This window comes from Coffea arabica, chromosome 4c (genome assembly GCF_036785885.1).
Source record: "Coffea arabica cultivar ET-39 chromosome 4c, Coffea Arabica ET-39 HiFi, whole genome shotgun sequence".
NCBI classification, from domain to species: Eukaryota; Viridiplantae; Streptophyta; class Magnoliopsida; order Gentianales; family Rubiaceae; genus Coffea; species Coffea arabica.
In genome coordinates, this window is record NC_092316.1 from 8,718,949 (window position 1) to 8,790,345 (window position 71,397).

A 71,397-nucleotide genomic window follows, 5' to 3' on the forward strand; every position below is an offset into this window, starting at 1 on the left:
ATTAGAGATTTTCGATTCTAATCTTCCTGTACTCTCCCCATTTCTTTAAAAGCATTCCTACCCTGCTAAAAAAAGAAAAAAGAAAAAAAAAGGTAAATGGTGGTGGATTTGTGGCAAAGGGTGGCTTAATTACGTGATCTTTTGTGGATTTTTTCATTCTTTTTGACTACTAAACAAAGAAAAAAAAAACTTGGCCTATTGAAATTTGAAAGCAATTGCCAGTTACCAATTAAAGTCATGGGCAACAATTCTTTGGATGCTTGGGATGAGAGTTTTACATATTTTGGTGTAAGGATCCCGAGAGTTCGGCTATTTCTGGAAATCATCATCATTTCAAGGGGCAAACTTGGTTAAATTCATTTTCAGGATGAAACAGAATTGACCCACCCTGAATAAAAACAACAGCAACTCAAAACTACCATCCTATTAGAAACGAAATATGCCTAAAGGACTTGATTTCATGTGCGAGTGTTGCAAACTAATAGGCTTAAGATTTCCAGTGAGTAGCCATGCATCCTTGACAATATATTGATCATGAACGAAAAATGCTTCAACAATTTTCTAAACCAGAACAGCATAGTTTTCAGGTTGCCTATCATATATAGCAATATGAAAATAAAGATGATTAATAACATGGATAATATAGGGAGTTGCCAACAGTCCCTTGCATATCAATCCAGGGCCATATCAGAGTCAAGACCTTGAAGTGATTGGACCTGTAAAAAAGAGGCCGTAGGAAAGACTATCAACAAATCATTTAAAGGAAACAAAAAGAATTCACGATCTGATTTTTTGAAAACTGATCCCCAATGTTCAAACATACATGGTGATCTCTCCAACAAGACATTTATACAAGTACAAATCAGGTGTTTCTCAGTCATGTAGCAGTGGTTTTAGTTGAATTCCCATGAAGGTAAAAGATGGGAAGGTAAAATTTATAAAATTCACTTGTTTCCTCTTTTTGTTTGTGACAGGCCATAGGCTTCAAAGATTCCAAAGAGCATTTTTTTTTTTGGGGGGGCGGGGGGTAGATGGGAACTGGGAGAGGAATTCAGATAATGCAACAGGAGTTTCACATTGATACAAGAATATATCAGCTTGAACACTTTGGTTAGTTAAGGAAATAAAAACCTTGGAACTAGTACAGAGGTTCAAACTTTACCTAGTGACGTGAAAAAGCAGATGAGAGGAACTCTTCGTCCTCCAAGAATATCTCCAAGTTCTTGGTCTTCATCAAGAAATCAATGGCTGCCTCATCAAACTCCATCATGAAACCTAACTTGATCAATTCTGCCAGCTGATAGATATGATCTTCTTTTTCCCAAAATCCTTGAAAAATTCCCTCAGAAAGAACTTCAGCAAAATGTGTAGCGTACTCGAGCATCTTTCTGCGACTGCCTGATTTATCAAACTTTTGCAGAAAGAACTTCGAATCTCCTCTCTCCCAGCGCATCATTCGGCTTGCTTCCACATACAAAAACTCCCCAGAAGAAAGCAATAACTCGTAGCCCACATTGATTGGCTCAGGTGTCACAAGAACAGTGATATTCAAGAGGCATTTAAGAGCTTCATGTCTTTTCTCTGCTTCGAGTCCAAGTGAAGGACTAGCTAGAAAGCCAAGGATTAGTTTGGAGAGTCCTCTGCCAATAAAGATTTCCTTGGGATTGACTTGCTCGAAATGAAATCCATGCAATGAAAGCAACTTCTTTTCAACAGATTCAGAGAGAGTGCGCACACCAATTTGGGCATATATCTCGAGCAACTTTCCCCTGGGCAAATATTGCAAGCTTGGCTGAGGAAACCAGACAAATAGAGGACAAGAAGATAGCTGCCCAAAATGATCTTTCAGAAACAGATCATCTGCAATAAAAACTTCGCGTTTCTGAAACAATAAAGTACTATCAGAACCTGTGAAAACAGGGGTTTTGGACAACTCTTCTGAGAGAAGTTCCTTAGTCCGTGAATTCCAGTGCTTTACAACGAAGCCCCAAAAAGCACAACAATCAGCATTTGATAATTCGCGGTTGCTGTCTTCCCATATCTTCCACAACTTGCAGTAATCATCAAGGGAAGGATTAGCTTTAACTCCAAAAGCACTGCTGAAAAAGCTCAGAATATCCTTTTGATAGTGCTTCTCCAAGACATACAACTGGGAACCAAAGAGGCCTAGTGTGTCGTGAAGAACACACTTTTCAGGGCTCACCCATTCTCCATTGCTATTGTCACTAGGAATCCATATCCTCTTGCTTCCTTCATCGCTTGGCTTCCAGTTGAATCTGTACAGGTATTCATAGATTCGAGTGATGGCCTTAAACTCTGTATGAAAATCAAGAAAATTGGCCATCAATGGGCACCCACTGTTGATATCAGTAATAACACCCAATGCACAGAGCTGCTTTTTGTAAGATGCAATATTGGAGCCATAGAAGTTTTCATCAATGAACGGGCCATCTTCCTGCTGTAAGATAGATTTCCATTCAGAACCAAACAACAAGCACTCCTTTGAATATCTGTAGCCAGCAGTTGTCTTTAACCATCTTTCATCAACTTTACATGCAAAGGCATCAAGCACACGGTCATTCGGCTCTCTCTGTAAATTCTTTAGGCACTCCAACAATGAATATGCAGCTGCAGGTGTTATGCTGCTTGGATCATCAGGTAATCGAAGCCCAGCAGTTACAAATTTTGCACCATTCCTCAGTTCAACCACCACTCCTAGTTCTAGGAGCTCAAATTTATACTTATGAATGGCCTTTCTGGAGTGATAACCGAGGTCATCAATAAAAGGCAAAACAGCAATTTCAGAAATTGGTTCCCAGTCTGTTCCATATAGGATACAATCTTTTGGGGATCTATAATCACCGAGTTTAGTCCTCAACCATTTTTCTTCATTGAAGCATTTCTTCACATCAGAAGGAAACAGGACACCAGGTGTATTTAGTTTTCTATAGCAAGATAAAAGGGAAAGCACAGTATCCTTGCTTATCGAGCGCAGTGATGCCTGCTGCTTAAAGAACTTCGCAAATGCCCCAGCTGCTTCTTCAAATTGAACGTGCACCCCTATCATGTTTAACTCCATTTTGAAAGACGAGATTCTGCTCCCGTAGAAAGTTTCATCGATAATAGGAAAACTATTAAAAACCTGCAGAAGAAAACCCCATTGAGGATCAAACAAGTAACATTCAGCTGGAGATTTGAATCCCATGTTTGTCTTCAAACATTCGTTATGCTTAAGTGCCGCCACAAGTTTTTCAGACGAATTCCACATTCCTAAACATTCGAGAATGAAAAGAAAAGCTTCAGCAGAAAGTGAGTTCCAGGCTGCTGGAGCTTTGAAGTTGTCAATGTATACATCCATGTAACATTTATTGAAGCAACAAACCACACCAAGTAGCTTCAGTTCTGGTTTGAAAGAAAGAATCTCCTTCCCGTAGAAATCCTGATCAAGGAATGGAATGTTACTGGTCTTCGATGCAGCTTTCCAGTCCTCATTGAAGAGGACAGACTCTTCAGGCTTCTTGTAGCCTTGGGAAGTCCGCAGCCATCTTTTTCCTTTAATACTGGCAAAGAAATTGTCAACAGGAAGCATTCTATCACCCAAAAACTTGATGAACTTTAGTATTGAAAGAACCTCAGCTCTGGTTAAATTTGATGAAGCTACTCGGGACATAAGATGGTTGCCAATATATTGACAGGCTTCTTGAAATTCAAACTTGACACCGAGTATCCTCAACTCTCCCACATAGTTATTAATCCTATCACCATAGAATTTCTGATCAATTATTGGAATATCAACTAAGATTGGTGCATTTTGCAGATTACTCGCTGATGATGCCGAAAGCAAGAATGATTGTGATGGAGGTCCACATCCAGCACTGCCACCCAAAGAAACTCTTACCCAATTACCCTCCTTCATGCTTGTCAAGAACTCAGCTGGGATGTTAATCTGCTTCCTTTGCAAAGTATGAACCCAATCCAGTAGCAAGAATGCATTTTGCTTGGTAAGCATGGAATAAGCACTAGGAATTGCAGCATCTGGAGGAGGTATATCAGGTATATCTGATGCTCCAAGATGAACATTAAGAAATTCTGCAAACTCCTTTTCAGAGCTGTAAAGACCAGCATGATAGCCTGGATGCAAATATTCCTCTCCTAGCTCAATGTAGCCTTCTTTTCTCCATGGATTTGAACCAATCAGTTGTAACCATCTGCTTCCCTTTGCAGGGACAAGAATTCTTCCAATGCCAGTGGTCACTTGCCCATAATTATCAACTAGTGGCATCGAAAAACAAAGTCGATCAACTTCTCCTTTCGATAAAAAATTTCTTGCCAAAGAGTGGTAAAGGAAGTGGGCATAGATGACAACAGACTTTGGGTTTCCATTAAGTGACTTACTGAGGAGACTTGCATAGTCGTTCACATTTACAGAACCAACTTTGACTTGATTTACAAGCCAATCTAATATTGTTATCCGCATACAATAGGACCAAATTAAATCTTGCATGGATTTCGGCAAGAAAAATTGATTTCCAGCACATCGGAATTCCTTGCTCCAATCAATCAGCCAAGAGATATGACGGGACTCATTAGACAGTAGCAACATGGAAGGATGGCCTAATGAGTAATTGATGCTGCACAAGCACACAACTCCATCACCACGAACATACTTGAGAAGTGGAATATTTGTGAAACTTGTACTTGCAAAGGAGCCCCAATTCTCAGCAAGGAACAAGAGAAAATCCAAGTAAAGATCCTCTGATACTCCCGATACAAAATTAGAACTTCCTATACATTTAGCATACCATTCATCATCTACATATTTCAATCCCAGAAAAGTTAATACTTCATCGTACTTCTTTTCATCAAATGAAGAACATAAAATGTGTCTTCCATGAGTTGAAATATTGGACAAGCTCACTCCTTGCTTCTTTCCCTTTCTTAACAATTCCCAGAAAGCAGGCATAAGCCTGCTCACTTCACCTGGTTTCTGGAAAATCTTCTGTTCTGAGTACAACTCGCATGGGATAATATTTTCATCCGTCAACTTCTTTTGAATACTGGCTCTCACGGAATTAAGATTCGTAAATGGAGAAGCATTTACGGGTAAAAATCTGAACATAGGAGGCAGACTAGAAACTGGGGCATTTTCAATTGATTTTACAAGAGAAGTGAATGCATTAACAAAAGCTGAAGGCACACAGTTAAGAATCCCTTGGTTCCAAGCATTATCCAGACGGATGCTTTCCCTGGAAGATGATAGAACAAAATCCGCCTGTATTATGAATGGGAAATTTGTGACCATCTCTGTTGGAAGGAAAGCATAGATCCCCGGGGAGCTAGTTCCTCTGTGAATACGCTCACCAATCGGAAAAGCCAACATAATAACTAAATCATCTACATCCATTCTCCTTTCTACTCTACACTCCTCTATGACAGGAAACCTCTGCTTCCATATATAGTAACCACATTCTGCAACAGCATCACCTTTCTCAGCTGCAGAAAGGTGGAGCATATAAGATTGGGCATCAATGCTCTTCCTTGTGACAAAATCGGTCTCACTTGAAATAGAAATGGCACTGTCAGTATTGCGCTTCGGATCCTTGTTGTCTTCCCTGACAGACAGCTTCTTTATCTTTGAAAGAAACAGAAGAACTTCAGGATGAATGCTTGAAAGCTGCTGCTTTACAGGTTCCACCTTGTCAGGCTTAAGAGGCAGCACAATCACTGTCGTTGGGAGATTAGTTGGAGAGCCATATATTTGTCGTAGGACAGGAAGTGAAGGATTTTCGTCAACCCATTCTGGGACAACATAGCCAACATTACAGTGCATGCAAGGGTCTTCACTAAATCGTATTTGGTAACCGTTGCTGAATATGTAGGGTTGTGCGGTGATCAGAAATACACTCTTGAAGCCAATCCCTGACAGAAGTTTTAAACCATACTACTTCAGTGACAACAAATACATATATAAAATAAAATAAAATACAAAGATAATGCAAATCAAACAACTTGAGAATTATGATAGAAGAATTTCTACAATATTTACAGTATTTTTATCTGCAGCCAGATTTACAAGGGCGTCAAGCCTAAAGATTTGGATTAAAGTTCATGGAACTAAATTAAGCGACTTCCCCTAAAGTAAAATCTGAATGTGAACTATGCGAAAAAGAAGGATATCAAGATAACGTTAGAAAAATATTTGGAAACAGGCTTGAATTTCAAATTGATCATGACCTAGTCTGTATATTCCTTTGATTAATTTTCATCAATTGGATGGTAAACGGACCAGAGAGCTTTCATGATTGATCAAAATTATCTATTTGCTAGATATCAGTAGCATTTGTATTCTTCTCATTCACTTTGAACCAATTATCATACTAATTGAACCATACTAATTGAACTATCTAAGTACTTGATCTTTGAGCCTAGTAATTTTCTCTTATCCAGATTGCCTAAGGGTCAAGGATAATATAATCGTTTCTTGGAAATCTAGTGAAACATAACATTAACACAAATCAATTTGACTGAAATAATCACGTTGCCAGTCTTCATGACAAACATTAGCTGAAGTGAAATAAACCACACAACTGTAACGGCAAACTAGTAAACAATTTGAATCAATTGAATTCTACAGATGTCAGCATGAAACTACTGAAGTTAAGTTTACCTTTCTCGCCAATGTAACCACTTTTACGGTTCCCTTTCTTGGTGGAGCGGCCAACACTACAAATTGATTCAATGTTCTTTGGGGAGAAACCTTTCTCATTGTTGAATATCAAGAGTGTAGCTGATGCTCCAGTAGCTGTTATGTCCTTCGAGGTTATAGCAAACTCCAGGGATGGCTCTACTCCTCCTTCATACACATTATCCTCTGCATTCTGCAAATTCAACTTATTGCTCTATCATCCGTTCAATTTATCTCTACCATTTAAAGCAATTTGAATTATGTGTCCAACCAATTAATGGTTGAATGTATTTTCTGTTTCCGAAAAACAAGAAGTAAACTTGTCTACAAGTTTACAAGTGGGTCGTCTATATTGTTTTGCAATTAGGAACAAATTTACATTCAATTCTTTAATATTTGTGGTACAAACATATTATAAGAATCCATTTGAAAACAAAAGAAGAAATGAAAAAAAAAGCTGTATCGAAGCCAAAGTTAGTCAATAACCTGAATGAGTTCCATGAGAAAATGAATATCTTTGGCATAAAGCTCAGCAGACAGATTCTTTACAGCCTGATGAAGATCCTCAGTGAGTGGGTTGGGTTCTCCTCCAATAGAAAACTTTGTCCTCCGTATCTCTTCTATGTGCTCCCTTGGTGTCCTACTAGCCATTTTTACAGTCGATCGACAATCACCTGAAAAGCTAAAACAACGAGCAAATTATGTAGTTGAATTTTGATTGGAAGAGACATGCATGAGCTTTTGTATTAGAAGTCTTTACTAACAACCCCAACAAAAACCCAGAAAATTTTTTGACCTTCAAACCCGCCTTTTTTTCTCTCCTTTTCTTCCTATTTCACCACCGTCTTCTCCGCCAGTAGTAGCGCGGAAAATCTTCGCTTTTTCTTCTACTCTGTCGGACTGCAATATTAACTCTTCGTTTTTGGAGTTAGAAAAGAAAAAGAAAGTGAAGAGTCTATTAAGAGTCAGTCCTTAACTCTTGAGTCTTAGGTCTGTATTCATGTCTTCTTTAAATAGTAGTACGTCTTCCTTTTTGGAGTGAGAAAAGAAGAAGAAAGTGGAGAGTCTATTAAGAGTCAGTCCTTAACTCTTAAGTCTTAGGTCTGTATTCATGTCTTCTTTAGATAGTAGTACGGCTTCCTTTTTGGAGTGAGAAAAGAAGAAGAAAGTGGAGAGTCTACGAAGACTCCGTCCCTAACTCTTCAAGTCTTTAGCTCTCTATTCATGTTCATGTTTTCAAAAAGACATGGTACATGGTGGGAAAAGAAGAAGAAAGCGGACGGTCTTGCGAGTCAATCAACTCTTTCCAAGTCTTTGCTCTCCGTTCTCATTTGGATTGTTATTTTTAAGAATTTGAATAGAAAAAATGTAATATAGCGATTTAGTAAATGTTAGATAAAAAGATAATTGAAAAATATATTTATAAAAATGTAACAATTTTTTGTGAAAATCACAATCCAAGCAAGATTATTTGTGCAAGAAAAACCTTCTTGTTAATAAAGCTTTAGCCTTAAATTACAAGTGTATGCTTATATATCATGTATATGCTGTCAAATTTGGATGCATCATAATTAATTTAAATTAAACTTTAACATTTAATTTTTTTAGAGGTGTAATACATCTAATCATGATAAGTTTCTATAGAGATAATGTATATATTATCAACTAAAAGTGTATGCAAATATATATATATCATGTATGTACTGTCAAATTTGGATGCATCAAAATTGAATCAAATTAAATTTAAAAATTTAAATTTTCTATTTGCGAGAGTTCAGTAGCATTTGTGTTCATCTCATTCACCTTGAACCAAAAACCGTAATGATTGAACTATTTAAGCACAGAACTCTAGAACTCTTCTCTTATCCAGGATAATATAATCGTTCTTGGTGATTTAGCATGTTTGTACTAGGATGAAACAAGGCGGTACCAAAGTGAAAGTTAGTCAAAAACATGAATAAATTCCATCCATGAGAAAATGAATATCATTGGCATGGAGCTCAGCGGACAGATTCTTGACGGCCTGATGAAGATCCTCGGTCAGTGGGTTGGGTTCTCCTCCAATAAAGAAACTTTGTCCTCCGTGTCTCTGCTGCGTGCTCCCTTGGTGTCCTACAAGCCATTTTTGTGGATCAACTGAAAAGCAAAAACAATGAGCAATATATGTAGTTGAAAAGCTTAGTTAAGAGCCAAGAAAAGAACTGAAAGAACTTCCAGAACATATTCAACATAGGAGTGCATGAGGTTTTGTTAGAAGTCTTCACTAATAACCAATGTTTTGAAAACCGGATCGGACCGGTCGGTTGAACCGCGAACCGGTCATGCCTCCGGTCCGGTTCAATTAAAAACCCCCAAAATTAATTAAACCAGTCAAGAACTGGTTGAACCGGTAAAAATCGGGAGGTTTAACCGATTTTTATTAAGTATTAATTTTTTAAAATAAATATTTTTTGTACTCAAAATTCTTAATACTAAAATGAATAAAAAAAATATTAAACATTTAAATCGAAATAAACCGATTGAACCTGTCGAATCGTGAACCGGAAGGTTTTCCAATTCACTTTTCGGTCCGAGTTTAAAAACATTGCTAATAACATATAAGGGACTAAAACTTAGGTACCGAAACTCTACATATATTCCTATTGCCCAGGTTTTATGTGTACTCATGCTAAAGGCACACTCGTGTGTGTGCAATTTAAGAATAAATTAATTTTTATGAATTTTTTTTAATGAATTGATAGTTATCTTGGTAGTTATGTCAATTGGTAGTTGTCTTGTAAAAAGTTTGGATATTTAAACCTATTGGTAGTTACAACAATATATATATATATATATATATATATATATATATATATATATATATATATATATGTTTGTTATATATAATTGGATAGTTAGGATAAAATTTAGTTTTTGTGAGAATAAAAATGAAAGTTTAAAAAGTGATAAAAGATGTTTAATGGCTAATAGAGATAAGGGTTAGAAATAATAGTTAATTTGAAAACACACAAAGTTAACACCATGCATGTTAACTACCTGCAGAGACGTAAAGATATTAGCATGTTAACAGATTCGAATTCTATGTATCCGTCTATGTTATAATTTATTTCGATATCGAATTTTGCACTGTGTATCATTATTCTGCATACTGCTACTTCATTGGTTGATTTATGTCTACGAAAAGTCCATGAAAATTTTTAGTGGAAGCAGAAAGGATTCTTCATTCTTGACTGTTGGTTGTCATATAAACTTATACGGAAGTGAACATTCATCAAACTTTTCGTCACCTATTAACTTCACCTCCTAATCTGATATGCATAGAGTAATTAACGAACTACTTCATGATGCATGAATCTGATAGATTCTAGGCCCGTGGCGACAGAATTTTTTTTGGGCTAAATGCAAAAAGCTCCCATGAACTATATACCTTGTTGCAATTTACCCCGTAAACTATTTTTATAGGCGTTTTGTTCTCTTTCATGATATAGTTAGACAAATCTACCCATCTTATCTTAAGCATTGTTATTTTTCTTTATTCCCTATCATTTTCTTTTTAGATTCTTCCTCTTTATTTTCTTTAAGCATTGTTTAAATCAATATACTAGATTACTCAAAACTTGTTTATTTCTTAATTTCTCATTTCAAGACTTTATAAAAGAATTCTATGGTATAGAAGACTCTTTTTTTCAAATGTTGAAATCAATATCATTTAAGAAATTGAACTATTCAAATATATAAGAACAAAATAGAGATATTGATTAATCAATTATTAATAGTATTAATAACAAATAAAAAATGAATTACTATTGTTGTTTATTCTTATCTTTTTATTTCACTTCAAATAACAATTGTTAACTTTTCTTTCTTACGTGATATATAATAAGTTACTTTTGTTATAAATAGATGAGTAATTGTAAACTCTAATTGGTTTATAGGTACTTAAATTGTTGAATTATTGGATTAGTGCACTTTACGATATAAGCTACATATATTTTTTTAATAACAAAGAGTTTATGATGAATTATTAAGAATGAATTTAACAAATAAATGAATTAAAAAAGCAGTTCAAAAAATATTAAAAATTTTGATGTAAGTCTTTTAGCGTTGAAAGGAAACATTGGCTAGTTCCATGAGCGAAGGGGGGAAAAAGAAAATAAAAGGAAAAAGAAATGGGAGAAAAGGGAAAAAAAAGAATAAGAGAAAAAAGAAAAAATTTAAGATAATAAAGATAGCGTTGTCCAAACATGTAATTCAAGGGAGCAAAATGCCTCTTATTATAGTGGAGGGGGTAAATTGCAACTAGGTATATAGTTTGTGAGGGTTTTTTTGTTTTTTTTTTTTTTTTACATTTAACCCCTCTCCCACCCCAGTTTCCCCAAACAAAGAGAATTGGAAAAAATTATAATTGGACTAAACTCAAAAACTCATGGAACTTGAACCCTCTTGCGACACATCAACTTGAGCTTTTATCTAGCTATTGGTATGACGAAAATCTGGACTAGGATGTTTGATCAATACGATGTTTCATGTTTGTTCTCCCGACTAATTAGGCCAAAAATGTTACTGGCAAATTCTAAAGATTGGAAGATATATGGTTAATGCACCATGATTTCTATGTACATGTTCCATTAGTTCATCCACTACTTAGTTGGAAATTAAGGTAATTTGCTCGGTACCACCTCAAAACAGGCACCATGAACGAATTCCTCCAAGAAGGTAACAGTGCAGATGTCTTCTTTCTGCATGTGTGAATCCAGTGTACGATGTAAAATTTTAGACATAAAGGGGGAACTTTATAGGTTTTTTGGATTGGGAATGTGGCAAATTCATCTGGTGGTTTCAAAATTTTGCAACCAAGTTTAAAATTTTCGCTTGTTTAGGTTCAAAAGTACTAATAAGTACTTTTTATCAACATTGTTTGAAATTATAAATAAATTTTCATGTTTTGTTGTCCTGGTCAACTATGACCCCAACTGACTTCTGTTTGAATCTTTTCCCTGATCCTATATAAGCAAAGACGTTATCGAAAAGTCTCAATAAATTTAAAACAGAAACGTCTGAATAAATATGAAAGTCCTGAACACGGATAGTAAACAAAACAACAGAGCACAAACACAACAGCACCAGAAGGGGAAAAAAATGATGGAAGATAACAAATGTTATAACAGTCAGCAAATTCATAGAATAAAATTTAATTTTCTCCAACCTTGCATAATGTTTGCACATATCCACATTAACAATTAGAAGAAACAGAAGAATGCTGAAGACAGAGTCTTTGATGACAGAATCAATGCTAAACACTGCCCTTGACCAGGTTATCTGGCTCATAACCATCGCCTTGACTGGTGACGCGCTCACCCTTAACATCTGTCTCATCAAAGTAGTCCTCCCGAGCATTGTCCGCTAGCATCAGGGAGACCAACCAGAAAAGAGCTGAATCAAGAGACAGAAAGGCTCCTCCACCAAGAAGACCAGTCTTGGCAGTGGGACAATCTGTTTGCAGATTGTGATGAACCTTATGGCTCAGGTGCAGTTGTTCTGTGATAGTTGGCCACAACAGCATTGCTAGAGCTAATCCAGTCAAGCCCCTTCATTCAACAACGCCGGTTCAAAAGACAAAAAGAATTACAATTATAAAGTGAAAGGGTAACTGATATGACAAGAAGAGTTGGGGAGAAAAATTAAGCAAATGGGAGATAGAAACCTCTGCCATTGTTCAAGTGACTGATATCAGCAAGTCCAATTGTCGATTCAATCTAAGATACTAAATTCATATGTTTTCTTGTCCAACCTACCATGGCTTCATCAAGTATTTTTATCCCTGCTTTCACCAAGGGCTCTTACATATCAGTCCACAACCACCCCTGAGCTGCCGTGGTCTCTCGGAATTTAAACTCTTTGTCAAGTTTTCTACATTTTGAGCCATTATCCTAATAATGTTTTCTTCCCACATCAATCTTCAATTAATTATTCATTGAATAATGTCTCCTGCTGCTTTCCCTCTTTTTTTTTTTTTTTAATAAAAGTAAGCTTTTTACTTCCTTGGTCACAGGAACAATGTTAGAATGCAAATTAAACATTTTAAGTCATACATCAGTCACTGGTTTGATAAGCTACTTCATCAGTAAACAGCTAATATTGCAGTAATAGTAACAGCATACAATTTGTATCCACAGCATAAAATCAGCCTGGCAAGAGGCAGAGGAGCATGCGGCACCACTAGTTTAGAAGGGAGAAAAGTGTTGTTGAAGCAAAACTAAGAGAAAACAGCTTAGCAGTCTTTCAACATAAATCTAGAAAGAAATTCCACAGATGATAGAAGCAGAGAGAAATACTTACAAAGCAATATTGAAAAAGACAGAGAAGCCAGTGTTCCGGAACAAAGCAGCCTGGGGAACAGACTTGCCTCGGTAAGGATAAAACAACGACAGGTATCCAGCCACACTAGCAGCGACCAGAAACACAATTGAACAAATGCCAAGGGCTACGGTCGGATCTTTAGGATAATTGCAAATGACAATATCTTTCACCGTCACTGCAGTACCAGATGCTGGCTGCAATTTCCAACATGCCAAAAAAGTATATAATCAGTAAAAGAGATCAGACATTAAGATGGAAATAAAAGGTTCAATTAAAAAGTATTAGGAGGATAGACACACAAGTAACAATATCAGTATATATGAATAACAATGTCATTAGTGTGATTTCCATATCATAAAAAAGTAAAGGATAATAAGAAATTCACAACCTTTCACTACTTGCAATCTAATTTGCACATTGTCACATCACACATTGCACAATGGACCACGTGTCAGCAGAAAGTCAGACAGTTAAAGGGATGAATCAGAAGAGCTAATCATGCATGTGTATGTATGTTTCAAAGATGCTCAAGACAACAGTGGACATTAACTCATATAATAGCCTAATACCTAATGCTTACTTTTATATCAGTAATTATCTAAACATATTTTCGCAAAATAACTGTTTGATCTTTTCCAATATTTCCCCAGTAACTTACAAATCACTTCCTGACTCTTTGATCTTCTAGTCTTTCTTAACCACTCATCTCTCCCCTTTTTACAGCCATCACATTCCTCTCCCAATGCCGCTACTCTTCATGTTTCCACTTCTTTCATTAATTTCTTTCTTCTACCATTGTCCTTCTCTCCCACACACCTAAAAAATTCCACTTACTCTTCAATCAACGTCAATGCCCAACACCTAACTATGTCCCTTGTTAATCCTCAACGGAAATGCTAGTGTCACAAAGACCAAGCATAGACAGACCAATCAAGAATGGCAAAGAATAAATCAAAGTGAAGTTTTTTTTTTTTTATTCTTCTCTATAGTTGGCAAAACAAATGAAGTTCAGGACATAGAAGGCAGAACTCTTTATCAGTTTTCTAATTCACTGACTAGAAAGTGAGCCACTATAAGTCTATAACCAATGAAAGAATCGTTGTCCCAAAGACCACTTATGGCCATGAAGTAAGTAACCCCACTCAACCGCACCCAATGCCCAGAAAACAGAAAGGATCAAAATTCCAAAAAAAAAAGTATACAATCCATTCTCGTTTGCGACAGACACCAATTACTCCAGTAAGACACTATAACCTTAAAACATAGGATCTTTATTACCTTAACCCATAATGCTATGCAAAACAGAATGCCAACAAAGAATCGATTGAAGGGATCAACAACAAGCTTCAATTTTTACAAACCTTCTTGTTTTCAGCAACCACCCCGAATATGAAGGACAACGCTCCCAGTGTTGCTATTATCAGTGACATCTGTTTCATAGTCACTGCCATCTTTTCTCAAATTTTCCAGGTTCCCTTCCCTGCCTGCAATAGTTTCAATACCATAGACAAACATAAACATCGTCAACCGAATTCTGGGGGAGAAATCACAACCAAAATTCTACAAGAATTCTTCATATTCCAGTTTTCCCTTTAAAACCCAAAATTCTGCAAGAAATTAAACTTTATCCCCAGTTAAAACCCATAAATGGACATAACCCTTTTTCCAAACCAACTACTATTCGCACACAACCATTAAAGGGAGCAAAAAAGAAAGCCCAGAAAGAAGATGCCATGATTAGTTGATTTACAAAATAAAATTCGGGGGTACAAAACTTACAGACACAAAAAAGATTGAGAGAAAAGATGGATACCTTTCTGCTTTCTGGGAGAAATCTTCAAGGACTGGAAAGTGGGGAGTATCTGTTCCGTGAACTGGATACAGAGTTATAGCAAGAGTAGGCAATGGTTGACCAAGAATCGGAATCTTAGTGTGATTCTTAATTTCTGTAAAATCCAACGGATATTAGTCGAATACCCAAATCCAGCGGTTGGAAGACAAGATCCCTGGTAAAACACTAAGAGTTAATATAAGTATTTTCTTTCTTTTTTTTTTAACCATATTTTACAGCGGTAACTTTTTCAGTGTTGTTAATTTTGTATTCAAAACTGTCCAGGTACATTCACAATTGAGGAATAAAAGAAGTGCACTTGCAAATAAAAATGGCAAGACGAAATTAAGAATCTTGAATGTGTAACAAATTTATCGACCCTGTAGCTGAGAAGTAAGATTAAAAATAAAATAAAATAAAATACAACAGGAGTACATCAGGTGAAAAATTTTCAACTCGTTACCCATAGCATAACATGTACTAGTGTTTAAGGCACGCTCTATCGCGTGTGCAATTAACAAAAAATATATATTTATCACAATTATCTCATTGAAAAATTTTTTTTTTATGGATTTTGTGGATCCTATTCCATTATAATGTAGATAATCATACATGAAACGAAGACAATGGAAGCAGAGAAGAATATGTGGGGATTGGAAGTTAGTATGAGAAGATTGTAGTTAGTTGATAACTATCTTTTGATTCCAATAATTATCTGTAATTGAAACAAATTTGTCCTTATAATTAAGAGTATATTAGAAATTTTAAAGAATGATACTGTATGTTTACATTATACAGTGACACTCTCCCTTTATTTTATTTTATTTTAGTCCAGTTCAATTTCACCGTTCTTCCAATACCCTAATCAAGTTGCCATTTTAATGGTTCCCTTTATCTCTTCTGTCATTACTTTCTTGTCCCATGAATCTTTCGAGGTTCCTCATAATGTCAAATACTCAAAGGAACACGTAAACAGATTTGATAACAGTGACTTCTACGCATGAAAGAAGTTTCGAACTTGGCAAATCTAAGAGGGAAAAAAAAAACTTATCTTATCCTTCGCTAAGAATTCGCCCCGCTAAGAAGCCTGCTTGGATGGGGGGATGTATCTTGCAACTTGCAGTCCTACCAAATGAGTCAGCACCAACTATATAGCTCCATTTGGGTTCATGCATTCAAACCTGTAAATAATCGCGGAGCAGGTCATGGTCCAGTGAACTTTTTTTTTTTTTTTTTTTTTTTTATAGACAGAAGAAGTAACACACAAAATTAAGTTAGAAACACTCCGGAGTCCTCGCCAAATTGGACCCGAAAGTCAGTCTAAGGGGGACCCACAAACCAACACTATCCAGCTAATTGGTGACAGGAGGTGCGGCTGAGAACTTTAAACCCAGAGTAACTACCCCACGGTCATGGTCCAGTGACTAATGTCTAAGATTTTCGACTTCAAATTTTCTTTTTTTTCTCTCATGATTTTTTAAATTTCATTTCTTTCCTATTATAAAAAAATTTAAAAAAAAAAAACTTGTACCGAAGCAACTTTCCACGGGCCAAGCTGGACTTCATTTTTTTTTATTAGAAAGGAGATTATAATTTTTAAAAAAAAAAAAAAAAAACAGTGTTTGTGATTGTTCAAGGGTTTAAGAGTTCTAATTTCTCGGTCCGCCTTCCGTTTCTTAAATCCGTCCTTTCTCCTAGAAAAAAATTTTTTAAAAAGAGCTCGTGGGCTGCTAGTATTACTTAATAGAACATTTGTCAATGTATGATTGTTGGTATGATTTAATATAATAGCAATATCGTATTACGTGAATAAATATCGGATGTAAGTCTCTATTCTATTGTTGTATATGGTCGTGAAAAAATGGGACTCGAATTGAACAAGGGGGTTTCATCATCGTATGGAAGCAGCAGTGCATTAGTTAGTATTGGAAAATAGTTATGTTAAAACGGTATGATAAGAGGTACTCCCGTGTCAGGGAACCGTAGAAGTGGATTTTCAGAGTTCATGCCAACTACTATTTCAATCCCAGCAAAGCAGCTTTTAAAGGAATTTTGAGCACTCCAATCAGCTATGGCAAATTGCGAGCAAAACTTTTCCTGACCTTTTGCAGCAGGATGGCTCGTAGCTTGCAAGGGAGATACCTTTTTTTTTTTTTTGGTCTTTTTTGTTTGATAGAGCATCTTGCTTTCATGCAATTCGATTCTGTGCAAATTTAGGATGGACAAATGCCCAGGTGAATAATATTTGCTTGAATTACATTTGTGGTCGTATCACCTTCAAAAGTGACTGAAGATTGGATACTACACGAATCCATCCCCTATAATATTGCAATATTTCCAATTGAAGTGTAACTGGGTCTGACATCCCAATTTGTGGATGATTTGATCTTATGTACCTCACATGATTCTCCACAAAAATTAGTATTTGACATGGATGTAAAAGTATGACTGAGATTATCCCTTGTTTACAGGGGACGTTTTAGCTAATTTGTCAAGTGGTATTCCCTACATAGCAGGAAGGTATAAACTATAAACTTATTAGGCCTCATTCTCGTTTTGACCTTTTATCCACAAAAAAAAAAAAAAAAAATCAAGGAATTCTCATGGGTAAAATAAAAGGATTTTGTGCTTCAAAGCATCGAGGAATTCTTGCTTCTTGATTCGCTTGAAAACATCAACCTAGTGGAGGTTTTAGTTTCATTTGTAAGGTGGGAAAATTACGTTCTTGTTTGGGTTTGGTGGCTTATGATTAGGCTTTTGGTAGATGAAAATGATGAAGGGGGAGAAAGAGTGTTTAGATTTGGTGGCCATTTCTTTTTTTAAAAACAAAGGGAATGAAGTGTGTCCATTTTTGCCCTAAAAATTATGGGCACGTGACAGGACATGTGGTTTTTGACCGAATAAGTGAGTGGAGATGAGATTTAGGACTAATCAGGCAGATAATTTATATGTTAAGGACTAATGTGGCTGATTTTCAATGCAAGGGGCCTAAATTCTTTTTTTGTTTTTTTTTCGAAAATGTGAGGAACCAATTTGACAATTTTCCCAAGTATGTAAATGAAGAAGCCAACTTGTCATCTTCTAGTTGGAGAATAACCCGCCAACAATTGGAACGACCTAATTGCTTGTTTGACAACCAAAAAAATTGATTCAGATGTTTTCTTATCACTTCTAGCATTGGGACAATGAGTTTCTCGCTCAAATCTTTGACAAATTCATTTATGAAAAATCATGTCATGTCTAGATTACTTTGTTTTTTTTTTTTTTAACACTTTCGTCCCTCCTTACACTCTTCTCACTTCTAATTATCAAGTATAGATTCGAATCAAGAATCCTTCTTCAAATCAAGAAAAATTCTAAAAACCCTCCTCTGACCATTGGGCTGATCCCAATGGTTAGATTACTTCATATATTTATTTCTTTGGATATATCAATTACTAATTTTTTTTTTAATATTTGGTCACTTCATACAGTCACGTGAAGTGCATATGATCAAATCAGTTACAATCGTTTGGATTCCTTGTTTTTGTTTCTGTTTTTAAAAAACTGTTTTTTACATTTCAAATGTTACAGTAAATGTGTATTTCCAAAACTACTCCAAAAACACCATATCCAAACATTATATAAAAAACAACTCCATATGTATATTTCAATTATATATTATATATATTATATTAATATAAATTGAAATATACAAATTGAAAATTATTAGGGTTTTCCGAACCAATTACATCTAATTGAAATTGTGATGTCATAGAAGGTGCATATTGTGATGTCATAGAAGCTGCTGCATTAGTTTTTAGAATTTTGCTCATGGCAATGTATACACTATCACTGTTTGATTCATGACATGTGTGTAAAAGTTGAATTTTAAGTTCAAATTTTGTATAATTATCATTTGTCCAACACTGATAGTATATACACTGTCAGTGTAAGAAAGATTAATTTAAGTTTAAAATACTTGTGTTAAAAGTATTTCTTTATAAGTTGTCGTAACCTCAAACTGGATCATTGCCATGCAACTTAACTGATATAAACATTAATCAGCTGAATGTGAAATTTTTGATTTAACTCATAAATTTTTCCCTTTTCCACTTCTCATCTTATACGATTTAGAGTTTCACTTGAACTGAAAAAAGATGATGGAAGTGTTCGTGATAAATAGTTGTTGGCATCTGTAATGGGAACAGAGCCATGAGCATATCATAAGTTTGGAATATCCATTAAAGATGGGGCTTCTCATCAACAACAAAAGTATTAAAGAATTATAAGCACTTTTTTTATAAGTATTAGGGTTAAAAACATAAAAGCTCCCTGTGGTATAGCTATTACACATAAAAATCCCTCGTGATTTGAAATCATACCTATCCATACCCCATGGTTTGAAAGAAAGTGCATTTTCAATGGAAATCATTAATGAAAACGGAGGTCAGTGAAAAGACATAAATGCCCTAACGATATAAGCGAAAAATTGGTGAAGGAATTAGTCAGTTTAGCTGTTTCGGAGCAAACGAAGAGACAGAACGATCGAAGAGAGAAACAAAGAAGAAGAAAAAGCCCTAGAGAGAGAGAGAGAGAGAGAGGCAATTATCAGCCAAATTCCCGATTGTTATAGCAATCAAACTCCGATAGCGACAGGAACTACAAGGAAGTGAAGATTTGCTGAAAAAAATCGAAGAAAAATGGGTTTGTATGCCGTCCCTCATCTATTTCGATCTGGGGTTTGGGGTAGTTTGGGATTTTTATTGTGATTTACTGGTTTCATACTACATTTTAAGGTCATTATTTAACAAAAATAAGATTTTTTTTATATATATTAATGTTGTTAATTAATTTAAGGTTTTCGAAGTATGCCCTACATTTGCTATTTTGATTATCAATTGGCAAATTTGTTAGGATATTGTGTTTGGTTGACTACGAAAAAGAAAAGCCTTATAATCTGGAGTTGTTAGCGGAGATTCTTAGTTGCTGAATCTAAATATGTGATTGTTTTTGAATCTCAGTCAACTAAGTTGTTTGTCTTTGAATATGTTGTACTATCGAATTAGAGTAGTTGACAGAAGACTGAATCTGTCCAAATTTGTATCGTTATCAGTTTTCAGGAGTTAATGAAGCTGATTGGCTTGAAGTTTTAATAAGTTGTCAAGGGCACAAGAGAAATATCAGCTCAAACTTTGAGTTAAATAAACTATTTTCCGAAGCAACCACGCTTCTTTTCAATGCGTGGTTGATAATCGCGTTTTCATTAACGATTTCCGTCGAAAATGTACTTTCTTTCAAATTATAGGGTACCGATAGGTATGATTTGAAACCACAAGAAATTTTTATATGTAATAGCTATACCGCATGGAACTTTTATGTTTTTAACCCTAAGTATTACTAGTATTTCCTAAAGAACAATGCCCATGATGCGAGACGAATGTGGCAAGTGGCAAGTCTACCCACTTTTTTTTTTTGGTTGGTCGGTCTGTTGTGCATTATTCTAGGTATCGTAGTCAGTGTGGATATCCTTTTAACTCAAACAAAGACATATATATATGTATATATATATGTATGTATCCTTATAAAATCTGCTTAATTCCATTAAAACCATTACATGACCAAGGTTGGCTCACGCGCTTAAAAAAGATTGGGCTTTAGACTGAAGATCATGATGGTTGCTTTTGTATTATCCCACTTTCCACAATAGGGAGATGATGATGTACTAAAAAGATCAAAATTGCAATTCCACTTGTAACTGAGGATAATAGTCTCTTCAAGACAAGAATATCAATAGATCAATTGGTAGGTAAAACAGGGAAATCAATAGCAAACATCCTTTAATAATAATTAAAAAAAAGAGTAAAATCCTTTAATAATTATATTGTTGGATAAAAGAGGAGCCCATTCCTTGAAAAAGTCTGTGTACAAGTTATTCAAACTAATGGTAATTAAGCTGCCTTTTTCGGGTACAACAAAAGTTATAATGTAGACAGGGATTTTTATACAGGGAAGAAGATCTTGAAACACGGACAAAAGAAGATAATAAAGAAACCGAAAGTGTTACGGTGGGAAAAAAAAACAAAGAAAGAAAACAAAGCCGGCAGGAAATTCTTCTGTCCTTCAATAAGCTTCATGTTCACCCTGTCAAAAGCCCATATAAGTCAATTAGCAACTTTGGATTCAACAAAAAGTTTGTTTGCTATAGAGCTAAACCAAAATTATCCCCCAAAAAAAAAAAGATTCTTTTTACATGCTATTTCAAAAGATTGATATGGTCTAGGACCACTAGATCAAAAAAAATTCAAAAAAAAAAGAGGTGAAACTTATAAATCTAAGCCCTTTTTAGTTTTTTTTTTTTTTTGGAGGGTACTAGGTGCATAAATATGCTGCCTAGCTGCATAAATATGCCATTACCAATTTTTTAAGAAAGAAATGAAGAAGAGTTAAAAATTCTGACCTTTTTAGGAGTAATGAAATCCACAAACTTCTTTTTGCCTTTGCTTTTGCCATTGCTTTTGCCATTTGGAGACTTGTCCTTGTGGACATGGCTGCTAATTGCCCCGTATTTCTTGATCACTCTCTCCCTCACAACCTTCTCATATATGAAAGCAGCCCCTCTGAACTGAGGCAGCACCAACCATGCTACAATTGCAAGCTTCACGCTGTACCAAATTGGTATCCTGACATAAAATCGTCCAACAATTAAAATAAAAATGATTACCAAAAAAAAAAAAAAAATTCAGTCACAAATATTCTTTCCTTCCACCAAAGGATACACTGAGGTGAAAAGTTTGGAAAAAAAAATTTTTCTTTTTTTTTGGTGGATACGTACGTACCATTCTAGGATGGGTTGAAGAAGTATCTCAACCAATGTGATAAACGAATATAGGATCCAATATGCAAGCCATTGCTCGTCATCCAGTTTTGAAGGGCTTTCTATAGCCATTACCGAAGCATATCTGACATAATAAATCCACCATAAAATTCCCCAGTTAGAAATAAATTAAGAAAATAACAATAACAATAAAAAAAAAAACCCGTATAGAAATTGCAGACTAGTTAAAGAACTTGAAATAGAATCATCAAAAAAAGTAAGGAACATGAGAGTTCACTTACAGAGGATAGAGCAACATCACTGTTGGCCTGCAAATTTAAAACCGGAAACCAGAAAAAAAATGAGAGAGACACACAGATACAGGAAATATAGGCAAAGAAGCAGAGGAAAGACAGAAGGGAGAAGAAAATGGATACTAAAAATCTACCCAGCTGCTGAATGAACATAGGTAAGGAAGGTCCAGAAACGACCCATGTCTGCAATTCTTCTTCTTCTTCTTCAACAAGGACGCGATTTTAGAACAAGAAAATCAAACGGGCTCTGATGAAATTTGAGAAAACGGTTTTGGTTGGCAGAGGATGAGAAGCAGGGTCTGAGTATTTAACGTTAGATTTGATTCCTCAAACTGATGTGACTTGAAAGGGAAGTTCTAAGACACGTGGCCGAAATTAAATGCGCAATCGGCATCTGATTCTGCCTTAGTGCTGTGTAATTAAGCTTAGCAGCTGGGTAGGAGGATCAAAGTAGGGGTGGCAATTCGGGTCCAAATCAGGTTGGCGGGTCGGGTTCGGGTCAACCCGTCAGAAAATCTGTTGACCCGAACCCGACCCGCCAACCCGTGACAGGTCAGGTATGCTGATCCGAACCCGAAAATTTCAGGTTGACGGGTTGGCGGGTCGACCCGAAATGACCCGAAACTTAATTTTAATTTATTAATTTATCACTGTAATTTCTAATAAAATCAATTTCTCACAAAACTAATTACATAATCAAGTAATAAAAATTTAAATAAGTAATTCCAAACCAAATCTAAAATAAATTAAACACCGTAAAAGTGTTTTATCCCAAACAAAATATAAAATAAATTAAAACAGTATAAAAGTAAAAAATAATATAATATATTATTTGTCCAAATATAATAATTTCAACTTCACACAAATTAAATAAATTCATTTATGATTAAGTAATTAATGCCTTTGAAAAAAAGAATAACTTAGGTTAGTTAGATAAAATTATTTTTATATTTATTAAATTATTTTTAATTCGTAAACGGGTCATATCGGGTCATATCAGGTCACCACGGGTTGACCCGAAATCGACCTGTTTTCTTTTCGGGTTCATCGGGTCCAACCCGATTCTGACCCGAATTCCCAAAACCTCAACCCAAACCCATTAATTTCGTGTTAGGTTCGTGTCGTGTTTTCAGGTCGTGTCGAAAATTGCCACCCCTAGATCAAAGGGTGATTTTTCACTTGTCCGACTCGAACTCCTCATAATAATTTGTGCATTACAGATAAAGAAAGAATTTTCTCAATTAAGTTTCGCATTCATTTTATTACGTTGATGTGAAAAAAAATTAATTTTGTACATCCCAAAAGATATTTAATGCCTTCAAATCGAGTTTAACTGATAAAAAAAAAATCAGATATTGGACTCTCAAATCTTTTGCCTTTTCTTTGTAAGAATTGAAATTCGCTCAAATAAAAAAGTTAACAAAGAAAAGATATTTAATGCTTTCTTTTATTACCCAAAAAAAAAAAAAACTGAGATTTCATTTCGTTGAATGAGAGAATCTTTACAGAGTAATGCTTGTATAAAGAGGTTGAAGCCTCTTTCTTCTGTTCTACATAATCAGGTATTCGTTTCCTACCGCACCAAGTAATGAGTTACGTAGGTCTTATTTGATAATCCAATTTAATACTTTAAATTAATTAATAGATTCATATTTTAATATAATTAAATGTGTTTGATAATGAAAAATAGAATATTTGAATTAATTAAGTAATGCTAAATTTTTTTTAAGCAAAGCTTGCTCCTAGAAATAAATAATATGTTATTTACTTATTACTACTTAATGTGATATACACTTAAATGAATCAGATTTAATACTTAATAATTTAGTAATTTAATAGATTCACACTTCATATTTCAAATTTCAAACTTCAATTTTATCAACACGCCTGTAAGTAGCTTCCATGCTAACCATCCAATTATACTTAAACCTTTTTTTTTTTTTTGTAAACACATCGTAATCCCAACTGAGGCCTCAATGTTGTTTATCATATCAACTTTTGTGAAAACAACCAAATGTGCACACTCCATCGCTTAATTAGTGCTAGTTCACAACAAAATTAAGTGGGATTACCCTAAGTTTGAATAGATTTATACTGCACATAATAATTTAAAAGAACAAGATAAAGTTACAAAATGAGATTTACAGAGGCAAACTAGCTAGCAAGCCTTAAACAGCACTCTAAATTCTCTGATCTGAAGGGAGGACCTGCTCCTCCCCTCCGATGCCAACTTCTTTCAAGAATTTTCGATCAGTGACACGAATGATTCTTTATCGTACTGTTTATCTTTCACTTATCTGTTTCTTTCTTTCACATCTTGTAATAAGCACTTTTGCTGCCACGCTTTCTCCTTGTCCCCAGGCAGAAGCCACGTGTTCATGAATTTTGATGAATAGGGTCGGTTACACGTGGAATCATGTTGCGAAACCAGATAAACAGATCATGGGCCGGTGGCTTTATTTATTTATTTTTAAAATTTTTCTATTATTTGTTTGCTTTTTTTTTGTTGTACGAGTAGAAGTTTCTTCCATTGCAGTAGTTAATTTTCCCATCAATCACTTTATGTCTTTTTTTTTTTTTTGGATGACGGAGTGGGTATCCGAATCAACTCTTATGGGGCCCGATTAATCCAACTCCGACTCCGGAGGAGAGGCCTCATCCTCCCGAACACGATAATCACAGAATTCAAACCCTTGCGGGCACTGGACACCAGTTCTTAAGAAGACTTGTTGAGACCAACCGAATTGCCCATGAGGGGCAGACAATTACCCCTGACCTCCCACCCCACCAGGAGAGGTGGTAGCCACTGAGCTTTATGCTTTTATTTGTTCTTTCTTTGTTTAGGCGTCTTGAGGCCAATCTGGTTGTAAATCAAGTTGAATAAAAATTAGAGTATTATTTGAAATAATTACCATATTACTTTTATGATATGATGTACGTGAAATAAAAAAAGTAATTGATAATACAAAAAGATTGATTGAAAAATGTATTTGCAGATGCAAGCAAAATATTATTTGTTTCCCATAAAATGTGAATTAGACTGCTCAAGACCCTACCTTGATGTAATTGTGAACCAAATTTTTAATTTTATTTCAAGTCTAAAGTGGTATGATCTGTCTGATCTGCTCACATTTTAAATCTTGATCAGTTGACTAGCTTCAACGGGGTTTATTAGTTGTCCATTTTAGCGATAGAGAGCCTGACAAGGACAATTCTGCTTAGCTTTTGCTGGAGACTGGAACCATCTCTTCACTTTACTTGGTCATAGATCTAATACGACCCATTTATTTCTGGTTTTGTTGTCTTCATTAATTTTTTCCAACAAATGCTGAGTAGTGACTAGTGAGTAAGTACAGGCTCAAAATTCGCGACATAGGCCTGAGATAATCTTGTGCTTAAGATTTAGGCCCAAGAGAAATTGGGCTAAGACAATGTCAGCCGAAATGGAAAAAACTAGCCCTTTCTTCTGTTTGCAAGATGTAATGTTTCTTTTTTCTTTTCCCCTCAATAAGGGAGAGGTAAAATTTAAGAAGCAAATATGTAATACTTGTTTAACTATATTGTGCATGAAATACAGTTCTTTTTGGATTGTTATTTTTTAAAATTTTTATAAAAAAAAATGTATTGTAGTGATTTGATGTATATTAAGTAAAAAAATGATTGAAAAATATATTTAAGAAAAACATAAAAAATTTTTAGTAGAAAATTACAATACAAACACTTTCATCACGAACTTGAGACGAACTTTATTTTGACATTACTTTATTTTAACATAGATTGAGCCAATTTGCTATAAAATTGGTTAATTGTGGTACCTTTTTTTTTTTTGATAAAATTTGTGGTGCTTTTCGAAGAGTGGAGAAAAGACCAAAAAAGAAAAAGAAAAAAATTACCGGACAGCGTGATATCAGCATTCAGGCCCAGACTAGGTATAAACAATGTGGTGTTAATTGATCCGAGCTTGAGTGATGTTGGCCTCTTTCTTTGGGCTACCATTGAGCTAAAGAAAACCTTGCTCCAAATTAACAGGGAAATCCAGAACGTGGGTCCAAGAATAAAATCTTGGGTACGATTCTGGTGTAAAATTCGTACTGTTTAATTTCATTTTTTTTTAAATCTACATTTATCCAATATGGTTTCTGTGTGCGATTGATTTAGAATTAATAAATGGTCATTTAAGTGCGTTTCATGTTAAGCTTTTGTTTTCTAACAAAAAATAATGTCATCTATAATCATAAAGGTTATACTGTTAATCTGTGAGAATCATGGAAGAAATAATACTTAGTGCTATCTCCAAAAAAGCAGGAAAAAAAAAGTAGTAAAACTTAGATCCTATTATATATTGTACCAATGTGTTTTATATGAGGCAAATAGGAATATATACATATATATATATATATATATATATATATATATATTTTGTACCAATGTGTTTTATATGAGGTAAATAGATAACTGGGAGTTGTATCAAGGGAATATTCCAAAAATTTCCTAGAAAGAAATTACGACTTGTATGATAATTCACCCTATAATCATGCTGGACAACTTTGAAATTTATTGTATTTTTCAGATTTATTTACAATTTTCGAACCTATTGAATATGTTAAATTGCAGATATGTAGTTTCTAGTACATGTTTAACCTGCCATTAAAGCAGTAATATAGATCAAATCACTGGATGATTTTGCGGCAATTTGTTAATGGAATTTACTTTTATCAAAAGAAAAAGGAACTCAGCCTATAATCTACTATTTAGCTGGATAAATGTATTATTTGATTTTTATTTTAGTAGTCAATTGTTTTGTTCTTTCTCGAGTAATGGTTTCTTTCAATTCCCTTAATTATGATAATTCCATACCAGGATTATCGAATGGAAATAAAGAATTATCCTAGTGAAACATCATATCTTCAGGTAAAAAAAAAAAAGAAAAAAAAGAAGCCAACTATTGGTTCAGTTTGAGAGGCTGTTGTAATCCTCTTTTATGTTCTTCATTTGAAGAGAGTATTTACTTTTTCAGTTTTACAATGAGAAAGTGTTTTTTTTTTTCGCTGCTTTTAGGCCATTTCCAAATTTCTTCTGTGACACGCACATTTCCTTCTTGTTACACATTTACTCTCAGACACAAACATGAGAAACAATGCCGAGGCCGTCCATGTTTCCAGCCAAAAAACCACACAAGAAATAAACTGAGATGGTAAATATATCCTCTATCCCTTTCATAACTCACAGTTTTTTGTATGAGTGTTTCGATAAATGGACTCTGCGAAGACACTTCAAAAGCCGGCAACTTTTGAAGTATATATCCTCTATCCACTTATCTAAAATTCACCAAATCTGGTCGTATGATGCAATTGGAAATAGACTATTCACCACGCAATATTGTAAACTAACTAAACCACACGTCTCATTCTATTTTTGCGTGCAAGTTGATGATGAAGAAGAAGTCGTTACTTTCTTCCCCACCCAATAAAAGTAGTTGAGCGACAAAATCCAGACCAATGCTCCATTAATTCAATTTGGTCAATCCCTTTTAGTTTCAAGAAAGTTTTGATTCTTTCTACAAGTAGATGTACCTAACAAATCTTAAACTATATTGTCATTTCCAAGATACATAATTCGCCAGAAGCTACTACATTAGCATTTGATAAACATTCTTTGGATTTTGTTCATTGCAAGTACAATAAGTTATTTCTCTAAACTTGGAATTAATGACAGCAAATTAGCTATCATGGCCTTGATAAAGCATGTTTGTCTGAATTATCCTTGCCTGATCAGGCCAGAGGTGATCAAGAATCATGACAATGTGGGCATCCCAGTAGCAAAATTCGTGGGCAATTCGAGGTCCCATGGTCGAAATCTTAGGCGCTTTTTGAGGGTGAATGCAACAACAGGCCCTCCAAGAAATGTTCAAACAATTAATGGAAACAAAGTAAATGGGATTTATGTTGATGGGATACCATCTTTTGCACAAGAACAGCGTCCATCGGTGAAAGAAAATAGCAATGAGGAGCCAAATCATGAGTATCTTCTTGGAAGATTCGTTGAAGACAGGTTTGTGTATAGACAGTCGTTTATTATCAGGTCCTACGAAATTGGACCAGAGAAGACTGCGACCATGGAAACCATTATGAATCTTCTTCAGGTTGGTTCTTTATCTTTTCTACGTTTTCTTTAAACAATTTCCAGAAGATCGAATAAAAGATAATCTTCTTTGGTAAATCAAGTTTCTCCGAATCATCTGTACATCACAAATTTTGATGAATAAAAGAAAGTTTCCTCCATATGTAACAACATATTTGCTGATCCTTCCAAATAGAAGCTTGTTATATATTCTTGTGTTATAACACGTAACTTGCATATCACCACCTCAAGGTCTTTAAAGGCATTTTCTGAAGTTGATTTCATAATTAATAGACTCGTGAGACACTAGTGCTTGTGAATTAGAAACTAATCATGGATGGCATGTATGCAGGATTAGAAAACAAAGAAGTATTAGAATTTTCAGAGCGGACAATTTGTTTTCAACAATTTGCTATTCGTTAGCCAAGATAAAATGGCAGTGCAAAATGAACGCATTAGTCTCTTCCAAGTTCCAACAACAAATTTGGAGTACTTAAAAGTTATCTTAATTATATGGCTGTGTTAAAAAATGAATGTAGGAGACAGCTCTGAATCATGTAACAAGCTCTGGTGTGTCTGGAAATGGTTTTGGTGCAACTCGTGAGATGAGCCTCCGGAAACTCATTTGGGTGGTCACTCGCATTCATATCCAAGTCGAGAAATATAGCTCCTGGTAATTTTTTCACCATCTATCCACTGAAATCATATTGCAATATGTGTATGTGTGTGTGTGAAACCTTGTAATTAAGTCATTAGCTCCCTTAGTGTTTGATTGTCATCTCAATTCCATACTAATCAAAATATTAATTGGGACAAGCAATAAAGTGATAAAACTGATTGAGAAGCCTAATATTGTTGCAGGGGCGATGTTGTTGAGATTGATACTTGGGTAGCTGCAGCAGGTAAGAATGGAATGCGTCGAGACTGGGTAATTCGAGACTACAACACCCAAAAGATTATAACAAGGGCAACAAGGTGATCAATCTTCAAGATTAATAATTGGTTCACCATTTTTCCAATTATGTACTCTCTTTTTTCTTCTGGCACCTATAAATTGTCTGAATATTCGATTCATATCAATACTGCAGCACATGGGTGATAATGAACAGAGAAACAAGAAGGTTATGTAAAATCCCAGATGAAGTAAGAGAAGAAGTCCAGCCCTTTTACTTGAACAGAGTTTCAATATCCACAGAAGATACCGATAGCGAAAAGATCGAAAAATTGACTGATGAAACAGCAGAAAGAATCCGATCAGGTCTAGCTGTAAGTGTTGTTTAGGTACTCTGAGATGAGGATTGTCTTGCTCTTTTACTGTATCTTACTGCTAAATTTTTGCCATGTTTTAATAAGTTTTCCTAATTTTCATGATCCAGCCTCGATGGAATGACATGGATGCTAACCAGCACGTCAATAATGTCAAATACATAGGATGGATTTTGGAGGTATGGTCAATCCTTAAAATTTCCCCACTTCATATTCACTCAAGTTGCTCTTCAAATGTAAATATTCTTAAAAACTTTAGCCCCTTCGGATTGCACTTTTTGTGCACAAATAATATTGTAATATTTTTCTTTCTTGAAATGTGATTGGAAAAAAATTTCCCGCCTGCGAAAATTACAATCCAAACGAGGCATTAGCCATTCATTTTCCACTTGGACATAGAATTTTGGAAGAGCTCAAACATGTATATTTAACCAACCAAGATGATCTATTTTTAATGTTTCTTCCATTTTTTTTCCTGCAGAGCGTGCCCATCAATATCTTAGAGGACTATAATCTCACAAGCATGACATTAGAATATAGACGTGAATGCACGCAATCCAATGTTCTCGAGTCCCTAACAAGTATGAAACCAGACGGAAAAGATGATCAAGAAGGCAGCTCAAAATTGGTGGTAAAGAATGATAAGAAAGGTTGGGAATGCACGCATTTGCTTCGCATGGAAGCTGATCAGGCAGAGATAGTCCGAGCAAGATCAGTATGGCAGTACAAACAACATCGCCTTATCATTTGATTTTCAAGCCAAATCCATAGGATGGATCTACAACGATTGCTTTTGCTTTTCTTTATACCGTCTTAGGTTCCTTTTTTGTTTCTTCATTTTTCCCTATTTGGTCGTGTCTTCCACTATTGGAACCCATATACAGGTCCTTTCTTGAAACGTATGTAAATTGTTGGATACATAATATATTTGTTTGTACTTTTTGAGAATAATTGAGAGTTCTATGAAAAGGTATGAGGTGCTTTGAAAGTGTTCAAATGTACCAAACATTAGAAATTTACTTGCATTTATTCAATTTCGTGCAACATATCCTTGAACAGGAAAGAAAAACTGATCCATATAATACGGAGAATAAATTTGATCTTGACACTAGAGTCTTAAGATTTATAACTAAAAATTTTAGTTTCATTTTTTCTTTTGGTAAGAATAAATTAAGAGGAGCAAAATTTCCACTGCAATATGAAGGGGATTAAACGAATTCGTAATAATCTCCCAAAAAAAAAAAAAGTAGATTACAACGCAAGAAAGGGAACCAAAGACCCATATGCTCCAAATTGCATGTCTTCAACTGTTACTCTTAGAACTTGAGTTAAGGGACAGATCGAAACAAGTTGCAAATGGAAGATAGCTCATGAAAAATTCGATAGAATTGTTTTCAGTAGGCAACCTAGTTGTATTTCCTGTTTTTGTGCTTCTATCATTCATGATACATTAATTCAAGTTTGGTCAAAAGAATAGAAATTGTTCCTATATATATACCAAAGTGAATGCAATTACCTGTTTGATGAAGGTTATTCTTGCCAAACAAACAAACAAACTTACCGGGGGTCATATTATAACTTAGGCAAAATTTAGGAGAGTTAAATGTAATTTATGCAGAGACCATTTTTATCATTTCACTATTTTCCCAAAAATGACTAGTTGGGCACTTGAACTTGGATGTCATTACCTCTCCAGACCAATCTACAATTTAGACAAAACTTAGGGGGTTGTAAAGAAATTATAGCGACTTGGTGGAGTAAACCGTTGTTGGATGCTTGGATTGGCCCATACTTAGCCCGGCATGCACACAAAGTTTTTGAATCCAAAGTGTCCCCCATTTTTGTTGCCAACTTCATCGTCCAAAATTCTGTAATGGACATCCTACTTTTTTTTTTTTTTTATTAAACAGTAATAATCTTCGCTACTCCTATGCTATATATATATATATATATACATTGAACTGGACTTGTATGAATGAAGCTCGTGAAAAATAAAAAATTCACGGTTATTTAATCAATGTCCTTATCAACCAAACCCTTCTTTATATTGGATGATAACTTATGCTATTAAATCGAAGACCAATTTCTTTGTTTCGGAGATTCAACTCAATTGATAAAAACACTAACAACGTACTCAAGAGATCCATGTTTTGATTTTTAAGGCCTCCTCTTTGCCCATCCCTGTTGATAAGGTGTAGAATCTCCATAGAATTGAAAAATTGGTGACCAATTACTTCCAAAATTTTCAAAACTTGCCCAACATTTGTTTAGCACGCACTCAAACCTTACCCATTTAATTTACGAATTCTTATGAATAGTTGCCTAAATTACTTAACAAGCAATCACCTTATATGCCCTCCCCAGAGTATGCCCGACAATGACACTAAAAGTCGAACATGAGTATGCCCAGATACAACTTTTGATCCTTTGAACCACCCTTTATTTCTTGATACTAGTGGTTTTTTGAAGGTCTATAATTCACAGGTGCCCACAAAGCTTTTCCTACCATACCACATCGTACCAACTGTTGGTTGCTTTATGGACACCCTAATATCATGCATGTATGTCACGTCCCTCTAAGTCCTCCTTGTGATCGAGTACTTTACATACAATAAACAAAACCTCCTTAGTACAACTATTGTAAAGATGTTGACTAGCGAATTAGTTAAATTTTTGTCATCATGCACTGGCCTCGTCGAGATCTTGATGACTTTTTGGTGGATTAGTGCCTCCTAGTGCAACTTTTGATCAATTGGCTCCACTAGCATGTATCATCATCACATGCTTGTCTACGCATATAATTTTACCATGATATGTCTAGCTTTTTTATAACAAAAATTGATGTTTATATCTCCTCCTCTTCTAGGTTATCTTTTCTGTTTTCTACTTTTTTTTTTCTGGGTTAACTCTGAATCTAAAATTGAGAAACTATCCGTCCAAAGAAAGAAAAGGAAAGCAAAAATTAATTTGCCCGTCAATGGAAATTCAAATATGAGTTTTTGACATTTTATGGACTGACTGATCGATGATGAATGCCTAAACTGGATAAGAATATGAGAAAGAAAGCATATTAAAAATCCATAATGGTTTTCGGGGGCTTTGGGCAATTCTGGTGATTTTAATCGAAATTTGGAATCTATCATAAGTCTTATCTTGGAAAAGATTCTCCCACAATATCTACAATTTTTCAGGTTCCTCAATAAGCTTATGGACTCTAATGACATCTCATTTTATTTGGTGACATTTCAGTCGCGGCTTCAAACTTAAATATTTCATATGGCATATCATTTTGTTCTATACGTACGATGTCATTAGAAAAATGAAGAGGAAACAAATCTTAAAGATTTTCCTCATGACTTAGAAGAAATTATTGGTATGACATGGGAGGTTATAGTCATCTAGCTAAAAATGTTAAGTGCTGATAATGGCATGAAAATAAATCCCTTTGAACTGGCCAAGAAGGGATTTTTCAATTTCCAAGAAAAAAAAAATTGACCGTAGGATCGATACTTTTAAAGAGGAATATCATTTATTCCTAAAGAATTCAATGGGACAAAATTTATTTTCCAGTAGAACCTTTATTTTGTTATTGTAGAAAGGTGTTGTCCGCTCCTCAGAAATTCCCCTTGCTTCAAATTCCTTATGGATGTTTATCCTAATAATATCAATGTAAACATAATACCAAATATTATGAGAAAGAATGGTGCAAAATAGGCAGATACAAAGGTAGCAAAAGCAGAAGAACTAAAGTCAGTTCTATTTTTGTTTTTCTGTTGAACAAGGTATGGCGTACATAAGTGAAATTAGTTGTGTATTTTAGTCTCTGTTGACATTTTGTTGTTCAAGAATGTGATATGTTCAATGTTTATAGCTGCATCGATCGTTTGACATGATACTGACAAATGTCACTACTTGACTACTACCTAAACTACCATGAGGGATGTGCCGGACCATATGGAGTGAACATGTGCAAGGATTCGATAAATGATTAAAGATGATTAGAAAACGTGTTTATGAAAAATGTAAAATTTTTTTAAAAAAATATTAATCCAAATAATTATAGTTAGGGGTTAATCTTCCAGATAGCGAGAATACATATATTAGCAGAGTTAGATGTACGGCATAAATGCAAGATTTTAGTTCCAAATTTAAATTATGACCAATTGTCATGCATTTAAACAAAAAAAGTATATATATTATTAGTGTATAGAAGATTAGCCCTATATTTAACCCATTAAAGAATATATTATTGAAAATAATTTAATTTTTAGTCAAGGGTATAGAAATTTTTTCGAATTTTTGATAAATTATTAACCTAGAAATAACTCTATAACTGCACGCTACAAAAAAAAAAAAAAAATGGTATGCATATTGTAAACTTACCAATCTACTAGAAGAGTACAACTTTAAATCCTTTTTTTTTTTTTTGGGATAAGGTTTTGAACCAAGACTTCCTACTCACAATCCCTCTCACCTTACTATCCAACCCAAACCTCCTCCAACTTTAAATCCATGTATATTATCTAAAATTTCCAAATCTGCTAGAAACACCTCTATAACTGCACGCTATAAAAAAAGGTTGGTATGGATATTCTAAAATTTCCAAATCTGCTAAAAGAGTAAATCTTTAAATCCATGTACATTATCTAGCTTTTTGAACTTTATTAGACCTTTTGTTCTTAGACATTATAATGGGGAATAGTATCACAAATTCCCCTTGAGATATCTGAGAATTTGGCAATTCAAGAAAGAATTTTGTATTAACTCATTATATTAACTACTAAAAAAGACTCTTCTAGCATAAAGATTCTTTCGCTTGCAAAACTTGATGTCTGATATATCCACTAAATAATTGCTGGTCTTTGTTTCCCCAAATATGAGCAAAGACACCCACCACAAATGCAATTCACTACCCTCTTTCACTTCTTTTTCTCTTTTCATTTTCTTCAAAAAGTTGTAGGACCTCAAATATGCATCGAGTTCATCTCTCACTGGTGAACAATTGCTAACCTTAACGAATTAAGCCACATAAATACATTGGTTGGTAGCGGTGCTTAAACAGAGCCATATGCTTTTAGCCGCGTGTGCGATGATTCCATGTGGTGTTTTCAAGTGATTTTAGAACAATACAATCTTAAAAGTTTGGAACATGTTACCTTGTTATGCAGTTGTAGTTCAAGAGCGAGCATCAAACAAATGTCGAGTCAAGTTTTTGCATGGAATGTTGCATGGGACAAGATATTGGTTGGTGGGTTCCATTGTATCTGTATACCACATGTCATTCCACTGAAGCAGAAATCCAATGGCATGTAGCAGATGTGGCATCTTCACACGAGAGAATTATTGAATTAAGCAAATTTGTTTAGATGTGATTGGCGGTTTATTGGATCAGAATTCTCGAGAATGCAATGGAGGCTGCTGATCATCATGATTAAAAGGACCAAGAACAAAAGTTAGCCTCCAAAACTCTACAATTTATGAAGCATCGATTAGACAAACCACATGGAGAGTAAAGGGAATCGATCAAGAGGGACATTGTTTACAACTTCATCGAATGAGGTAGAAAGAATAGTGAAATGGTCAAGAGAATCGCTAACTTAAATACATAAGGATGAAGAGCAGTTCGTACCTGTGCAATATCACATTCGATTCTAACAGCTTCACACCCTATATTTCAATGGATTTGTCGAAAGAGTGTAAATTGTGAAATAAGTTTATGGTGCAAAATATCAAGATTTTCATACTTCAGGAGTACAATCGACTATTTGTCCTTGAATCAGTTTTATAGAATCCAAGAAAAGTTACAAGCTCAGACTTTATTAATAGAGGTAGCAAACAGTTATGTGCCCAAATGTTGTCGAACAAAATTATCAGCTCAGACGCAAAATCTTAATGAACTGTTTGGTTTTCTTAGCAGTCGCATTCCTAAGAAGTTGACATAATCTTTTTGTCAGGTGACAAAGTTGGCATTTGTAACCTAATCTTTATCTTGTTGAATAATGGTTCACCGTGGACCGTAGTTATTAGATCATTTCGATGAATTTGTCTGACTGTTGCCTCGAGCACTCGTTTATTCGGACACACATATAATTTCATTAAAAGCGTGAAATTTGATCTAAAATTTAATTACATGCAAAGGTTGGTGTATATGTGATTATCTTGTTTATATGTCGAGTTATGTGCATTAATTAGTGCTATCTCTAAGATATTCATAAAGTGCTTGAGTACATGATGGACTTAAGTTGGCCAATTTATAGCTTGGTTTTTCTTTAGAAATAATAAGATGCCTTATCCTCCAATTATGATGCTTGATTGGATTGAATTTATGCACGAATATCATATCAAAAAGGACATCTTACGCAGTACATCTTTATCTTTTACTGGCTTGATGTAAGAGATTAAAAGATTCCTAGTTGATTCAAAACTATTCCAAAATCGTTTGATGAATCTTTTGCCTTTTAGTAATCCAGTCACATTACATCGCATTTGGCTTCCTCAATTATTCATATACTATTATAATAGTATAACATGGCATGGTCCCAACATTAGATCTTCACTATAATATGAAAGAGATCATGTGAGGTATACGTGCATTCTAAAAAGAAAAGAAAAAAGAAGATTGTCTCGTTCTTGATGAAAAGTTTTATTCCTGTATGTTGTAAGCATATTTTTCAATTTTCAAGAAGTGAGAAAGGGCACATCAAATTTTTGTGCTCATTTTGTTGCCTTCTAAAGGGCATTATAGTCATTAAATGGCCAATATCTTGCCTCAAAAGTATTATTTTATAAGAAATAAATTAAAAGACAAATCAATCTTTTCCTTCCTTAAAATCAAATTTGCAATTAGTATAAAAAAATGATAAATTACATTTTATCCTCCCATAGCTTAACGCTTCTCCATATAACTCTTACACAATTTCAAAACGTATACTTTACCCCTCAAGATTTAAACTAAAGTATCAAAGTGATGAAACTTATCTTTTGTAATGAAGGTTACTAAAATGTCACATGTACCGTCAAAATGAAAATTATTTGGTTACTACAAGGTGGTAATGTACAGTTTTTAAAAATCATAGAAGGGCTGTCGAAAATAAGCTAAATTATAAGAGATTAAACTGTAATCTATATCACATTTGTACCTATTGGCAACTTCAGTCATTTTAGTTTCTAAACAAAGATAAACTTGATATTTCAATTGAATCTATTAAGAGGATAGTTTTCTTCGCTTTGATACTTCATTCTAGACCATGATATGTCAGTATATAACTTTTGAAATTATAGAAAAATTACGTGAAAAGCGCTAAATCATAATAATGTAATTTACCCTATAAAAAAATTTGGCCGCGTGAGAATTAACATGTCAGTTAGAGAGTTAATACAGCGCAATCAGGGTCACACTAAGCAATGAGATTTAAAGGAAGGATATGGATATGGAAAGGCATACAATAAAATAATTAATCAACTTATGTGAAATGCTTTAGCAAGTCATTTCGCAAAAGCACCCTCTTTTATCTTCACTCATCGCTTACGACCCATCAGCGTCTCATCTATGAGACTCGGCGAACCCACATCCACAATAGCTTATTGGTAGGCAATCAACTCTTTCTTGAAACCTTCACCTCCAATCAAATTTTCAGAGGTTTTTTCTTTTGTCAAGTTGATGAAGAAGAGCCTTAATGGGTTTTTATTTTATGTTGAAAGCTCTCTTCGCCTTTTCAATAATGCGGCATCCATGAGTTGGGAGAATAGTGGAGAAATTGTAGATGACAGGATGTTATTTCAAAACATACATGTTTTCTGACGTCCAAGTGCAAAACTACAACATCTTTTGTCCAAAATAAGATATGGGAAGTACCAATAATTCAGAGAACAATAATGTAGTTGTGGTTCTGAGTTTCTGACTTCTATTTTTCCTTCACAATTATTTTGAAATAAAGGAGTGCTATTTCCATCAAAAAGAAATATATTAGTAGCATAAAAGTATGCAATCTTATGCTATTATTTTTGGGTCATAAACGAGGCATAAGGCCACTGTATCGTCATGTTCCAACAACAGTTCCAATGAAAACAAACAACTTTTTCCGCAAGAATTTAAAATGTACATTCAAGTTTCGCTAAGTATAAATTCAATCAAACTATTTGTCATGTTGTTTCTTTTAAAGGGTATTAAGCTATTAGCTGTCTCGTAAACAATCTGTACAGACACTAGTAAGATATGGACATAGAAAGCCCCAGTCGACTGCTACATCCCAATTCTTTTTTTTACCTTCGAACTCCCTTCCACGACGGAGTTACCTATTGCACTTCCTGAATCACTGACTCCACCAGATACAGAGGGAACATGAAGCATAATATCTGTGTAGTAAATAACTTTCTTTTCTGCATCTCCATAGCTTATACGCAGTCACTGCTGCAGTTAATTGCAATGGCGATCAGTTTGTATTGATCCCACAATCATTCTGGATTAAATGTAACGAACTAGTCCAGAAATTACACTCAAATTACAATCCAAAATTAATGCTTAAGTCGCGTTAGCGATGCATCCATTGTTGTTAAAATTAAAAAATATATATATATCCATCAATTTCTGTGTAGATGAATTAATACTTATGACATGCTTAAAACTTGGAGGAACCCGACGGTGAGTAACAAAAACACCAATTTGCAACCGATTCTTGGCAACGCCTTGAAAGTTTGATTTCGTAAGTAAATTGAGTTTTTCATTTCAAATATTTACAACTATTTCCTTTTTGGTAATCCTAAAGTTTATAACTATTTCTTTTTGGGTATAGACCGTAAAATTCGGGTGAAAGTTAAGCTGCCTGGCCATACTTGTGCTTGGCGTGAATAGGACCACAGTAGAGAAGGTTAATTGCCCAACTATTTTGTGGCACGGAAACAGAAACACTAGCGAACGGAGGATGAGTAGTTGCTTTCTGCTGAGTTATGCATGGCCCAAGCTTTGATTCCCTCCATTCATGGCAATTTGCTTTTGTCATATGCACAAGCAACGTTAAATTTTGAGCACATTGAGTAAAGAATCTTTCTTGATACCAATGGTTATTGAAATCATCTTTTAGCCACGACTTAGGAAGGATCAACGTCTTGCATTTTTGCGGGCTAAAAGCGCTTGAAACGAGTAATTCAAGTACAACGCACCGTGGTAACCAACTCAGCCAGCTGCGTTGAATTGGCTACTAGGGAGTGACTTTGGATGGAAGTTGAGGAATTAAATTTTCTGACTTGTATTTTTATTCAAGTTTTTTTTTTTTTAAAGTTTTGTCAAAGGGTGCACAAGACATCCATATCTGATCAGGTGGCAGTTAAATTTCTTCTGAATTCTTGTTGATCTTTTTGGGTCCATGCCTTTTCTTTAGCATAGAGTAAAAATCGGGATAGAATAAAAATTATTGTATCCGAGAAAGAAGTACAATGAACTGTGGCAACTGCACCAGAAGTGGATCAGTATTTGCCGACCAAAACAAAAAGAAGTACAATGAACTGTGGCAACTGCACGAGAAGTTGATCAATATTTGTCGTGCTACGATTTGAGAGTAGACAATGTATGAACGTACAATCAAGAACGTAAGCCGAGAGGAAATATAATCAAGGCGTTTTGAGAATATGAAACAAGATATAACTATGGAAGCAAATACGAACACTTGGAAAAAGCAAATGAGGAAGTCACCAACATGATTAGAAAATACCTATAGAATACCTAGAGTTTAGATCAATTGAAGTGTTTAAAACGGGGAGTTATTCAAATTACTTTACAGCGATGGCTTCTAATTCCTGTCATTTTTTTGTCATGAGATTCTATTAGCTATATATTCTTTCATAAGCGAAGTTATGAAAATGTCACCTCACCAATGAATACTGAGGATATAGATTAATTTGCGGAGCTAAATACATGTCTCATGAAGTCTAAACCCTGTACAGCTCGCTATGTTTATAGACATGTACAGAAGATATGTTAACTCATTCCTATATATCACTGAAAATTTATTTTCCGGAATTTGTTCTCGAAAGGGCTCTAAATTTTCTGCGATCGACTAAACTTTCCTATAAGATTTGTCATTGCACTTGATCTTAGCTTTGCATACCACTGTGGTTAAATTTCTTTTATTTCCACTGAAAACCCTTGTTAAATAAGTTCTAGAAAACGAAAATTTATTTTGTAACTGCACTAGAATTGAACGAAAATTTATTTTGTAACTGCACTAGAATTGAGGGTGAGTTCACAATTGAGTTCGCATTCAGTCTCTATGATATTTTTTCGTTTATGTAACATCTTCTGCGCTCGCATCATATATATCTTCCCTGTTTTGACGTCAACGTCTGGCTCTTTGCCTTCTATATTCGGATGATGATATCTGCGGAACCACCGATCTCATGCTTTGCAAGTTCAATCTAGACTAGAGACCAGATGCTCATCTCTTGCTTGTTTGTGTCTTTCAATTTACCGTTTTTAGAGTAGACACAAGAAATTCGTATCATCAAATTATGGGTATTAATGTCATACGTGAAGCAGTTAACCTTGATAATCTTAGCTAATCAAGACGAGCACATCTCCAACCACTGCATCTATTGCTTTTGCCATATTGAATCTCAAAAAACTTCAAAATTTTTGGTCTTCCTACCATGCACAAGTATATGGTCTTTCTTCGATATGTTAATAAGCTCCGAAAATTAATTTTTGGTATTCTGAACTCTACAGATAGAGGTTTTGTATTCAAATCTCACTTTTCCTCCCCGTTTCTTAAATTTTATCATTCTCTCGCTAAATTTTTTTTTTTTTTTTTTTTTAGAAAAACTTATTAATTTTTTTGGATAAAGTTAGGCACAATGCCGAAATAAATCACCTTCGTTATAACGTTCCAAAACTTACACATGATAGGGACAATCCCAGAAGAGATGAAACTGAAGGTTGAAAATTGAGAATGAAACGGACAATAATATTAATGTTAAGCTCCAAACTCACGAGCCATTGACTAAGAAGCAGTTACGTCTCCATAAATGATACGAAACTGCAGGAAAATTTTAATTCAACTTTCGTCCAATATCATATCAGCCTGGTGGTCCATGTCTCCATGCATCAGCTAGCCTGATTGAAATCCTCCAATTTGAGCTTTAATATGCCAAACATGTCGAGGATAAATGTGTGTATGATGGACCATACCTCGGAGTACAAGCAATAATGTTCTTCTAATGGACCACCTCAAAATCTCTTATGCCCTGCATTTACTTCTATAACATGTAGAACGGCCTACCTAATTGATTACACGTATTAATGTTGTACCACCTTCTCACAGAAATTTCGTAACAAAAATGTAATGGGATTTTTTATTCGATTTTTCTATTTGGATAAATTAAACCGGTTAGTATTATTAAAAAGAATTATACACTGACAGTGTATACAAACTTATTTTTTCTAAAATCCGTTGTATTATAAGTAGCTTTTTCCAAAGGGAGTCGATAATGACTTCCAAAACAAAAAAAATAAAGAAAAGAAAGAAAGGCATCACCAAGTTTAAACACAAAATCAGCTTACACTAATCTCTAATTTTTCTCTTGTTTTAGTTGGCGAAATCCCATAAAATCTAATAGCAGGCAACCAACGCTTTCATACAGACATGCGTAATTAATTAACATGCAGCCCTATACGTTTCTTTCTAGTCCATGAATGATGGATTTTTTTCCCTAAAAGGAAATAGAATAATGGATTTTCGATTGAGATTTCCATTAAATTGGAGTATGGAATTTTGGACGTATCATGTTTATGGGCAGGTTGAGCTACCGTATATAGTTCCCAAGTAGAAGTTGCCAAATGCTTGGCTATGCAGGTTTTAGGAGAGCCATAGAACTGCCAATGTTTATGACCAAGCAGGAAATGTTTGCAAATTAGGTGAAAAATCTCAGAAAGTTTTCCTAATTTTATTACTAATTATACAAATATTTGTCACATTATTCAGGTGAATGCAACTTCCTCATAGTTCATGACTTCACGCTTTCCTCATTTCTAACAAATCTGAAATGTTGTTTTCGTGCTTTGGTTTATAAACTTTTCACATATTAGGAAAAATGGTTGACAACTGGTGAAATTCCATTATATTGAGGGTCTTTCTTTTTCTTTTTTTTGGCAGTTTCTAATCTTTTGTCTAAAGCTTTCGTGTTTACATTTTATATTCACTTTCTAAGGGAAAAAAAAAAAGAAAACAAAATGGAGAATGTTACAATATTATTCTAAAAAATTTTGCTAAATAATCTTCTCTAAAGACGCTCATTGATGTTATACATTGAGTTGCACAATTTTTCTCCATTACAAACTGCTTTTGTTTGTGGAGTTTACTAAAACAAACTCAAAACACACATAAATTCAACTACACCTAAAAATAACACAAAATTAAATTGAAAAAAAGACTTCCACTTTCCTTATTCCACACACTATCCACCACCACCTACTACCCCTCCTCCCTTGCCCTCATCTCTCTCCTTCCTCCTTCCTCCTCTTCTTTCTCTTCCCATTCCCTTCCCTTTCTCCCTCTTCCCTAACGATCCCCTCCCTTCCCTCCAGAGCTTCGGTCACGACCTTTAGTCATGACAGGAGGGAACCTTCTGGTCGCAACCATGGTTCGCCATATCGGCCAATACCGATACGTATTGGCCGAGTCGTATCTGAAACGGAAGAGACCGGTACGATACCGATTCCCGAATCACGGATATCACCATATCCGCGACGACTCGCTCTGACTCGGCCGATATTGACCGATTCGAATCCGTGATACATGATATCGGTCGATATATCCGAGTCAACTCGGAGTCGACTCCGATATTTTTTTAAATTGTGTCTTTTTCAGTATTTTCTAATTTTAGTAATTTTTTCAAAATTTTTGGAAACTTTAATGTGTTATAATGTTCATATCACCCGATATTCAACCGATATGTCGCGACGGATGTGGAACAACTGAGACCGCGACGCGACCGCGAACCGCGATGGTGAACCATGGTCGCAACCTCTTGCAACTGGATCTCAAAGATGGTTGCGATTGGAGGGTTCTCTGGAGGGAGGGGGAAGAGGCCGGTAGAAGGAAGAGAAGAGGAGGAAGGAGGGAGAGAGAGAGAGAGGGGGGGGAGAAGGGTGGTAATAGTGGTAGGTGGTGGTGGTGAGTGGTGGTTGTATTTTAATTTTTAAATAATACTCTAATAAAATTTTAAATTTTAAAAGCACCCCCAATAAATAATTACATTGACAAATTTTTTTTATATATATAAGATTATAGTGCAATATTTTAAAAAAAAATATCCCAAAAAACGCTATCCATACGGAGCCAGCATTTTACCGTGTCATTTTGGAGAAGGATTAGAGACGAGTTGACAGAAAACGTAAAGACCCGCTTTCTTCTATATTGACTAATCCAATTCTTCCTCCCATTGAATTAGCATTTGCCTGGAAATATCAGAGAACACATTAGACGATTCTGCCTTGGTCGGCCACTTGATTTGCGTTCTAATTAATACATTCGTCAGATTGAGAACGTAAAATGAAGTTTGGTACTGACTTGTGTTTATATGTTTAAGGGCAGTGAAAGGAGGACAGATGACACTGAAATTTCCAGAGCTTTCGCCTCTAGGTGCAATAGTTTTGCGTGGCAAAATTTTCCAGAAAAATGAGACGAAAGATATAAATGAGAAAAAACAAAAGAGTACCTTTGTTTTTAATTATTTAGCAGGGAAGGAGTGCAATTTAAAGAGTAAGAAAAGTGGAGATTTAAATAAAAAAATCTTTAATTCCTCACATCTCAACTTATCTGAAGAGAGTTAAAAGAGCAATAAAGTAATAATCTCTTTGTTTGGTTGGACAAATTTTTCGTTTTATAATCATATTACTTATATTTGAAATTTTTAAATATAATATTTTTTATTAGTGAGAGATTTTGAATTTAAAATCTCTTATTTTTAATTTCTTTTACACTACCATCCAACCCAGACATGCCCTTGAAATACTGTTTTAAGTTAATTTTCTATAGCATGGACACATTTACCAAAAAAAAAGATGGTACAGTCAAATTCTTCCAAAAATATCTCATGAAACAACCATCCAAACTGATAATTCAATTCTTTTCCATTCCTATATACACTGCTCATGATCACAACCTATATGTAAACATTTTTTAAAAAAAAGTGATGTTTCTTAATTAGTGGAAGTGAAAAGGGTCCCGTAAGGATTGATCCGGACATCCCTGTGTTGACAAAAAAAAAAAAAAAAAAGAAAGGGGCAGAGTGTGAAAGTGTAATGCTCAATTTATCCGAATTATGAATTAGACAAAAAACTAAGACTGATGAACTTAACCCTGTGGATAAATAGTCAAGTGCATGTACGCTTTCTTTTTAGCCTTCACAAATTCTGATAAACTCCAAAACTAAAAACCAAATCTGATGACGTCAATAAAAATTGTTGAAACGCATGAACGGACGGCTGGCAATTGTTGTGAAAGTCCAAATAATGCAGCGTAAAGTAACACCTGAATATCTCCAAAAGAGTGAGTGCACACTGCAGACCCGACCACAGTGCACCGAAGTTCCCAAGTCGCAAGCGTCGTGGCGCGTGCACGTGCCATCTCTCTGATTGCCACGTCAGTTATGATGACGATAATCAGTGCTCTCTAGATCTGATGGCCAAGAATGCCAACAACCTCCCCATACTCGCCTTTTCCAGTTTAGAAAATCGTGCCTTTTATTTAATTTTTTTTTTCCATTTTTTCATTTTTTTCTGAAATTTAAAATTTTAATAAACTACTTATGGAGTCCTGAACTATTTCAAAGGTCAATCGTTTTGCCACTCATCTATTTCGAGTTATAAATTTATTCCTCAATAGTATAGCTGTCAATGTTGATGCACGCACCCAAATTCGCCCATTAATAAATAGATTTGGATATAAATTTTAGTTGAATCTAAATGAGTGACCATATTGAATCCATTTAATCGCGGAGTATTAAGTAGATGGATTTGGTTCACTCGTTTAGACTCATTTAAGATTAAATATAGATTCAAACTCAATTACTAAGGGGTGCTTAGTTGGTAAATTTAAATGACTCACCAATTTAATAATTAAATTCTAAATTTACGAGAAATATTTATTGTTCTTCTCCTTTTCTGCGTCATTCCTCCTCTCTTCTTTTTCTAAGAGTCTTGTGAACCCTTCAAATGTTGTGTTAATCAACTTATCATACTAATAAATAAACTATTTTAAAATTATCGTAAAAGTGACATCATTTGAAACTTGTTATGATCATTATTTTGGTTACTATGAGCAAATTTTGTTGTATTTCCTTTTTTATTTAGGTAAAAATATTTATTCACTAACTTGGTATGCTTTTAATTTTCTTTGTAACAACCAATTACTTTTCTTGCCAAACAAAATGCAAGAGAAAAAAGGCAAGTAAAACTTTAAATTGACCATAAATGATTGATTTTCCATAAAATATATTATTGAGGGATCAATTTAATATTTAAAATAGATGTGGGGTCAAAATTGATAATTAGAATAAGTAAAGTACTCCTCAAGTAATTTATCCGCCCAACAAAACCCCAAGAAAATGCTTAAAAAGTTAGTGGAAGAGAGGAGGGTATAGAGTTCGTGAAGTTTGTGTCTCTTGTGAGGTGTGACTCCCCAAGCTTATCATAATCAGCTCATTCCATTCCCCCCACCGGAAAACCCCATGGGAGAGGTATGTGTGTTTCAGCTCTCTTTCCTCTCCATCCAAATTTGATAGAAAGTATTGGAAAAAGCCCATCATGATTTTGGATATTTTATGATTGCTTGTAGTCCATTTCATTTCGTCATTGGAAAAGAGATATGCATGATTTTGATTCTTTCTTGATTGTAGGAAGAGAAGAAGCCCGAGGAAAAGAAGCCAGAGGAAGCTAAGGTGGTAGAGGGAGACAAGAAGGATGAAGCACCAAAAGGTGATGAAAAGAAAGCGGCCGCCGTGGAATCCAAAGACAAAGACAGCCCGCCAGCTGCTGCTGCCCCTGTTACTCCGCCGCCGCAAGAAATCATTTTACAAGTCTACATGCATTGTGAAGGATGTGCTCGAAAAGTTCGCAGATGCCTCAAAGGCTTTGATGGTGAAAGATCTTTCGGTTTATTCATATAATTTTTTTTAACTCTAATGCTTTGAATTTTTTTTGGTTATAAATATATTGGTTTTTATATTTTATAAATGTTTTGTAATGTTTATCAGGAGTGGAAGATGTTGTGACTGATTGCAAGGCAAGTAAGGTGGTGGTGAAAGGTGATAAGGCAGATCCACTCAAGGTTTTGGAGAGGGTTCAGAGGAAGAGCCACCGCCAAGTGCAGCTTCTTTCTCCGATTCCGAAGCCGCGGCCACCGGAGGAAGCCAAGAAGGTTGAAGAGAAAGAAGTTCCTAAACCTGAAGAGAAAAAAGAAGAGGTTTTCTAATTTCTTTCAACATCTTACCCCATTTTTTTGCTTTAAATATTTCACATCAATACTTTCCACATTTTATCATTTTGATTTTATTTTTGAGGGTAGGTAAACTCTTTTTTTTTTTTTTTTCTTGTCAAACGATAACAGAGGTAAACTCATGTTTTTGGTGTTTCACTTTTTCCCTTTTTTTTTTTTTTTAGCTTCCTGTGATTACTGTAGTTTTGAAAGTTCACATGCATTGTGAGGCTTGTGCTCAAAAAATGAAGAAGCGTATACAGAAAATGCAAGGTAATTTCATTTTCTTTTATATTTAAATTTGCATTTGCATTTTGTAATTTTTTAAATTGCCCTGTATATCTGGTCTTTTTGTCTATGAAAATGCATTTCAATTATGCTTTTCTCTTACACTTTTCAGCTTTATTCAGAAAGTAGACACGTATAATATTAGGAGTAGACACGTATTATCTAATCATGCTCTTTACCCCTTTCAGCTGTGTTTGCAAAGTAGAGGATAATTTTCATTTCTTTTTGAATCTCCAAATTTAGCAATGTGTGTCAATGTTTTTTATGGTATAATATTCTTAACCCTTTTTTTTTTCTTTTTTTTTACAACCTATGCATTCTTAAGTGGATTAAAATATTCAAATGCTCCGGATTTTGTTGAATTCCTTAGAATTGAAGTCAATCCGTAGTCTCTCTTACCTTTTCTTTTCTAATTTGTTGACAGTTTTTTTGGTTCAATGCTCTTAACAACGAGTCGAATCTTGTACTTTCTTGGATTCCATCCGTATCAATAATGTAAAGATCAATTATAATAATGAATTGAATCTAATTTGATCCCATTAAAATTCTCCAATTACAGGAGTTGAAAGTGTACAGCCAGATCTAAACAGCTCCGAAGTGACTGTCAAAGGGGCATTCGAGCCACCTAAGCTGGTTGATCTTATTTACAAGGGGACAGATAAACATGCTGAAATTGTTAAGGTAGAACCTGAGAAAAAGGAGGAAGAGAAACCTAAGGAAGGAAAAGAAGAGGCAAAAGCCGACGGTGGCGGCGAAAAGGGGAGCAAGAAAGGTGAAGATGATGGCAAAAAAGCCGAAAAGGAAGACGGTGCACCGCCTCTGGGCGGCGGCGGTGAAGAGCAGCCGCCAAAACAAGAAGCTGGACAAGAAGGAGGTGATCCTAAATTGGAAATGAAGAAGAATGATTTCTACTATTATCATCCGCAAAACCATCATCAGAATGATTTCTACTATTATCATCCACAGAACAATCATCAGCTTCATCATCCAGCCTATGTTCAAGAATCTTATGGATATCCAGCGTATCCTCCACAGATGTTCAGTGATGAGAACCCTCATGCATGCTCTGTAATGTAAATGATGAGAAAGACGAGGGGTAAAATTGGGAGGGACGTTGCACATGGGGTTGGAATGTCCATGGCCCCCTTCATCCTTGACACCTTGATGTGCTCCACATGTGGCCCTGTCTGGGGTCCTTTAGCATAAACCTAATCTGCAGGGAAGCTGTAGAATTTTGTGAGGGCCGGCTTTGTACCATCTTGTTTTCTTTATTAGCAGTACTATATATATATATATATAAACTCTGTTGCATACTTGAAATAAATAATTTACATAAGACAATGGTATATAATTAATATATAGTATATGGTTTAATTCTTGTACTTGAATTTCATATTGTTCTTTCTTAGCTGGTATTATTAATTAAGTAAGTGGTTTTGTTAGAACTGTTTTTTGCTTTCTTGATTCTCTTGATGATGGTAGGTGGAAACTGCATTGTCTTCTATTGCACTGTATGGGTAAGTGGGGACTTCCAGTAAGGTATGGGCCATGTGTTAAATAAGTGACTGAGATGCTGCACCTTTCATTGCAATCATCAACACCTCAAATCAGAAGGGTGGGTGGCAAATGGCAATGGCTTTAATTCCTTGAAAGCTACACTATGAATGGTCCTAACGTTGTGTTATGAGATTTTTGTCTCGCACATATGGATTTGGGATCAAAGTTTAGATTGCTTTTCAAAGTGTAAACGAGTCAGAATTCCGGCTTTTTAACAGTTTTAAGGTGTTTCAAATGATAATAATGCATCTTCAACATATTAGCAAATATACGAGCGAAATTCCAATACCTAGGAGAAGGTTCGAGGGTTCGAGAGTTGAATTAGGAGGAAGAAATGCATAAAATGGGTTCCAGAATCGAATCAGATATCAGCTTGACCTTCAAAGAATATCTTGACCTTCTTTGAATCGAATCAGATATCAGCTGGACCTTCAAAGAATAAAAAAGATCGCATGTGAAATTATCTGAGACTGGTCATATGTTATTGGCTAGTTCCAGTAAGTACTCTGTCGAGTGTCATCCCAAGCTGTCTTTTTTAGATCACTTACTTCAAGCTTTTGGAGAAATTGATAAAAAAAAAAAAGCGAAAACCAAGGTTTTCATGCATGGTTCACGCAAATGGAGAAGATTTATGACAAATGAAGGTAAACTGGATAAGAAGCGCAACCAGAAGATGTGGTGGGTAAACTAGTGGGTAGGTGAGATTTAACAAACTGTAGCGGCCAAGGTGAAACCTCTTCGTCTGGGATATATTCCCTGCTTGACTGTCACATCGGTATTGTTGGTGGCGACCTTTTTTATACCCGTGTCAAATTCTTTTGTTCCAACTGAATACCAACGGCTGTAGGGCTGGCTAATGTAGGTAGCGTGGAGGCGGCTAAATTCACCACTAGTTCAACATTCTCTTGTTGATTTTTTTAATGATGCCATGCAAGGGGATTTTATATATCTTGACATATTCAAACGATCAACGATTCTGTGGCACTAAGTTTAATTTTAATTTTAAGGGATAATTTTAAAAACCTCGTCTGAGGTTTCTGATATTTTTTTCAATGACCTCTTCTGAGATTTTAAAAATTACACTAAATTTCCTTATCAGAAATTTGGACCTAAACTCCCTTATCAGAAATTTGGACCCATTATTTACATAAGATATAGTGAAAGTACTATTTTGCCCTAAAACATTATACTTTAGTACAAATAGATATTTGACCAAAAAAAAAAGGTCAGGGCACTAAATAAATAAGATTAACTAATTAAACCAAAAAATGATTATTTCATATCAGATTGGCAACCATAATTACAATTAAAAAATGGCATCACTTGCTATCCTAAAATGGCGCTATCTTTGCGATTGATATCACTTGACAATTGTCAGGACAGACAACCTTATATAAGGGTTTGTTTGGATTGAGCATTATTTTTTCAATTTTATTTGCTTACATCACCATTACAATTTCCAATACACCTTTTTATCTTCCCGATTACCTCTTTATCTCACATACATCACATCACAAAAAGTGCTACAGTAAAAATATCCCAAATAACTTACAATCCAAACAAACTTAGTCTGCATAGATAGATCTTATGAGCCAGAGAAATAGAAAAATTTTCTGATTGACTTATTTTGTCGAATCTTGTGTTTAGACAAAACTAGTCATGCCTTTAATTGTTGATTTGTTGACTAAGACTTGTATGTTTTCTGCACCAATACTCTTACTTTCACCTCGTCAACTAAAATAATGGATTAATTTTTTTTACCCAAATTTAGATGCTTATACTAATAATTTAATAGCATTATAGAGTTAGTTGTGTCTTTTATATATAGTTGCAAATGACAAAAATTATGGCCATTACAATTTGCACTAGCTATGTACAGAGACCATTTTTGCTTCGAGTTATAGTTGCTACATCTTTTCAAAATTTACTTATATCCCTTGACTTTTATTAATTATTTTATTCTTTAGTAATACACCTTGAGGACAATTAGAAAAGGGTATATATGGAAGAAAATTATCATCTCACTCCTCAAAATACTTTTTAATAGTACTTTTTCTGAATTGTACTGATTTGTTACCAAAACTTTAAGTTCAAGGGAGATTAGTGTAATTTTTGAAATCTCAAGGGAGGTTTTTTAAATTATCCCTAATTTCAATTTCATATTTTATGTTTTCATACTTCTGTGATGCTCTATATGGTTATCTTTGGTGAATTATTTTTTGTTTCTTACAAATTTAGAAAGGGTGCAATCACAAGGGAAACAGTGAAGTATTATAATCATGCCAGTACGTCCAACATGGGTACTTGATGTCTTTAGCATTCAATTGGATTCCCCTTTGGCATTTTTTAGTCAGCGGCCGTAATCTGTGTCCTGAGTCGGTCACATGGTAATTTTGGCCCTTTGTACTTTTTTTTTTCTCCCTCAACAGTTGCTACCTAATTCTTGATTCATATGCCACAACTACTGTAAATCTCCTAACATGGCAGCCACGGCTTCTAGAAAAAAGATTGTTCTATTATTCCATATCAATCAAGATTTTTGAATCTGGAAACAGAGGTTCGAAGTTATGGTTTAGGGATAATTTCGAAAATCTTTCTCGAAGTTTTTGATAAATTTACCTAGTTCTCTCGAAGTTTCAAAAATTACGCTTATTTCCCATTAATTACCATTTTGATAACAAAAATTGTTTAATGGGCAAAATTTTAAATGAATAACTCAAAATACCCTCACAAAATTGTGAAGTTCATTTTACTTTCTCATAAAATTATTAAAAAATTGGAACATATACAACATCATAAACTCGCATTAACGCTCATCCCCACTGTTCTAAACCTTCCATATTTTCACATCCCAAATTAGTACCACTATCTTCGTGACCACCATCACCATTAGTTCCTAAACTCTAAAACCTCAATCTAATCAAAAGAAAAAAAAAACAGCACTATTAAGTTTAAAAAAAAATTCACTAACTGCATTAATATAACACCCTATCCCTTAAACGTTGAAGTACTAACACCAACCTCGTCTTCTTAAACCTTCAACTCGCATCTTTTTCTATTCATCTCTAGATCCTCCGAGCAATACTAAAATTAATTTGTAACATGTTTAAAATTATGTTTATGACATAATTGATTATTCTATGAATGAACCTTATTTTTTTTTGTTTAATGTCTAATTGTGTGAAATGCATTCATATACACAAGATTAGGAGCCGATTATTGAATTGCATGAAAAATATTGATATGTTAAGGTTATTATGGTCATTTAAAAGACCAAGAGAGGTAAGTGTAATATTGAAAATCTTAAGGGTACTAGGTGAAATTATCAGAAACCTCAAGAGGGGTTTTCGACATTATAAGGAAAGTATTTTAACATTTGTAAGCCCTAGTAGTTGCTTGCAGACTTACATATTAAAAACTATCCAAATTCACTCGTTCCAATCTCCACAACGTTCAACCTTTGGCTGTTTCTCCATAAACACAAGAAAGAAAAGTATAGTGATGTTAACTTTTGGTGTTACTTATTAGTGGAAAAAAGTGTCTTAAAATATGAATTAATCTTCTATATATTGATAGTATATACACTTTCACCGTTGGATGCATGACACATAATCTGAATTTAAATTTGAAATTCAAATTTTACATATGTATCGTGCATCCAACCGTGTTAGTATATACACTGTCAGCGTATATAAAATTAACTCTTAAAATATATTTGTAGAGAGTTAGACTGCTTTTTCTTTTATGTATTTTCTGAAGGTTCCAACAATATTGTACTACTTTGTGCCCTAATTTAATAGCATGTCTTTACATCTATGTTATTCCTCTACGCTTTCGTTTTCCTTTCTGTTTTGTCCTTTGCCTTTTTGGATGCTGGTGCTTGGAAGAAGATATATACCAAGTTAAATTGAGACAGAAAGAGTAGGAAGGATCCTTTTCTTCTATTATAAGTTATTCTTGTGCAGAAAACCTAAAAGTATACAAATACAAAAAGCGAGTTGAGCATCTGCTTGGCTTTTTGTTCTCTCCTAAAAAAGGGAAAATCGTCCAAAACGTCCCCCACATTTTGTAAAATGACTTTTTTCGTCCCTCATTTTTAAAAGTGTAATTTTATGTCCCTTACATATTCACATCGGTCAAATTTAGTCCCTAACTAGGTTTCCGATCATTTTTTGGCCGCAATCCATCACGTGCAAGGCACGTGATCATTTTTGAAAAGTAAATTTGTCAAATTATATTTTACATAATCTGATATGTAGTTCTCCACATTTTATAAAACAAATTTTTTCGTCTCTCACATTTTATAAAATGATTTTTTCATCCCTCACATATCACAAAATGAATTTCTCCATCCCTCACATTTCAAAAAATGAATATTTCCATCCATCACTAATTACGTATGTGAGGGAAACCCTAAAAAAAAAATGTGTGAATACATTTTGTTTAAACACATGTATATGTCTATTTGATTTTGCTTAATAATACGAATAGCATAAATATATGTATGTGTCTATTTGATTTTACTTAACAATACGAATACCATATATTATACTTGATCATTTGATTTCATCTAGTATTAGCTAGTAAATAATCTTGCATTCATTGTCAAATTGGCCAATAAAGCTATTTTCAATCAAAATACAATAAGAATATGCAAATTAAGGTTCTATTGGTAAATATTAGTCATAATTATACAAAAAGAGAAGATAGTCCACAAGTTGGGTAGTCCACAAAAGTTGGGCCCAATTACATACATGTGTTTATGCTATTATTATTAAGCAAAATCAAATAGACATATACATGTGTTTAAAAAAATGTATTCACACACATAATTAGTGAGAAATGAAAAATTCATTTTTTGAAATGTGAGGGATGGAGAAATTTATTTTGTGAAATGTGAGGGATGAAAAAAATCATTTTATAAAATGTGAGGGACGAAAAAATTTATATTATAAAATGTGGATGACTATAGATCAGATTATGTAAAATATAATTTGACAAATTTACCCTTCAAAAATGATCACGTGCCTTACACATGATGGATTCCGGCCAAAAAATAATCGGAAATCTAGTTAGGAACTAAATTTGACCGATGTGAATATGTAAGGAATATAAAATTACACTTTTAAAAGTGAGGGACGAAAAAAGTCATTTTACAAAATGTGAGAGACGTTTTGGACGATTTTCCCCCTAAAAAATGCCCGTAACATAAAGTTTCCATTCCCGCATATTCTTTAAATCAATGCGTGCAATGAATTCGTTGCTTCGTGACACAATCAGAGTTTTGTCTGATCCAATTACATATGCATTCTTCGTTCGCGTAATTCATCCTATTAATTCCCGGAGAGATTCTACTATTTGGCTAGTTAGGACGAATGAGTAGCCGTGAAGCATGCTCCGGAGTGAGTATTAACGAGTGGTTACACACTAGAGAGTTGAATTAAGGACTATGGTCAATGCGTTGTGCATTACCCCTTGCTTTAAGCATAATACCTAACTCTTCGACCAAAAAAGCTTTTGAACAAGTTTGGAATGCCATAAAAGAAGAAAACTCGGATCACTTCTCTATCCCATTGGGGGTATACCGTTTGATCTCGATTGATTCTTTTACCTGATTATAAATTTTGATTATGATTAATTATATTTTGAGATTTTCTCATTTGTTTTTCTACTTAGATTTTAGTTTTTTTTTTTATCTATAATCAACAAAATAGTAGCTTTTGCTGATTCTGATTATTCTCTATAATCACTTTCTATAATCAGATTTTACAAAATCTAAATTGAACGAGAACAAGGCCGTCATCTTCTTGTTGATCATTAGGGATCTTCTTAGTTTGGTTTTTTTTGAGTATTGCTCCAAAGTGCGAAGGCTTTCACATGACATGTCATCACGACACAACATGGCAGACAAAGCAAGGGAGGAAATTACAAAATCAAGTTGGCCTAATCATATGCCGTTGCTTATTACGAGTATCATTCATGTTGAGAAGCTTTTTCATGGAGAGAAGGATTTTCCGGTTTCATTTGATTTTAGGCCTTCAATTTGGTTTACATTTTCGATACAATCTATATATATATATATATATATATTTTGCCCTTTACAAATAACAACCCATAATATATACACTCTGCAAGTAGCAAACAATGACATTACGTGTCATGGTTGTTCAAGTGTCTTGAAGATCGTAGATGGTTCATCGAAATTACTAGAAAAGAAGTTAAAGAAAAGTAGTACAAGTAAATTCTAAAATTTCACACAAAAAGAATTTCAATTCTAAAATATATATACACCAATTATTTATCTCATTGAAGCTGTTAATGTCTTCCCTTTGAGCTTTATTTAAGTCGGTTTGGTTCTGTTTCCGTTGTGGACCAAACAGTTCTTTTGAACAACCCTACTCATTACTTACCACGTCGGTGCCTGAAAGTCACAAGTCGGCATCAATGAATGGAGAAGTGCATATTTTAACAAATGTAGTTTTTACGATACCTTTTGGTGATGAAGTAAATTCCACTTTGCTTGCTATTCTTGTGGAGTATTATTATTGCAAGTATCGATCAATTTGGTTGATTTTTTTTTTGTGTGTGTGTGTGTGGTGGCCTTATACTTTCTTGGTGGTGAATGAAACAGATGATGCATTAGGTGCTTTGTCATAGTCCTTAGACATTTTTTTGGGTCGTGACTGGTGAGGAAATTTTTTTTAATGCATGTTTGACAAGTGATCGATTTTGAAGTATTATTTACGAAACTTTACCTCTCCCATCACACAAATATTTGAGGACTATATTTTGATTTCATCATCCTTCTCCCATCAGTCCATCTTTATTTACCTCTTCTAATTTGAGGTAATTTTTAAAAATAATTGTTTTGACACTGCTCTGCCATGGAACCCCTTTTATCGGGGAAAAAAAAGGAAGCAAACACACAACCACCTAATATACCGCTGTAAGTTCAGCTTTCATATGTAGCTTATTTTCCTTCTCGGTCAGTAAAATTAACTTAATTTATACATTGGATGAAAGATTGGTTGGATGATAATGAGGAAGAAAGGGAGTGTAAACGAGAGATTCGATTCGAGACGTGTGATTTAATGCAAAAATTACTTTGTTTATACATCGAATGGAGACATCTTTTCCATTTTCAAGGAACAATATCTTTTAGGCCCAAATTGAGATTCGAAAACGAAAACAAATTCATGTGACCGGCAGCCAATCGAGGGATGCACATGAGGTCAACAGACCTGGCCCAATTCTGATAGATTGAGCTTAATATTTGGGTCCCATAGCTTAATCCGTTTTGGACCTATTTGGAAAAGTTTACACTAAAGCACATGGGTTATATTTTAGGTTCAGAAATACTAAATAATTAGCACGTGGAGGTTTAACCTTAAGTGTATTCTTAGAAGACTAAACAATTGAGTTGAGACACATTCTAGCTAAACTAAACTTTTATTATTATCTCTCTCTCTCTCTCTCTCTCTTAACCCTAGATTTAATTTAGACCCTCCAAGCATTTGAAATCTACTTAATTTTCTATACCTTTATTCACCTGCTCCCAACTTTAAATTTTATACACATTCGTCCATTGTTTATAATCCAAACGTATCAAGTGCTAGCTGTTATATATGCGTCTTTGTTATCGAGTGCTAGGGTTTCCTGACCATAGGCTTCCGGACTATGTGTGGGAGATTATTATAGCCAAAAGTGAATGATCCATTTATCCTTGCACCCGAGGAACTTCAGTCTATTCCTCAATAGATTCATACCTGGTTGAAAGGCAAATATATATTGACAAATATTCTGTCAGAAAGTGGAGGTGCAAAATAAAGCAGGGTTTGTTGTTAGGAGAGAAGTTACATTAACCATCCATTTATCCTTACCGTGAGAAACTTCAGTCTGCTCCTCCATGGATGCCTGCCCAGTTAAAGGGCAAACCTAAATTGCCAAACAACCTGAAGTATTCTGTCGGGAAGTGGAGGTGCAAAATTGTGCAAATTTGTAAGGCGGTTCTAACTTACCCAGCAGATCAGCAACAAAAGAAACTAGCAACTGTAGCTGACAAATCTATTGATAGGAAAAATACCACCAGCAGTCATATGTGTCCTTGACTATGAAGATACGCTTGAGTCGGTCTCCATGACAAATCTAATTTACGCACATTACGCGAACCGGGTAAGAACAAATTTTGTTAGTTTTCAATGGAAAGTGCCTATCAGTTTTTGTTGGGTGTTACCGTTGTAGTGGATGAGACATTGTTGAGTGTTACCAGCCTAGGTATGGCAGGAGGGAGTGGTTTGCTTAGAGATGATGGTTAAGGCAAGTGGAGTTTTGGCTTTGTAATTAATATTGAATTGTCATCCAATCTTTGATGGAATTAAACTAAGCTATTCTATTTATTTATTTCCTAATTCTTTGAGTTTCTTATTTTGGTGTCTTGTTTATTTAATTTTCATATTAGTTTAGTAAATCTCAAATCACTTCTAAATAAATTTTGGTTTACAATTGTATTTGTTTAGGACGCTTTACAATTGTATTTGAAGACATTTTTTCAAACTATTAGAGTTTAGGATGTTGTCCAAATGGGGTTCACGGAATCGAGAGTAGGTACGGAATCATCAACCAATGCAGTTAAAGAGTTAGAGAGATATAGACAGTTGAATCACAAGATATTTCACTATCTCAGTATGAAAGTCTAGTTGCATGTGTTCAAAAAATTCATAAATGAAAAGATGGCAAGGGAGGCTTAGAAAATTTTAATAAATTCTTATTATGGTCATGGTACAGAAGAAATTTGTGATGAAAAGTAAGAAAAAGAATTTTTGAATGTGACCAAGAGAGAAGAAATTGTAGGTGCACTTGAAGATGAAAATTTGTGATTCAAAATGAACTTTCATGAGTGATTGAGAAAGGAAGTGAATTTACTGGTGAAATTGAAATTGTGATTGAAGATCGTACCGAGGTAAAAAATATTGACTTTATTAGAATTGATATTTGTTTGAAAAAACAAATCAAGTGATGGAGTTGGTTGATAATAATTGTAGAATGAATGGTTTAGTTGAAATTTGTGGTACTACTAAAGTTAATGAAATTGTTAGTGTGAAAAAATTAAACGAAAAATATGGTGATGTTAAAAATTTGGTTGGTGAAAATTATGATTTTGTGGTGTTGGGAGATTTTCTTGATTATGTAAATGAATTAAATAATGGATTAATCAAGAATGAATGAACATGTTTGAGTTTTTTGACAGAAGTGATTAAGCCATGAAATTATTTGAAAAGTACATGTTTCATCCATTACCACGAGTGAAGCTGAAATTGATTATCAATTACAAGTTGGAGCAGCACATTATTTATGTAGCAACTAAATTATCCACAGAGATTGAAGTTCGAGATGGCATTGGAGATGATCATCATAAGAGTTTAGTTTAAGGGAGACAATAATAGAATTAAACTAAGCTATTCTATTTGTTTGTTTTCTACTTTTTTTAGTTTCTTGTTTTAGTGTCTTGTTTATTTAGTTTCCATATTAATTTAGAAAAGTCTCTAGTCAGTTCCAAATAAGTTTCGGTTTGTAATTGTGCTTGTTTACTAAATTTTACGGTCTATAAACACTATAAGTCTAATGCATTCTTTTTTGGAAAGCTGAGTTCAGTCAAGTTGGTAAATAGAGAAAAATCTTTTAAGTTAAGAGTTGTGAGTTGTTGTAAGCAAAAGATTACAACCTGATATTGCTCTTGTTGAGTTTTGAATTAATAAAATTATTGAGTAATTTATTTGTGTGTTCATTCTTCTTCTCCTCTACCCATATATTTTATATGTTTGCAAATTGCTTCTACTGTGCTCTCTTTTTTTTTTTTTTTTGGCGCGCCAACAGTCTAGCTGCTGAACTTTGGGCAATTTGGTAAGGTTTGCATCAGGAGCTATTATTCATTGCACATGCCTTGGCAAAGTTAAGCTTAGGCAATCTTCTTCGCTCTCATATTTATGCTTCAAATCTTGTACTTAAAAGTTAGGGGTAAAAGAGGTGTGGAGGGCGGTGGGAGGATAAAAAAAATCAAAATAGTGTCAAAGAAAAAGAGGTAAACTTAGGCATGCAAAATGGAATTAGCTTAGCAAAGTCCGTCATATATTGCGACTCATTGTCGGTCTATCCATATCTTCAATGTATTTAGGCCTTAGGCCTCCTTTAAAGAAAAAAAAAAAAAAAAAAGCACTTAAGAAGCTGGTCCTGCCCCTAATCTATATTTAGGACCACAGCAACGAAAGCCCAAAACGAAGACGATTTTGATCTCAGCTTCTTCAGCTCTAAATCGAATTCAAAATCCGGGCGATCAGGACGTGGGTGGCTAACTCCCGCTCTTATCGCGTCCATGATTACACTTTCGTAGCAAAAACTGAAGTCTAACTCAAACCCCACCATGCATGAAAAGCCACAGACAGCAATCAATTGTTATGGTACCACAAAAGAAAAAGAAAAATCCCATTATCATGGAAAACCCAAAAGCCCCACCTGAAAGATCCCAAAAGGATTCAATTTTCCAAAAATTTGTAGACCTTGAACAAGAATGGTTCACCTATAAACACACAAAACCACGACCCCATTTGCGTAGATGTTCTACAGGAGGCTTTTCTGATTCCTTTATTCCTAAAACTTCTCTTAACAGTGATAAACTCCTTGGAAATTCTCCAAGGAGTTTGATGTCTTCTTTACAAGGAGACAGAAGGAGGTCGTCTCCTATAATATTAGATGATGAGAGGTTTTGGAAGGTGAGAACTAACGATCTTGCGATGCAAGAAATTTTGAAGGAGAGAAGGGCTGCTTTAGTTACTGGAAAGCTTAAAGGAAGAAGGCTTTTTGGAGGGCCAGAAGAAGGTGATCAGGAAATATGCAGTGATTGTTTTGATTTTCTTGAAGAAAGTGAAGTTTGGTCTGTGGAGTCCTATGTTACTTCTGATGATAACAATGATCATGATCATGATGAAGATAAGAAAAACTTTGAGGATTGTGGAAGCCGTGATGAAAAAGATAAAGCCAGTTTTGGATCGTTAGATGGTTCTTGTTTGTGTAATGAGGAAATGGTGGAAGAAGAAAAGATGGAGATGGAGATGAAGATGAATGAGAAGGCAAGAGTTGGTGGTGGGAAATTGAAGCTTGGAAATGGAGGAAGATGGATGCTTGCTCTGGCTTGGTTTACAATGGTGACAATGGTTTTCACACTTCGGCTGATCTCAATGCGTTGCAATGGGGGAAATCTGCATGAAGAGAAGGTGATTTTGATCCCAACATAAATATGTAGTGTAATCGTCTGTTTCATTGATATGTCGATTTTCAAGTCCAAATAGCATTGAATTTTGTTTTTTATTTGTTGCTTATTCATCATCTCTGAAATCTTGTTTTATTATCTCGTTTGGTTTTATCTTGATTTAATTGACAGTGAAACCTGTTTATGTTTGGTGATTTACAGTATTCTGTAATGCAGTTGATTAAGAATAATGACTTGACAAGGAGATTACCGATGTTAACATATTGATACAAGAATAAGATAATGGTCAAGTCTTTCTGATAATTCACGAACACATAATTTTCTTTAGGATATAAATACAAGAAGTCAGATAGATAATAACAATTCTGATCTCGCTGTTTAAAAAGGAATCCAAGACCTAGAATAATGCATGGCAAGGTTATCTGCAAGCAATATCTACTTCTAGTTGAATTTTGAGTGTCACGTTAGGATATATATATATATAAACTACTTTTATCTCTCTTGTGCAATTTGATCTTTCATATATTAAAAAAATGAGGAGAGAGGAGAGAAATATTTTGCCTTATCAACCTGGACTAAAGCATGTCAAGAAAAAGTGGAAAACCACATTGCGCTTCTATTCTTTATTTCTTTGGACAAACAAGGACTTGGATTCGAATTGAAAATCAAAGTACTTGATTTTGTTGTTCATAAACAAAAATTAAAGGATTTCATTAAGCAAATGCTGAAATTTATCCAGCAAGAATTGCGTGATTAAGGTGGAGAGTTCCACGGTGATTCCAAAAAGTAATTGCAAATCAATGAGGCTCTATGTGAGGAAGGGAAAATAATGTGCTCTTTACCCCAGTTTAGAAACACTTTTGCCCTTTCAAACTTCTCATGTTAGAGTTGGACGTCCTTGGGTAAATTTCTTTGTCTGTCTTTTACAAAGTGTCACCAATTTTACATTTTGTCCACCTTAGCTCTGATATGATTCTTGTGTTCTTCATGATACAATTCAACTTTCACGTATTAACGTATACTCTCTCCCAATATTTCCTTTATAAAAAAGCTTTCTTGCAATATGCTTTTGCCTTTTAGAGGAAATAACCCTTTTCCCTTTTCATGATTGAAACTTTGCTGCACTAGCGCTCCAGTTACAGCTGGAATTGGGTAATGATTAGGAATGACTTCTTAGACCATAAAGCCAATTTTTCAAAAATTATGATCCGAATTCATTTCATTTTGGGTTTTTTTTTTCAATATGGTCGTAGTTTCTTCTAGCTCCTGGCCTTGTTTGGATTGTATTTTACTGGATTTATTGTAAAAAAATTATTATAGTGATTTGATATATGTGAAATAAAAAAATGATTAAAAAATATGTTCACAGAAAACGTAACAATTTTCTTCCAAACAAGGCCGTATGATCATCCATTTCACTAATCGAACGTGTTAGAATCATTAAGGTAAATGGACAAAAATGTAAAAACAAGAATCAAGCAAAACCAGAAATTACTATATAGCCTGATATTTATTTTGAAGTGTTGTTATTTACACTCTTATTATGTTATTTGCACTCCCACTATTTCATTTTTATTTTGATGAGACCATATTACCTTTACCCTAATTTCTTTTCCTTGCCTATGAGCTAACTTCACCAGATTTAATCAAGAAATAAGGGTAAAGATAATATGGTCTCATCAAAATAAAAATGGGACAGTGAAGTGCTGATAACAAAATTGGAGTGTAAATAACATCACTCTTTATTCTAATACAACTAAAAATTATTTTCATCGATGACAATGGAGGATACAAAGGACTTGACGAAGACAACTAACCTTCAGAATTCAGAAAGTAAATAAACACTCGTAAATGGAACACAACTCGAAAGCAAACAAATACTGGAAATGGAAAAACAACTCCTACTTAGATTTCTTGGGTGGAACTGCATCCTTCTTAGCATTGGCCACAGCTGGAACAGCCTCAGCTGGTGGGTTGAAATCTTCCCAAGCATCAATCCAGGTGATCATAGCATCAGCAAGCCTAACAATATAGGGGTCAATGTGGTTCAGCTTTTCCTTGATAAGTTTGGCTAGTTCAACATAGCATTTTGCTGCAGTGTCACATTCTTTTGGCAGAGTTAGAGTTTGGAAGAATGGGATGATTTCCTCTTGCCAGAATAGACCTTTGTATTCCTTCTTCAAATTCACAAAAGGGTTGCTTGCTTTGCTGTGCCAAAGGTATGGTAGCCCTGTCTTCACTCCAAGATTCAGATGGTCGCAGATCAACTGCAAAATGCATAAAAAATTGGGCATCTTCTCAGTAAATTAACGGCACTACAATGATCTAGATGGGCTTATGCAAAGAAAAAAAAAATCATATACATATATATATCAAATTGCACGATTTTAAAACCAAACGAATCAATAACTTGGGAGAAAGTAATTAATCGCTTTATCATAGTAATATTGTAGCACATATACATATTTAATCAGTCATTTGTCACTAAATTCGAAAAAGTGATCGTTGTTATATAAATAGCTTTTTTTTTGGAAAATATGTAATGCACGCAGCATATACTTTAGGGAGATCATACCATCTCTTTTGCGTATCATACCCTAAAATTAAATTAAATTAAATTGTTGAATGGCAAAGTAAATATTTTTGGCTTTTGGATTATAACAATCATAATCATATTAAATACTACAAGCATTGTCGGAGGATATCATTGTCGGAGGATACAATTTAGGGAATAACCACAGATTTTCCTATAGTTTTTTAGCCCTAACCTAGCATTTCATTTTGTTTAAGTTCAAGCATTGCCTGGTTTACTACAAGAAGGTGACTAAACAAAATTTCAAAAGACAGGCACCTTGGAACACCAGCCAGCCAACATGTCGTCATATCTGCTAATAGGCTGTCCATCACCCATGAGCCCAAAGTACATAGCAGGGCCGATGAGTTCCCTATCGAATGCAAGGTTCATTGCACACATGGGATAGAATGCCCCTTTTGGGATGGTCATAACAGCGTCAACATACCTGGTCGAGCCAATACTTGTGGAAAGGATTGGTTGTTAGTACATCTTCAAGACATGTATGATAACAATAACATAAGCACATTAGTGCATGTCTGGCTACCTTGATTCATTTTAGGCTAGGCTGTGACTAATGAAGTAACGAAAAGAGTACTAAGCTATTGTTAATCTTCCCTAGGGAACATGAATTTAGGCATGTTAAAATGTTAGTACACAAGGAAGATTATGAACCAATTAACCTGGTATTTCTCTCAAGGGGTTTCACAAGTTGAGTTGGGGCATCATAGTCAGGTATATTGAGCCAGAGCCCGTGAGAGACGGCGGTAGGCACACCTTCCCTTAAGCTAAAGGGATAGCCACGGACAAAGTCAGCACCTTCCCTGTAGGGGTCGTAGAGAGTATTGAAGAAGAAGGGTGTTGAAGGTGTCTTCAGATTCAGTAGGTGTTGTTCCACTGTGTTTATATCTTTCCCATTTGGATCCTTGGCCACCTATATATATATATATCATTTGGCAATGCAAGGCAAAGATAATGGAAGATATCAGTCAAAAAGTAGAATTAACTAATTTCATTACCGCTGATTTGATGATTGAGTAGGGCGTCACAATCATTTATTCCAAATTCCAAGTTTGGGCATATACCCCAATTGATATAGTAAATTAAAGCAAATGGCGCTCTATGAATGAACATTTTCCTTGTGGTTTCATTTCAAAATTGTGGTTCACAAAAGCAAAACATGAACATCATAAAGTTAGCCCACCCTTCCATTTTCTTCCCTTCTAAAACACCAATCTCTCGTGTACTGATAAATGACTAAGATTTGCTTGCCCTTCAATTTCTTTGAAACTGATGCTATATCACATATCCAGGTTGAAAGAAAGATTACTTACAAAACAATCATCATCAACAGTGTAAATGTACTTCTTCTTGGAGACCAAGAAACCAAAGCACCTGCAGCCCCCATCCTTAAAGGAGATGCAACTGGCTTTTGGACCCAAAATTCTGTTGATATCGTTCCGATTGTAGAGGTCATAGTCAAAGCCATCTGGGACTTTAATAACCTTAGTAGGATCACCATCTTGAACTATGATCAAATGGTATGGCTCAAAAAATGGCCTCCACACCTCCAGAAAATCCAAACTCCTAATTGTTGGGATCACAATATCCAACTCATCCTTCAATGGCACTGATGGGAAAGATTTCACTTGGTTGGGGGCCATCCTTTCTCTCTTTCCTAATTTGGTAATAGTTGGGGGAGAGTTGGATGTATGGGGTTATGGGATGCCTTGGAATTTAAAGAATGTCTTCTTCACCTACAGCCACCCTATATAGCCACCGTAGCAGTCCTACAAAGCCAAATCTCTAATTGCCTAACAAAATTTATCTAATTCTGCAGGGAGAAATGTGGTGAATGGATTATGGATGCGTAATATAAATGCTAAGGGTAGAATTAGCTGTTACATGAGTTAATGAAATCTATCTAGGCAACTATTTATCACATATTCTTTTTTAGAAAAACCATAACATCCACATATTCCCTGTTGATGGTAACAAATGTGATTACTCTTTTACCATATATTTGGAAAATCTCTTGGTACATCTTCCCTTTTCAATTCTAAAATTAATTATGTTCAACTTTCTTGATACGCAAATTTTATAGAGAGGAAGAAACCCATAAATGGCAGAATGGATGAAACACTTTGCAAGAATCCCCATCCCAAAGTTAATTACCAACCTTCCTCAGTCATCCTGACCTTCTACCAACACCAACTGGGCAGCAGCTTGAACTATTACTATTAACTACGGTTTTATGTGCTAAATAAACGATTTATAATTGACAAGTTAAACAAAACAACTATTCTACGTATCGTCATTCATAACTCTTTTAAAAGGAACCGTTTTAATGCCACTGCAATGTATACTCATACATTTCATTTTTTCTAATGGGATAATTATCATGAATTAATATTTTTTTTCCACTGTCATTAATATTTTTTTTTTTTTCACATGAATGGTCTAATTTCATTATAAGCCATTTTTTTTACACTTGAGATCTCTTTTCTGAACTTAATCATGAATTCAAACCCACTCGTGCAAAGAATTATTTGTTGCCAGGAAACGTTAATCCTGTAACTATATAGACACGTTCAGTTTTAATTTGCTGATTATTTCTTTTAATTAGGTTCTCAAGTTTCATTTTTCTCTTTCTTTTTGCAGTCAGAGTTTACAATTTTTATAATCTTACTGTGGTTTTGTATAATAGGTCCTGGACCTTTGATTAATATAGGCCATTTGCCTCATATATACGCACATTCACATTCATTGTTTTTCCTTGCATTTACTAACTTTTCTAAGATATCATTATTCTTTCAAAAATTTAATACTTGTGGACTAATGAATATGTGTCACAAGACACCTATTAGACAAACTCTTTTATTATTAATTCGATTGAGGTAGCACATTACGCTGAATCCTTTGTGCAAAATTTATTTACCCTGTCAGTGCATAAAACATTTATCTAAGATGAAAATATATAATATCAAATCATTTTCAAGAAATACCAAAATTACTAGGTTCGTAGGTTCAAGTAAAAAGGCAAAGAAGAAAAAAACTAAAAGTACGTGAATTCAAGAAACATTGCAACAAAAACTTAAAAGAGAATGATGCTGAAATTTTTATTTCAGTATGATAGATAATTCTGAACAACCTCAATTTAAAAGGTTTAGCCCATCACCCTCTTTAATTATCTTATTTTTATATCGAGAATGTAATTTTGTACCTAATTTTTAATTCTGGCTAAACATGTAGAACATATCCGACGTAATATTTAAGCGTACGCTTGTGCGTCTGCAGCTATCTTTCACTGTGGTAAACTGGTCTTTTTTCGATATTGTAGATTTTTTTTCAAAAGAAAAAGATATAAAATACGCTTATAACTAAGTAAAATTAAGTGATAAAAATAAAGAGAAAGATTTCTCAAATTGTATACCTTATTGACCATTTATTCCATAACCTTTTGAAATTCTACTTACCAATTAGTCACCGTGGATACTGGATAGGTATGATTTCACTCTTTTTCATTTTTCAAGTCAGCAACATAATTGACCAATGGGGTCTTTTTTTTGTGAGAAAATTTTAGGTTAGTTTATTATACAATTATTTACTCATAATCTAATTCAATGTTTATAAAGATGGATATAGGATCCAATAAAAAGGAATTCATCTTTTTTTTTTTTTTGGGATTGTAAGAAACTGATCCCCTTTGTAGTTTACTCCCAAAAAGTATCCTTATTGTTTTACCCCCAAAAAGTATTCGTAGGTAGTAAAGTGTTTCCAATCGAAAGAGAGAAAAGACATGAATCATTTGACTTGCCTCAAACTTGGAAGCTTAATTATTTGATTATCCACAAGTCATTTCTAGCGGATTAATCGTGTTTAAGTGCCAATGACGCACCACTATTAAAGGTCCTTTTTTCTAATACAAGCCAATTAATGACGCACCACTATTAAAGGTCCTTTTTTCTAATACAACTATCCCTATCCATTAATTTCAATGGTCCAAACCATTTTGCCAAAATTGACAGCATTTCATTTGAGCAACTAATGAAAAATTGTCCTAGCACTAGAATCGAGGCTCAGGCACTGCCTATTCTTATTGTGTATACATTTCATTTACAATTTGTTCAATGGAAAGATTTGGAGAGTTTGGTTTTCCATTCAAGTAAAACCCTTCGAGCATAAATGATGGATCGAAAAGAAAAAGGGGAAAGAACTATAAGTCACATATGGTGCAAAAAGGAAATCCAATCTCAAAAAACTTGATTTAACTCGTAATTTATATTCAAGTTTATTAGATTCATGAGTAAAGAATTATATCTCACATTAGTTCGAAAGATGGAAAAAAAATTAATATATAAGTAAGGGTTAGAAACCTAATAATTTAAGTTTTTGGATCATAATTGAATTCCTAACTTATATATTGGACTCTTTCGAGGTGTTTCTCCCTAACAAGTGATATCAAAACTTGTGGTTATAAGACTGGGTTACTCATAATTACGTAATTTTTTTTCAAAATTGAACAGGTGAAAACTCTCTTTTTGGTGGTGAATTGAAGTGCTAAAGAGTTTGATTGATATTGGATCGGGTGCATTATGGATTTGGCAGGAGGTCTAATAGATATTAGATAAATGTTCAAAATCCAATTTGGATATTAAAGAATAGTGGATCCATGATTAGAAGAAAATGTGAACTTAGTGATTGGAAGAAAAAGTAACATTAAGTGTTAAGGTGGTCTTGCATTGAATATTAAAATGGGTTTGAAAATGAGATTATATACTTGGGTAAGTGTTAAAGTGGGCTTGAAAAAGAGATTGTAAACTTAGATTTGAGAGGTTAACTGGATATTGAAGAAGAGTGGATCCATGATTGGAAAAAAAGATAACCTTAATGATTGAAAGAAAAGATGATCTTAGGTGTTAAGATGATCTTGCGTTGAGTATTAAAATAGGTTCAAAGAAGAACTTATAAACTTGGATTTAATGTGAAGAGTTACTCATGAAAGGGGGAGATTTGTTAGATTCATGAATAAAGGGTTATATCTCATATTGGTTTGAGAGATAAAGAAAGAACACTTAATATGTAAGTAAGAATCCAAAATCTAATAATTTAACATTTTGGGTCAGAGTTAGGTTCTTAATTTAAATATTGGAATTATTTATGGACTTTTTCGAGATATTTCTCCCAAACAAGATGTTTGTTAGGTCTGGTCCCAAAATTGACCAGCGAGAACAATATGTGGGGCTTGTTTGGAACCTAAGTTTTTTGGAAATTTGTCTAAAACTTTACTGTAATACACTGTAGAAGTTTTTGAAAATTTTTTGTAGAAGGTTTTGTAAGGTGAAAAATTTTTTTATAAAAATTTTTGTAATATGAAAAATTTTGTAGAAGTTTTTGTAAGGCTCAAATTTTTTTTTCCTTTTTTTTCCTTTTTTTTCTCTTTCTCTTTCTTTTTCTCCTCTCTTTGCTCTTGCCGGTAGATAAAGCAGTGAAATGAAATTTTTTTTTTTAGGCCAATTTTCCTTCTCCCCCCTCCTCCCCTTTCGCCGCCACCCTCACCCTCCCCCTCCCCCGTGCGATCTGGTCTAGCGACCAGATTGGCCAGAGGGGAAGGGGAAGAGTGGTAGGGGAGACGCAGAGAGAGAGAAAAAAGACAAAGAGGAGGATGGCAGGGGAGGATGAGGGGGAGAGGGAAAAGGGGCAAAAAAAAAAAAAAAGAAAATCGGCACAGGAAGAGGTTCCGGCGCCGGAGGTGGTGGTCGGCGATGAAGGTGGTGGTGGGTTAGGGTGGGAGAGGAAGAAGAAGACGAAAAGGAGAAGAGAAATTTTTTTTTTTTGTGTGTTTTGGATATTTTAATTGTGTAGCTAAAAAATTTTGAGAAGTTTTTTGGGATTCCTGTAACAAAAGTTGTTAAAAAAACTGGTAGGTAAAAAACTTGTCCAAAAACCTAGCTTCCAAACAGGCCCTATTGGTTCTTAGCAACCCAATAAAAACAATGACAAATCAAATAAATCAAAACTCTAGTCCCAAAAAATTGAACAGCGAAAATAATATCATTCTTGCTAACCCAATAAAAATAACAACAAATCAAATAAATCAAACAAAGAAATTTAAAATTTTACGTGGTTCGGTCGAATTGATCTACGTGTACGAAAGGATAGTAGATTTACTATATCAAAAATAGAGTACAAAAGAGAAAGTATAAACCTTAGAAAATAATTTCAAGATCCAAAAGACACCTAAAACTTTTGAAGGAAGGTACCTAAAATTGAAAATACAAAAAGGTTTAAATAACATAAAATACTTAACGGTCCAAAGACCCATAACTTGATCTTTTGGTTTGATACCTAACCAAAATCTCTCTTAGATTGGGGCGTGAATCCCCTAAAACTCTTCTAGACTAGTACATACGATACTTGAACCGGTGCCCTTAATACACATAAAGTCATTTAAACCACTATATTTATAACTATCAAAAGGAGATATTTCTTTGTAAAATTTTCGATGTGGGATACAAAGATAAACTCAATAAATCTCTACCTTATCGTGTATCCAACAATGAAAAATAGCAAACAATCTCCACTTTCTTCATAAAAGTCCCAACGGATTTCAATGAACTATCAAACTTCCAACAAACCCTAACGAGCCACCAATGAGTCAGAATGCAAAAGGCTCAATAGGTCCCAATTGATCAAAACTCACAAAAAGTTCAACAGATCCCAACAGGTTAAAATTCACGAATACAGTAATCTTGCTCCACCTTCTCAAATTCTCAACGAGTTCCAACGGACCAAATACCTTTCTTCAAAATCCAACTGAATTCCAATGAAAAATTTTTCTTTACTCTCTATAGCACAAAATCAATATTCCAAAATTGATATTGATAATTTGTTATTGTTATCAAAAATTCAAAATCTGACCAAAACATGAACCTCTTATACCAATTTGTTAGGTCTGGGTCCAAAAAATTGACCAGTGAGAACAATATAATTCTTAACAACCCAATAAAAACAATAATAAATCAAATAGAGAAATTTAGAATTTTACATGGTTCGGTCGAATTGAGCTATGTTCACTGACGAAGGGGTAGCAAATTTATTATACTAGAAACAAAATATAAAAAAAGAGAGTATAAACATTAGAAAATAATTTCAAGATTCGAAAGACACCTAAAACTGAAAATATAAAAAAGTCTAAATAATACAAAATACTTAACGACCTAAAGACCCATAATTTGCTCTTTTGGTGAAAACACAAAAGAGACTAAATAACAGAAAATACTTAACAGTGCAAAGACTCATAACTTATTCTTTTGGTTTGATGTCTAAGCAAAACCTTTTTTAGACTGGGACATGAACCTTTTAAAACTCTTTTAAACTAACGCATACAACGCCTGGGTTGGTACCCTTAGCACATATAAACTCATTTAAATCCACTATATTTATAACTAACAAGAAAAGATATTACTTTATAAAACTTTCGATGTGGAATACAAAAACAAATTCAACAATGTTGATTCAAACGTGGAACATGTTAAAATCATTTAAAAGTTTATAAAATTTTATTTAGCTCAAATTAAGAGGTATACCCTCTCTATCACGTACTCTTCGAAAATTTTTAATAATTGACAGGTTGTCGAAACCTGTGTAATAATAAAATTAAACCTAATTGCCAGTTAAAATGACCAAAACCCAATTCCAAGTACTGGAGCAGGGACTCTAGGTGTGCAATGGGTTACTTGATTCACCCTGTTCCCGAAGAGTTTGCTTGATCCGATATACCCGAATGAAATGGTTATTTCTTTTCACAAATAATTATGAATTCGTAGACAGCGCAAGTAGGGTCGTATCCACAGGGATTGGGTATATTTGTTTCTTAAGAAATCCCAAGTAACACAGGGGGTGATATTGTAGGAACGACGATAATTAAATAAATTCAAATAAGTAAATAAAAATAAACAACTAACTAACAATTAAACCACAATTCACTGGACTTAGGATAACAATAATTAAAGGCCTAAATTAATTAAAACAAGGAAATAATCAAAATTAAAATAAAGTAGGCAACTAAAAATTCAAATGGCAATACACCAAAATCAAGGTAATATTAACTACAGATCTAGCCAAGAAGTAACTTCAGCAACGGTTCACTTAATTGATCATCGAAACAAAGGCAATCCCAATTATTTACCAATAAATAGGTTATAACTACCAAACAAGCGATGGCAGTCAACCCCTCCTTATTGTGTCGGTGATCAAGGTACGCCCGTTAATCACTGTTTTAATTGAGAAATAATCCTAGGTACGCCCGTAGAATTTAATTCTCCAACTGCCTTACGTATTAGAGGAGCCCTATTCTAACCAAATAACACACTACCAGGGTTATTTTAGATTAGCCCGCGTATCCCCCTGACACGAATCTAATCGTGCCAGTTGTCGCTATTTTGAGGTAGTTAAACAATTACGGATTTAATACCCCAATTGACAATAGATTACCAAATCAATTAATTATCCGGATCCAAGACAATCAACTAATTAAGTAACCATAAGCATAGTAATCAGGGAATACACGAATACCAATAAATAAAAGGGAAAGATTAAATTAAATCGATCTCACAATTTTCAGGTGACCCAAAGCATCCGTCGTTTCTTGACTAGAACGAGGGGATTAGCTCATATTGGATGAACTAAGCCCGCGGGAAATTTCAGCTAAAGTCACGGCCATTGTATGTATTTCAAGAGCCGCAATTCGTCAAACACTTAGAAAGCAAATGTAAGGCACGGGTAACAATTGAAGCCCTTTATTGTTCCTAGCATCCGCAGAGCAAAATCATTCACAAGGTGCAAGAAGGAAAAGTCAAAGGAAGCAGGCTCCAATCCCTGCCATGCGTAGGATTCAGAAGAAAAGAAATCAGGAAGAAAATGTCAAAGCTAAAAGCTAACAATTGCTTTTCTTCCTCACATCCGTAAGTTCCTAAAGTCAAAAGTAAGTCCAAGGGAAAACAAAAGTCAAGCTTTTTTGCTAAGCTACAGCCGGCCAGAACTAAGGGAAAAAAAACTAGCTCCCCAACTTCCTTCCTCCTTTTTCCTTTTTAATTGCGGCGCACATCAACAGGAAGAGAAGCCCTCCGTCCGTCGTTCCTTTGCAAAAATTACCAAAATGGGCGTGACATCTTCTGTTCCAAAAGTGCCCCTGGGACAAGCTTAATCATCTGAATTCTTTTCCTGCCAATTTGACACCTTTTATCATATTTATATTCTACTCCCTGAAATAAACGTCAAATACTAAAAATGAGTAGAATCCAGCAAATAAATCCACATCAAGTCAGGTAATAGGAGGAATTAATAATAAAATAAATGAATAAATTGCAACCTATCAATTTCCCCCACACCTAAACCATGCTTGTTCTCAAGCATAAAAATAGTAAACGAACACCAAAATTCGATGATGGTCATTGCCCAATCTCTTATATTGCCAAGATATTCAAGGGAAAATCATATATCGGGCACTAGTGATTAAAATCCAAGAAGCCTCCCCCCGGTTAGCCCCTAAACTGCAAATTCCTTCAATTTCCAGGTTAACTACTCTAAGAAAAGGGAATGGCGCACAACATTTATCAGCTAACGGTCCAAATATTCACACAAGTCTCCATATTAAATCCATAAACCGGCAAGCCTTCCCATTATTCATTCTCTCTTTTTTTCGTTTTTTTTTCTTTTTTTCTCTTTTTTTTCAAAAAACAATAATAATTAACACAAAAAGACTTAGTCGTTAGCCGTCGGGGCCTTTTGACGCGAACTCCAACATTTTTGGATGAAGGAGCCCGGTTACTCAGCTCCTACCGCTATACGACCACGTACTTATATAAAGTACCACTT

General features: G+C 34.5%; 6 protein-coding genes across 7 annotated transcripts; 2 read left to right on the forward strand and 4 right to left on the reverse strand.

The window, feature by feature from the left end:
* Positions 1-469: 469 nt before the first annotated feature.
* On the reverse strand, positions 470-7,874 carry LOC113738896 (uncharacterized). 2 transcript variants are annotated; one of them, XM_072045901.1, is made up of 5 exons: positions 7,482-7,874; positions 7,172-7,359; positions 6,668-6,878; positions 1,163-5,919; positions 470-716 (listed from the first exon to the last, which is right to left on the reverse strand). In XM_072045901.1, the coding sequence occupies exons 2-4, from the start codon at positions 7,334-7,336 to the stop codon at positions 1,163-1,165; spliced, it is 5,133 nt and encodes a 1,710-aa protein (XP_071902002.1). In that variant the 5' UTR covers positions 7,337-7,359; positions 7,482-7,874; the 3' UTR covers positions 470-716. The 2 variants fall into 2 exon arrangements, with proteins under 2 accessions (XP_071902002.1, XP_071902003.1); XM_072045902.1 differs by having other exon boundaries at positions 7,172-7,367; positions 7,482-7,598.
* Positions 7,875-11,825: 3,951 nt separating this feature from the next.
* Positions 11,826-15,043, reverse strand: LOC113738412 (uncharacterized). Its single transcript, XM_027265602.2, has 4 exons — positions 14,859-15,043; positions 14,407-14,529; positions 13,025-13,239; positions 11,826-12,273 (listed from the first exon to the last, which is right to left on the reverse strand). The coding sequence occupies exons 2-4, from the start codon at positions 14,494-14,496 to the stop codon at positions 11,979-11,981; spliced, it is 600 nt and encodes a 199-aa protein (XP_027121403.2). The 5' UTR covers positions 14,497-14,529; positions 14,859-15,043; the 3' UTR covers positions 11,826-11,978.
* Positions 15,044-20,723: 5,680 nt separating this feature from the next.
* LOC113740410 (HVA22-like protein e) lies at positions 20,724-22,378 on the reverse strand. Its single transcript, XM_027268035.2, has 5 exons — positions 22,121-22,378; positions 21,975-22,001; positions 21,695-21,817; positions 21,316-21,538; positions 20,724-20,999 (listed from the first exon to the last, which is right to left on the reverse strand). Exons 1-5 carry the CDS (start codon positions 22,165-22,167, stop codon positions 20,979-20,981), a joined length of 441 nt encoding a protein of 146 aa, XP_027123836.1. The 5' UTR covers positions 22,168-22,378; the 3' UTR covers positions 20,724-20,978.
* Positions 22,379-27,579: 5,201 nt separating this feature from the next.
* LOC113738897 (palmitoyl-acyl carrier protein thioesterase, chloroplastic-like) lies at positions 27,580-30,369 on the forward strand. Its single transcript, XM_072045903.1, has 6 exons — positions 27,580-28,128; positions 28,646-28,779; positions 28,968-29,081; positions 29,195-29,372; positions 29,483-29,551; positions 29,854-30,369. The coding sequence occupies exons 1-6, from the start codon at positions 27,715-27,717 to the stop codon at positions 30,121-30,123; spliced, it is 1,179 nt and encodes a 392-aa protein (XP_071902004.1). The 5' UTR covers positions 27,580-27,714; the 3' UTR covers positions 30,124-30,369.
* Positions 30,370-44,964: 14,595 nt separating this feature from the next.
* On the forward strand, positions 44,965-47,514 carry LOC113741767 (uncharacterized). The gene is made up of 5 exons (XM_027269388.2): positions 44,965-45,101; positions 45,261-45,501; positions 45,618-45,826; positions 46,024-46,111; positions 46,686-47,514. Exons 1-5 carry the CDS (start codon positions 45,093-45,095, stop codon positions 47,201-47,203), a joined length of 1,065 nt encoding a protein of 354 aa, XP_027125189.2. The 5' UTR covers positions 44,965-45,092; the 3' UTR covers positions 47,204-47,514.
* A 13,215-nt stretch (positions 47,515-60,729) lies between these two features.
* LOC113743013 (UDP-arabinopyranose mutase 1) lies at positions 60,730-63,193 on the reverse strand. The gene is made up of 4 exons (XM_027271069.2): positions 62,853-63,193; positions 62,202-62,452; positions 61,798-61,966; positions 60,730-61,213 (listed from the first exon to the last, which is right to left on the reverse strand). Exons 1-4 carry the CDS (start codon positions 63,180-63,182, stop codon positions 60,848-60,850), a joined length of 1,116 nt encoding a protein of 371 aa, XP_027126870.2. The 5' UTR covers positions 63,183-63,193; the 3' UTR covers positions 60,730-60,847.
* Between the last annotated feature and the right edge of the window lie 8,204 nt (positions 63,194-71,397).

Coding starts and splice junctions, on each gene's coding strand:
- LOC113740410 (XM_027268035.2), bottom strand. CDS start 22,167: ATGGGTCGTTTCTGGACCTTCCTTACCTATGTTCATTCAGCAGCTGG. Junction 21,818..21,974: donor GTGATGTTGCTCTATCCTCT/GTAAGTGAACTC, acceptor TTATTATGTCAG/ATATGCTTCGGTAATGGCTA. Junction 21,539..21,694: donor CTTCAACCCATCCTAGAATG/GTACGTACGTAT, acceptor ATTTTATGTCAG/GATACCAATTTGGTACAGCG.
- LOC113738412 (XM_027265602.2), bottom strand. CDS start 14,496: ATGGCAGTGACTATGAAACAGATGTCACTGATAATAGCAACACTGGGA. Junction 13,240..14,406: donor TGGTTGCTGAAAACAAGAAG/GTTTGTAAAAAT, acceptor TGGAAATTGCAG/CCAGCATCTGGTACTGCAGT. Junction 12,274..13,024: donor GTCTTTTTCAATATTGCTTT/GTAAGTATTTCT, acceptor TGTTGAATGAAG/GGGCTTGACTGGATTAGCTC.
- LOC113741767 (XM_027269388.2), top strand. Junction 45,502..45,617: donor ATGCCTCAAAGGCTTTGATG/GTGAAAGATCTT, acceptor AATGTTTATCAG/GAGTGGAAGATGTTGTGACT. Junction 46,112..46,685: donor GCGTATACAGAAAATGCAAG/GTAATTTCATTT, acceptor CTCCAATTACAG/GAGTTGAAAGTGTACAGCCA.
- LOC113743013 (XM_027271069.2), bottom strand. CDS start 63,182: ATGGCCCCCAACCAAGTGAAATCTTTCCCATCAGTGCCATTGAAGGAT. Junction 61,967..62,201: donor CCCCTTGAGAGAAATACCAG/GTTAATTGGTTC, acceptor TGGCTCGACCAG/GTATGTTGACGCTGTTATGA. Junction 61,214..61,797: donor TGGCTGGCTGGTGTTCCAAG/GTGCCTGTCTTT, acceptor TGCATTTTGCAG/TTGATCTGCGACCATCTGAA.
- LOC113738897 (XM_072045903.1), top strand. CDS start 27,715: ATGGCCTTGATAAAGCATGTTTGTCTGAATTATCCTTGCCTGATCAGG. Junction 28,129..28,645: donor CCATTATGAATCTTCTTCAG/GTTGGTTCTTTA, acceptor AAATGAATGTAG/GAGACAGCTCTGAATCATGT. Junction 29,082..29,194: donor ATTATAACAAGGGCAACAAG/GTGATCAATCTT, acceptor TCAATACTGCAG/CACATGGGTGATAATGAACA.
- LOC113738896 (XM_072045901.1), bottom strand. CDS start 7,336: ATGGCTAGTAGGACACCAAGGGAGCACATAGAAGAGATACGGAGGACA. Junction 6,879..7,171: donor TTCTCATGGAACTCATTCAG/GTTATTGACTAA, acceptor TTGAATTTGCAG/AATGCAGAGGATAATGTGTA. Junction 5,920..6,667: donor TGGTTACATTGGCGAGAAAG/GTAAACTTAACT, acceptor AACTTCTGTCAG/GGATTGGCTTCAAGAGTGTA.